At 35.8% G+C, this 72089-nt stretch overlaps 1 protein-coding gene and 3 pseudogenes across 1 annotated transcript; 1 reads left to right on the forward strand and 3 right to left on the reverse strand.

Moving 5' to 3' along the window:
- Positions 1 to 30391: 30391 nt before the first annotated feature.
- Positions 30392 to 31564, reverse strand: LOC142619304 (aspartic proteinase CDR1-like; annotated as a pseudogene).
- Positions 31565 to 36877: 5313 nt separating this feature from the next.
- LOC142620270 (aspartic proteinase CDR1-like) lies at positions 36878 to 37760 on the reverse strand (annotated as a pseudogene).
- Positions 37761 to 44385: 6625 nt separating this feature from the next.
- Positions 44386 to 45561, reverse strand: LOC142619299 (aspartic proteinase CDR1-like). The gene has a single exon (XM_075792362.1). The coding sequence runs from the start codon at positions 45559 to 45561 to the stop codon at positions 44386 to 44388; it is 1176 nt and encodes a 391-aa protein (XP_075648477.1).
- A 22544-nt stretch (positions 45562 to 68105) lies between these two features.
- On the forward strand, positions 68106 to 70210 carry LOC142620271 (ABC transporter C family member 3-like; annotated as a pseudogene).
- Positions 70211 to 72089: the final 1879 nt, after the last annotated feature.

The following is a 72089-nucleotide window of genomic DNA, read 5'->3' on the forward strand; positions in this document are numbered from 1 at the left end:
AAGCGTTTATATAGTGTCCTAAGAACAGTTATTAGACTTGTAACCTCCCTTGGATTTGAGGAGGTGTGAGGGTTCAGAGATAACTTCCTCAACTGTTTAGGAGTTACATTTTTCTCACATAACGGTCACTGGGAGTTATGCGTGTGATATGGAGTTGTTGTACATACTCAGGAATTTTCCCATGTCAAGGGCTCGTCCAGGGGTCCTCATCCAGAGGTCCTCTAGACGAGCATATCTCGCTTCTAAGGGAGGTCGTTCCTTTATGGACGACCTTCTCATGGACGAGGTTGATGGTTCCCTTGGACGTCATGGTGTGGTTTTGTAAAACTTGACCACGAAAAGCTTCATCCAAGCACCTTCCTACATGGATGATCCCCCAGGATGAGGTTCTTACAACCTTTGCTTTCTTGGTCTTGCCCTGGACGACCTCCATGGACGATATTGGAGTTTGTAGCCCATCAGTTATCCCCTTGTCTATGGGTCGTCTAGGAAGTACATAAAATGACGTCATCTTTTGGACACGTGTCTTTATGTTAGTTGTTATGTGTGCCACGTGTCGTAATTTCATTGGCAATTTGTCACGTTGATTTAATTTTTCGAGGAAAATGCCACGTGGCGTGTCCTGGTTGGTCACGTAATTCGAGACACCATTTTTCAACCCCTATAAATAGTGGAATTCCTCTCATACCCTCTGCATTTTCTCAAATTTTCTTCTTTGACATCCTCGTCTTAACGCCTCGTCTAGAAGTTTTCCAGCGTCCCTAGTTTTCCATAGTCTAGAGCCAGGTATCTTCTTTACACTCGTTTTTAGGTTTTCATTAAGTTTTCAAGATGTCTGAAATTGTCGTTTCTTCGTCTAGTAATAGTGTTGAAAAAGAGATAGACGAGTATCATAACTCTTCTAGCTACAGTGGTTCTAGTAGTAATAGTAGTAGTGGGGGAAATACCACGAACGAGGAGTATACTTCCAGAGTTCCTGGGGTTACTTTCAAAGTCCTTCAAGAACAACTTAGGACGAGAGCGGTGTCTGGGTCTAGGGCTGGTCCGTTGAGTGCTCCCCCATCTGTCCTTTAAGATGAAGTAGAAACCATTTATAGTTGTGCTGTGGGAGTCCCTTCTAAGACGGACGACAAGAAGTTAGAGTCTCTTAAGAGTTGGTATCAGATCCCAGAAGAGTTGAATCCTAGGTTGGCCGTCCGAGAGGAATGGTGCTACCAACCTCGTTTTGGTGTAGGAGTTTATGAGGCCTATCTTTTAGGAGGTCTTAGGTTGCCTCTTAACTCTTTTGCTAGGGAGCTACTCACTAGGTTAGGTTTAGGGTTGTGTCAATTTAACCCCAATGGAGATTAGTCGTCTCTATGCAAATTTTGTGGAGAGTGGTGTTTGAAGGGGATCGTCCCCTCATTGTGGATGAGTTCCTTTTTTGTTACAAACCCTCTGAAATTAGTCAATCCCGTGGTTTTTATCAATTTACAGCCAGAGGGAGAAATTGTAGAATTATAAAGTCTTTGGTCACGTCAAATAGGACCTAGAAGACGGAGTTTTTCTTTATCTCAGGTTTCTGGGCAGGACACCCTGTTGAAGTTGGCAGGGATCCATTTGCCCCTTATACTGGAGAGTTAGGGAACCTTCGTCCTGAAGGTATGTTTATTACTATGCATTGTTCCTTGTTGCATGTCATTTTATAATCGTTTAACTCTAACTCTTTCTTGCAGGCGTTAGACGACCGTCCTTGAACAGGTTTTTCCTCGGATGCGTGCAAAAGGCTCGTCTTCACCCTGAGAGGGATTTTTACTCCTTGGTTACTCTTCAACGCCTCGCTACTTGGGGACTTGGTCCTGAGCCTTCTCTTAAAGCTACAGCCCACGAGCGCACAGTCCGTAGACGTAAGTTTTTACTTTGAGTGATCCCTTTTGTCATTTTTAGAAGTGATTCTAACAAATTTCTTTGCAAGAATGGCTACCATGAAGGACAACAAAGGGAAGGAGATAATGGACAAGGTTGTGGGGCCAGAGGCTCAGTCTCAGCCTCGTCCTGCCCTCGGGGAGTCTCAGCCTTGTCCTACCTTTGAGGAATCTCAGCCTCGTCCTTCCACTGGGGATAAAAGGAAGAACTTGTCCAAGGATCTAAATTTGGAAGATCTTCCTAGTCGTCGAGGGCACAAGAAGGCAAGGCATAGGTCGTCTAAGCTCGGGATTGTTAAGCCAAGCACTACCCCCTGTCTCCCATGCAACTCCCATCCAAGTCCTTGACGTGGAAATGCCTGAGCCTGTTGGTGTCACTCCTTCAAAGGTCGTCACTCCTGCTTCGTCTCAGCCTCATCCTAAGGTTCCCATGAATATGATTGAGAATGAGGACTTAGCTTGGGAGAGGTTTGAAAAATCTGTGATCGAGAAGGACGTGGCTGCTTGCTATGATATGTGCTTGAAGGAATTTGAGCACTTTGCTATCCATGACATCTTCAAGGTATGTAATTATATGTTTTACCTTATCCTGTCATTTTACTGTGGCCATTGTTTTATTTTAATTGGACTTTTGATCGTCTGCATAGGCCATGTCAAAGTTTATAGTAGCGTCCAGATAGGCCACAGAGATAGACAAGGAGAGGGCCAAGCTTGAGACGAAGCTACGGCAGGTTAAGGACGAGTGTAGAAACTAGGCTAAGGTAGTGGGCAAAGCTACGGACGAGGTTAAGGAGCTAAAAAATCTCATCGAGGAGCTAAAGGCTGACATCATTGAGAAGGACGCTCGTCTGGATCATTTTCAAAAGAGAAATGACGAGCTTGGTACCCTTCTCAAGGACGCCAAAAGGGTAGCTGAGGAGGAATTCAAAGCTTCCAGCCAGTTTACTAACTTGTTGGACAGGAACTATGCTGCTGGCTTCAAAGACTTTCGTATGGACGCTGTTAAACGCTTCCCCGAGGTAGATTTTAGCCTTATCAAACTTCACCTTGGTGGCTCTGCTAGCTCACTCCTCCAGACGAGCTCAGAGGACATTAACGTCAAGGACGATGCCACCACGCAGCCTGCCTGGGATGAGCCTAAGACTAGAGACAACCCTTAGTAAATTTGAATCAGAAAAAGTTTATCTCAGTTCTTTTCTTTTTTCTTTTTTGTAAGGTCCATAGTCTGGGATTGTTTGGAGTTTATTCAAGTACAATTTGCTCGTCCAAGAAATTAGGACGAGTTTATAAAGAATTACCTTTTAAGTTTACTTTTATAAGGGTTTTTGGACGGTGGTCGTCTACCCCTTCATGCTTTGACTTATGAATGCTTATTTACATTACTTGTCTAATTATTAAACATATCGTTGCATGGACGAGTTTAATTTTTATACATATATATACCGGAGTTTTGTGAGATCTGCATACTCCTAAGTATTGGAGGGTCATCCATATGATGTTAGAGGTTCGTCCACGCACTTTTTCTATGGACGACGTAAGAGGCTTGTCCATGCGCTTTTTCTATGGACGACTTGTTTGTATATGGACGACCCATTTGTCATTCAACAAATTTTACAAGTAAAATTCGTTCTCAAAGTGGCAGTGATGTTTTCGCCAGTTCTTTTCCTCGTCCATGGGCTAAGCAATTGGCATTCGTCTTTCTTCAAGACGTTTGTAATGCTTGTCTCGTCCTGGAACACTGGAGTGTCTTGGCTAGATGCTAGTCCATGGACTCTAATGCTTCACTGTATGACCTTTTTCTTGCCCATCTGTTTTTCAGACGAGTATGCCTTAGCTTATTTTTCTTTGCTTTATCCTTATCTTGAGGGAAGCTTATGAACGTTACATCCCTGCGTCTAGAGATTTTCATTTGTCTTAGGCTTTTGCCCTCTTGTGGGTACTATTATGGAAATTAGATTTATGCATGAAATACATTGGAAATCCGAACTATATTATTATATAAGCATTGTTCACAAATATGGCACCTGCTTAGAAGCTAGTGCCTTAGGAAAATACTTAAGAAAAATACTTCAATGTACATAACTTTGTCCTGAACAAACTTGTACGTAGACGGTGCAAAAGTTTAAGAACTAGTGCACTATTTATTCTTAAAACACACAATAGTAATAATAAGAACACAACAGTAAATATGAGTAAACACGTAGACCATAGCAGTAACTTCATCCATAGCTGTAACCTTGTCCTTGGTAAAGTTCGTTCAAGCTCATTCTAGGTAGTACCTCCTCAGGTGGTCCACATTCCAGGGGTGCTCTAACTTTCGTCCGTCCAGAGTTTTCAAGTAGTACAACCCCTGCCTTTTGTAGTTGATTACCCTATAGGGTCCTTCCCAATTGGGTCCTAATTTTCCATGAGCTGGGTTCCTGGTTGCCAAGGACACCCTTTTAAGAATAAGGTCCCCGACTTTGAAACGCTTGGGTTTTACCATGGCATCATGCTGCCTAGCCATAAGATTCTTGTATCTTGCTGTCCTTTGCTCCGCATCCATCCTTACCTCATCAATGAGATCGAGGTCAAGATGAATTTGTTCCTCATTTTCTCTCTCTTGATATTTCATCACTCGATGATTAGCCATATGAACTTCCGCAGGTATGATTGCTTCACTTCCATAGGCTAGCTTGAAGGGGGTTTCTCCTGTCGGTGTCCTCACAGTCGTCCTGTAGGCCCAAAGAACAGTTGGCAACTTATTTGGCCATATTCCCTTTGCCCCCTCAAGCCGAGTCTTAATGATTTTTAACAGGGATCGGTTTGCTACTTCTGCTTGTCTGTTCGCCTGTGGGTGGGAGGGTGAGGAATAGTGATTCTTGATTCCAAACTATTCACAAAAGTCCCTGAAAGGTGCGTTGTCAAATTGCCGTCTGTTATCAGATACTAGTACCCTAGGTACTCCGAACTTACATATAATATTCTTCCAAACAAAGTTCTTAACATTTTGCTAAGTGATTTTTGTAAGAGGTTCGGCCTCTACCCACTTGGTAAAGTAGTCAATCCTTACTACCAAAAATTTCATTTGTCTGGTTCCTAGGGGAAAAGGACCTAGGATATCCAGTCCCCACTATGCAAAGGGCCATAGGGCCATCATTGGGGTCTGGTACTCCGATGGCTGTCTGGGGACGTTGCTATAGTGCTGACATTGGTCACACACTTTGACATAAGCTTTAGCATCTGCTTGAATTGTAAGCTAGTAGTAGCCTACACGGATGACCTTATGGACTAATAATCTTGCTCCTGAGTGATTCCCACATGCTCCCTCATGAACCTCCCTCAACACATAGTTCGACTCGTTCGGAGCTAGGCACCTTAGGTAGGGCTGAGAAAAGCCTCGCTTGTATAACACTTCATTTATGAGGACGTACTTGGCAGCCCTGACTCTCAGCTTCCTAGCCTTGTCCTTGTCTTCTAGAAGCCTTCCATCCTTAAGATAGATTATTATTGGACTCATCCAATTTTCTTCGCCTCCTATTTGTTGAATGTTTGGGAGGTCTATGCTCGGATTGTACTAGATTTTGTCATATTCTTCCATAACTCCTCCTATCGAAGCTGTTTTTGCCAAGACATCTGCTTCCATGTTTTCCTCCCTCGGGAGTTGGACAAAACTCACATCTTTAAACCTTTGAACAAGCCGCTTCACTTTGTTGAGGTATTTCTTCATTCAATTTTCCTTAGCATCACACATTCCATTCACTTGATTGATGATTTGCTGCGAGTCTCCCTTGACTATTATTGACTCTGCCCTTAAAGACTTAGCCAATTCTAGCCCTTTGAGCAGAGTTTCATACTTAGCTTCATTATTAGTGGTTTGGTACTGTAGACAGGCTGCAACCTCCAATTTTTCACCCTCTGGGGACTTGAGTATGACTTCGATCCCTCCTGCGTATAATGTAGATGATCCATCTACATTGATAATCCATCTTTCAACCCCTGCGTTTTTGTCTAACTCGTCTTGGCTGGGTGTGAACTTCGCAATGAAATCCACCAATGCTTGTGCCTTTGTCGCGCTCCTTGGCTGGTATTTGACATCAAATCCACTAAGCTCTACTGCCTATTAGATCAATCGTCCTACTGCTTCCAACTTGTTCATCGCCTTTTTTAGGGGATAATCCGTTAGGACGTTGATAACATGAGCTTGAAAATAATGTCTTAGCTTCCTAGAAGTTGTAATCAAAGCAAAGGCTAGCTTCTCCATCATCGGGTATCATCCTTCCGCTCCTCTCAACGCCCGGCTTGTATAGTAAACTGGTTTCTGAACCCGTCATTCTTCTCTAACTAGTGCCGAACTCACAGCGTGCGGGGACACTACCAAATACAAATATAGTTCTTCATCAGGTATAGACGGGCTTAACAAAGGTGTCGTCGTGAGATAAGTCTTCAGGCCTTAAAAGGCCCTCTGACACTCGTCCATCCACTCAAATGCCTTCTTGGGAACTTTAAAGAATGGCAAACACTTGTCAGTAGCTTTCGAAACAAGCCTGTTAAAGGTGGCAACTCGTCCGGTAAGAGACTGGACTCCTTTGATGTTCTTCTGTGGTTCCATATTTAGTATCGCCTAGATTTTGTCCGAATTCTCTTCAATTCCCCTGTGCAAAACCATAAACTCCAAAAACTTTCTTGACGAAACTCCAAAAGCACACTTGCTTGGATTTAATTTCATGTTATACCGTCGAAGTGTATCAAAGGTCTCTTGAAGGTCGTCTAGATGCTTCTCCTCATCCAATCTCTTTACCAGCATATCATCTACATAAACCTCCATATTTCACCCGAATTGAGGACAAAACATGTGGTTAACCGGTCTTTGGTAAGTCGCCCCTGCATTCTTCAAACCAAAAGGCATTACCTTGTAGCAAAATAACCCTTGGCTAGTAAGGAATGAAGTCTTTTCTTGATTTGCCTCGTCCATCTTTATTTGGTTGTAGCCTGAGAAGGCGTCCATGAAGCTCTGCAACCTGTGACCTACCGTCGAGTCCACCAGCTGGTCAATGCGTGGCAAATGATAACTATCCTTGGGGCAAGCCTTGTTTAAGTCAATAAAGTCCACGCACATTCGCCACTTGCCGTTGGCCTTTTTTACCATGACTACGTTCGCCAACCAGTCCGGATAATAAACTTCTCGGATGAACTCTACTGTGAGCAACTTCTAGACTTCTTCTTTGATGGCATTGTCTCGCTTAGGAGTAAAAACCCTTTTCTTTTGACGCACTGGTTTGGAGTAGGGACACACATTCAGACGGTGAGTAATGAAACTTAGATCAATACCTGGCATGTCCTCGTGACTCCATGCAAAGACATCGAGGCTTTTCTTCAAAAACTGGACTAGAGTATGCTTTGCCTCTTCTTCCATGCTCGCCCCAATTCTAGTGAACTTCTCGGGTTTGCTCTCGTCAAAAGGGACATCTTTTAACACCTCAGTGGGTTTCGCTGTGATCCTTCTCTCGTCTATGCTCATTGTCTTTATGTGCTCGTCCATTGCCAATATGGCTAGGTAGTACTTTCTAGCGGCTAACTGATCTCCTTGTACTTGGCCCACTCCGTGCTTGGTCAGGAATTTTGAAGGAAATATGCATGTGCGCAACGGAAAAATAAATGGATCTACTTCATTCATAAAAGTTAACATGCACTATGTAAGTTTCAGAATTTGAGAACAAGAGAGTGTACCTTGGAGCGGTGAATTTCAAAATTGAAGATCAAAATCGCTTGGAAACACTTTCAATCTTCACTCCAATTCCACTAACGCCTAAGGTGTGTGGTCTCTCAATCAGTTCCAAAAGGAGAAGGTCAAAGAGTGTCTAACACTTTTTATACCACTTCACAATAGTGTTCATACAATTATCTCTACAGAAAATTCTGTATATTTCTCCCTCTGAGTCTAACTGATTATCTAATTGGGCTGGCTTTTTGGGCCTTTCCAATTGGGCCTTTCCAATTGGGCTTAAGTGTGTAGCTTGGAGTGGGACCAAAATGGACCAATAAGACACTAGCTCCAATGGGCCTTGAGCTTTTCTGTCATCTCTTGACAAGTCCAAAATTACCATTAACTATATTTAATACCACTATATAAATATAGTTGCACTCTAAGCCTTATCTATAAATTATATCCCAAGACTTTATTGTACATGCAACCCCTTCATAAAATATTCATAGTAATACAAAGTCATGAAAGAAGATTGTCACTTTGTAGATTACTACATCTTAATTTCTTGAGTACCTGGTTTAATCATTTAAAGTTATTCATAATATATATTTATGAAATCCAATTCCATAAATATATATACTTAAGTAACTCTTTACTAAAGTGGTTAGGCCTAACTCTTTGAATAACAATCCCATTAATCTTATCTTAAGGGAATATTTTGTATCTCAGTTAAGAGACTATGAATTCCATCCTGAGAATATATGTTCCATCAACGCTAAATGTGGTTGCCCAACATACTGAGGTTTTGACCGTTACTTTAGATCTCACTCCTGATATATTAAAGCAACCTACACCTCATAATCAAATCTATTATTCTCTCAAGATTAAGAGTTCATGCAAATATAAGTCGTGAGTTTATTATTCATATGACAGTCATTGAAAGAATAATAAATCTCACACCGATCCTGTTCAATAAGTTTTAACTCTTAAAACATATCAACATATCAACTAGAAATCTCAATTTCCATGATTAAGACAAATCATCTTAGTTGATATGTTATAGTCTTCGCAGACGAAATGCCCAATTTTCATCACCGACTACAAACTACATTTTGAGTTTACAAGGAACTTATGATTTACATCTTCTATGACTAAATCACATAAATCACATATAATGCATCTCATGGACTATAAGATAATATCCCAATATTCATGTTATCATTATTTTTAGATAATAATAAAATAACTTTATTAAACACAACATTAAGTCATATATAATAAAATACATAGCATCATACAATAGGATTTAAGGGCACACATTCTAACAAATTTGACGGACAAATGGTAGGTAGAGGTTACCGCCTTCCAACTATTCAAAGTCGGCCTTCCAATAATAGCATTATATGATGATGAATAATCAACAACAAGAAAGTTTACCTCTTTGGCTATCTGCTAGGGATATGCTCCAACCACCACCGGTAATGTGATGGTGCCCATAGGCTACACCTTCATTCCTCTAAATCCTACCAACGACGAATTTACTGGTCGAAGTTGATCTTGTCCTTGCCTCATTTCTTGGAAGGTGGGGTAATACAGAATGTCAACCGAACTGCCATTATCTACCAACACCTTCCTAGTCCTATAATCTGCAATGAGTAGGGTAATGACTATCGCGTCATCATGTGGGTGGTGAACTCGTCCAGCATCCTCGTCCGTGAACATGATGGCTTGCTCGTCTGCTTCCTTCGTCCTGGGAGATTGTCAAGACAGTTGGATGTTTTGCACCACCTTCAGGTATGTTTTCCTCGACTTGGACGACTGGGCTGTCGAGGTTCCTCCTATAATAACTCTTATTTCACCGAGTGGGGGTCGTGATGACTCTTCCACCTTGGCCTTTAGCTTCTCATCTCTCTGGTCTCGTCCAAGGAAATTCCTCAACTTCTCTTGCCTGATAAGATTCTCTATCTGATGCTTCAAATCAAAACACTCGTCCGTGTCATGCCCATGGTCTCTGTGAAAACGGCAATACTTGTTCCTATTGTGCTTATTAGAATCTCCTTTCATTTTCTTTGGCCACTTCAAGGACGGATCATCCTTGATTTGCATAAGCACTTGCTCTAGTGGCGTATTTAGGGGTGTGTATTGCTGATTTCTCACTGAGGAACTCCTTCTTACCATCTTTTTCTTTTTTCTCCTCTACCCGAGCCTTCTTTGGACGAGGACCCTGGTCTGGATAATGTCGGTGACCTACTTCCGAGCGTTCTAATCTCTTTCTCTTTTTGGCTATAACAGCGTCCTCAACATTTATGAAATTTTGGGCCAAATGGACGAGTTCGGACATGGTCTGTGGTTCCCACTTGTAGAGCTTATAAATGAATAAGTCAGAGTTGACCCCATTGTGAAAGGCGGCCAATAACAACTTGTAGTCCATTTCATCCACCGTTAAGGCTTCTTTATTGAATCGAGTAATGAAAGACCGCAAACTCTCATTTTCCCCCTGCTCTATAGTTAGTAAACTAGAAAAGGAACGCTTGTGACGCTGCCCTCCAATAAAATTATTGACGAACAACTTACTCAACTCCTCAAATGAGCCTACAGAGTTTGGGGGTATTTCACTAAACCACATCCGCGCTGGTCCCTTGAGTGTGGTGGGAAAAGCTCTGCACATAATCTCGTCCGGAACCCCTTGAAGGTGCATGGTCATCTTGAAGGTAGTGATGTGATCACACGGGTCACGATTTCCATCATACGAATCCAAGGAAGGCATTTTGAATTTCGGAGGCAAGGCTGACTATTGATGGAAGCCGTGAAAGGGGAGTTTGTTCGATGAACTAAATCATCCACGGGGTTCGCCCACCTCATATTCTCCTTCATTTCATCCATGGATTTTCTCATTTGGTCAATCTCCCGCTCCAAGTGTGGCACTCTTCTTGAAGCAGTACCCCTTGACTGATTTTCGGACTTAACATTTTCTCCTCCACCTTCCTGACTCTAGGCTCGTCCTTCCGCGTGCCCATCATGGTGCTGCCTCCTTAAATTGATCTCCCTATTCAACTCTTGATTCTGACGGGTCAATTCTGCCATAGCGGCAGCCATAGACTGTATATGTTGAACGGAAGGCGGTTGCATGACAGGCATTGACTGACGATTGCAGAGGGGATTACTAGAAGCATCTCTACTCTCTTGGTGGCCTGGGCTGGTAGCCCTTGATCTTGTTCGAACCATTTAGCCTTTTGTCTGGGAAAGGCTAATTGTTGAAAACAAATAATCGAACAAAAAGAAAACTCTTTTCCACAAACGGCACCAACTGATGATGTGAAGAAAATTAGTAGACTGGATGCTTTGGATTTGAAAGGACTACTTGCTGCCTTGATGGTCTGAAAAAGAAAGAAAAACGATCAAAGGTGACCGGAGTTGCCGGCCAAGAACCCTCCGAAGGCAAAGTTAGTTTTCTCTCTATAATTTTGGAGTTCCAACTTTTTAGGAAATGTAAAACGTACCTTTGTTTGGTTTGAATAAGCGTTTATATAGTGTCCTAAGAACAGTTATTAGACTTGTAACCTCCCCTTGATTTGAGGAGGTGTGAGGATTCAAAGATAACTTCCTCAACTATTTAGGAGTTACATTTTTCTCATATAACGATCACTGGGAGTTATGCGTGTGATACAGAGTTGTTGTACATGCTTAGAAATTTTCCCGTGTTAAGGGCTCGTCTAGGGGTCCTCGTCTAGAGCTCCTCTGGACGAGCATATCTCGCTTCTAAGGGAGGTCGTTCCTTTATGGACGACCTTCTCATGGACGAGGTTGATGGTTCCCTTGGACGTCATGGTGTGGTTTTGTAAAACTTGACCACACAAAGCTTCGTCCAAGCACCTTCCTGCATGGACAATCTCCCAGGACGAGGTTCTTACAACCTTTGCTTTCTTGGTCTTGCCCTAGACGACCTCCATGGACGATATTGGAGTTTGTACCCCATCATAATCTTTTGTAATGGTATAATTTATATTTTTTAATATGTAGTTCTTTATTCTTCTTAGTATTCATCAAATAAAATCCTTCTCGGAGTAGGGACAATTAGTCCTTGCACCACCATGGTTTTTCTTCCCATTTTCTTGTGGTTTTTCATGAATATATGCTCTTATCTTTATTTACACCTTATTACCCCAATCCCCTAGTAGTAAAATATCATTTTTATACATTGACAATGGTATTTAAGATGTACTGAAGTTACAGTTTAAAGATTACACATATTAGTCCCTAAAATCTTACTTTCACGTACAAAGTTCTATGATATATTCACAAAGGATACAAACTATAAATCATGTGTCTCAAAATATACATATGTATATTCCCAAACTCTAAATGGATCAAAACAAAGTATGCAATCCCAACAAAAAATCTAGGTCTATCACACCCAAGGCTTACTAACTCCAAGAATCTAGCCCCCAAGGTTAGAAAGTCCAAATTGCCAACCACTAATAATGTGGGTCTCCCAATTTAGCATAATACTCCAATCACCACTAGTAAAGGAAGCTTCATGTTCGAGGTATAGCTAACTGATTTGAAAAACTAATAAAAGTGGGATGAGATAAAATCCAGTACGTAGCATAATTAAATGGAGTGAGGAAAATGCACGTCTTTTGATGATGAGTATTTTACAAAATATGTTACAATTTGGAAATTTCTATTTGATTTTTGCAAAATTAATTTCAGTAATAATATGACAAGAATGATTAAAATAATGCAACACCAGGCTTCCTAAAATAACTATGAAACTACATAACATTCACTATGATCAATAACAATTTCTGATACCATTTCAAAACCAAAAAATCTCACCCAAGGCCATATGACAAGATCATCACATAGATGAGGTTGTCATACAAACGGGGTAATTTACACAGACGGATCAATCACCAATGTCACAACACAAGGGCAAAACCACATTAAAATCTGCCAGGTTAAATGTATTCTAAATACATAGTTTACTTCCAAGTAGTTTCATAAAATATTTCAATAACCAAGATACCCACTAGATTCTCAAGGTGTTAGAAATCATTCCTTGTCAATAAGATTTTATATCAATTTCTCAAATAATACAAGTTAAGATAAAACTTCTTTAATTTTTCCAAATAATAACATAAATCTATGAAATACATTGTCAAATGATCAAATCAAAGATTCTAGTCTTTTCATGCCAATAATTCTTGCATTTCTTCATATGCAATATCAAATATGATGAACTAATAAATGATAAACTAATAAGTGATGAACTAATAAGAATAGTATACAGTATAGAGTAGCAAGTCTCATGAATTTCGTTTTGGGTAATAAATGATCAAACTGAACCATAATAAAAATGAACTAAGTAAAACACATGTCAAAGATAGGAAATATGAAACTACAAGCCAAACCACTCAACAAACAAAAATGCTTGTGGTAAATGTCATAAAGGCTTAGCATTTTCATTATACTTTCTGGTTAAATTACACCATGTTAGCCCTTTTGTATATCCATTTGGCTCGCGTAGAGTTGTCCAATTGGCTTGCCATTTAATAGAGATAAGCATCTATATGTGTCGTATATACCACTAAAATTTCAGCTCAAAATAATATTTTTTAATACTTTATTAAAATTCTCATATTGAGGCTGACTCAAATTTGTCCCTAACATATTTAGGGCCCCCAAAAAAAGTAATTATAATTTTAATACTATGCCAAATGCTTTGAACCATGAACCAAATTAAAGATGCAGGTGTTAGCATTCATTCTAATCATCCTAAGCTTACAAATTCAATTAGAGAAATTACCATAAAATTTTAACTACTACATGCGCTTAAACTTTTTCTATTAACATCATCACATATTCAAGTGTTACTCTAACTCATGCATTAGTGTTAAAAACATAGTATTAATAACAAGGAATGAAACTCATAGTTTCATATAAACAATTACCACAACCATAAGTCAAGAAATCAAATCTCATAACTCATAGAAGTAATTTATCAAAAATTAAAATGCAATAAACACATGCCCACATCACAAAAACAAATTCATGGTTAACGCTACCTTCACACCTATATATGCCAAAGTCATTAAGGAAATCCTTTTTCAGTAAATTAACCCTTCTTCCACATAAATAAAAAACCCATATATGATTGCGCAAGAAACCCGACTCACATGGTTATTAAACATTACATGAATCTCACCTCATCAAATTTAAAACCTCTAATCAAGTCTCAAATACCCCCAAAAGTTCAATAAAATAACTCCCAAAACAAAACCCACAACATCAAAGAGCAATTCAAACAAGATAGGATACACGTACATCCATAGATATTAGAAAGTGAGTCATGAAGATTTTACCTTCGATTATTATTGGGAATGAGCAAAAATTATGGAGGAGAGTATATTGTGGCTAGAGGGATGATCTAGTAGTAGCTAACCATGAGAGATGAAAAGGGAAGAGCAATTTGGGTGAGAGAGACAAAGTGTGGTGGAGAGGGGCTAATGGCACAAGAGAGAAAGAGAGAGAGAGAGAAAGAACCAAAAGCTATGAAAATTTAGAATTCTATTATTCGTTGAGATCTATACATGTTATGCATCTATTTGAAGGGGGGATGCCTTAGGTCAATTTGGTTCCCCTTTTTAATTTCCTTGTTCTTGGTTTTTTCCATATTATCCTTGAGTTTTTTTCTTCCCATAACTTCCGCCTTGCCCATTATCACAAATCACTTAAATGTCAAATGCACATACTTTAAATATAAATCCAAAAGTATAGTTTCAAACTAGATTGTGGAATTAGATAATGCACATACATTAAGTGTTAAAGCCATTCAAGTTTGTCCAAGATTCAAGTATGAAAAGTGCTGTTCATTAAAGCTTGACAGCTCGCATCTATCAAGCCTTGAAGAGCTGTTCCAGCTTGTGGCTCGACAACAGCTTGATAGATAGGTATCTGTCGAGGTTTATGAAACTCAGATTTTCGAGTTTGTTTTTCCTCTAATCTGTGATATTGTGTTTGGGCTTTCTTTCCTCACAACCCTAGACATATAAAAAGATTATTTTAAGGGCTGTATTAGGTTGCACAGCCAAGAGCACAATTGCACAAGAGCATAATTCATCAAGTGTGACCAGAAACCTAGTTTGCCCTAGTTCTTGAGAAGCTGCTGTGTTTTGCACACCATAGAGTTTTGTGACCAAGCAACTTCGTGATCTTCCTGTGTTGAAGAACAGAAGAACTTTATAGCCAACCTTCTTCTCTAGTTGGTGATTGAAATCGCGTACTGGGATCCGCGCAATTGGTTAGTCATGTACTGGGAGCCGTGCATTGAAAATGAGAGATTGTCACTATAGAACAAGTCCAATTGGGTATTGGGATAAAGGTTCAACTGTAGGTTGGTATAAGGTATTGAGATTCCTTTATTTGTAACCGTTTGTTGTAATAATAGTGAATTCTAGGGAGTGGTGACCTTAAAATCATCTAGTGAGATTTTTGCTGTGTAGGTTTTCCTCATTCGTAAACAAATCACCATGTCAATTTATTTTCCGCTGCATACTTTAATTAATTGGTGATTTATTTGTGCCACCACGCGTTTGCATGTTAATTTGATTAATTAATAAACCTGGCTAATTAATTAATTAATTCATCATAAGGGGTCAATACATTCTTGGCCTATCAAGTGGTATCAGAGCGAACACACTCTAATTAGGACTTAATCTTTGCTATGAGATCCATTGACCCTTGTTTGTCATGGATAAGATAGTCACTTATCATACCTCCTTTATTTGATGGAATTAATTATGCATACTGGAAAGTACGCATGAGAGCTTTTTTTGCAGTCCTTAGATGAGAAGGTGTGGCAAGCTATAGAGATAGACTGGACCAAGCCGAAGGAAGTGCTGGCTAATTGGGATGATGCAAAGATCAAGGTGGTTAACTTCAACAGTAGAGCATTGAATGCCTTATTCAGTGCGGTCACAAATGAGGAGTTCAAGAAGATTTCCTCCACTGAAATTGCAAAGGAGGCATGGACCATTCTCCAGACAACTTATGAAGGAACCAAGGTTGTCAAGGATTCGAACCTCCAGAGGCTCACTACTAGCTTCAAAGAAATCAAGATGGAGGAGGATGAGTCATTTGATGAATTCTATGCCAGGCTCAAGGACATTGTAAACTCAACATTTAATCTTGGGGAAACCATTCCTGAATCCAAGATTGTGAGGAAGGTGCTTAGATCTCTGCCCAAGAGGTTTCATGCAAAGATCACCGCCATTGAGGAATCCAAGGATATTAACAAGATTCCTCTAACAGAGCTCGTTGGAAATCTGCAGACCTATGAGTTGGGTTTGACAAGGCTCGGGAAGTCAAGCAAGAGCAAGAGCATGGCACTGAAGGCCAAGAGCAGTGAAACTGATAAGTCTTCCGATGATGAAGATTCTAAAATGAAGTCCTACATCATCCGGTAGTTCAAGAAGTTCATGAAGAATGCCAATGCAAAGGGCTTTGACAAGGACCGTAAGCAATCCAGTTCTTCTCAGTTCAAGAGCCAAGACAAAGGGAAGAAGGATGCAAGGGATGGCGGTCAGTACACTCTTCCTTCAAGACCCAAGTGCTTTAGGCATCAAGGCTTTAGATATATGAAACAGGAGTGCCCCACATATCTCAAGACCATTAGGAAGAGCAAGGCGCTTGCTGCTGCATTAAGCGACACCGAACTTGAGGATGATTCCGATAATGAAGATGACAGAATCCTGAATGACTTCACTACTACTGTCAATCCTATTAAGGGGATTGTTGAAGATGTGGATGAAGAAGAGGACTTGGTGGAATTTAAATTTGAGAAGATGGATGAACAAGATGACATCCATACAGCCTATGCAAAGTTATACAAGGTTTTGGAGAAACATGAGAAATTTGTATAGGTTGGCCACCAAGAAGCTCAGTGATGTGGAGCTTGAATGAGAACAAATCTCTACAAAGTTTGATGAAGCAAATTAGACTATCGGAGTACTGAGGTTTGAGAACAATTTCTTGCCTGAGAAGACCAAGAAGCTTGAGGCGGAAATGTTCCAAGTGAGAGCTCAGTTGGAGAGGACCTCAAGTGCAAAGCTTGACGAGATGCTCAGCAAGCAAAAATCTGCCTTCGATCGAACCGGTTTAGGGTATGATTTTTCTTCTTCTAATATTGCTTCTACTAGTATTACTATTTTTCTTCCTTCTAGTAATAATGCTGAAATTGAGAACACTAATGTCATAACTGATTTAGCTAGTGAGAACATAGATAGGGATAAATTTATCTTAGGAGCACCCCCTAGGCATGATAAGAAAGAAGCTAAAAACCTTAGGGCTAAGAAGGCTAACTCTCAAAAGCCTAAACAGAAGAAGTAGCATCTCTGTCATCACTGTGGAGCAACCGGTCATACTTGACCTAATTGCTATAAGTGGTTAGCCACTCAACAAAGCGACGACATGATTGCATTGGGAAACCAGAATCAGTTTTCATCCACTTTTGCTCCTCTTGAAGATCTTCTCAAAGCCCTCATGTGAAGGAAAAATTCTGGTTTTGTATCTCATACAAAACCCACAGCGGAAGCAACGAACTAGGATCTATTTCATTCATGATTGATAACGTGCACTACATAAATTTCAGAATTTAAGAACAAGATAGCGTACCTTGGTGTGGAGAAATTCAAAACAAAGATTAGAAGCACTTGAGAACACTTTTAATCTTCACTCCAATTCCACTTTACGCCCAAGATGTGTGGTCTCTCAATCAGTTTTTCAAAGGGAGAATGAAAGTGTGTCTCACACTCTCTCACACACCGTTTCTTTTTCTTTTCTAATCTCTTCAAAAAAAAATTCTGTATGTTTCTCCCTTTATAACCAACTGATTATCTAATTGGGCTGGCCTATTGGGCCTTTCCAATTGGGCTTTAGTGTGTGGCTTGGAGTGGGACCAAAAGGGACCAATAAGACACTAGCTCCAATGGGCCTAGGGCTTTTCCGTCAACTCTTGACAAGTCCAAAGTTACCATTAATTATATTTAATACCACTATATAAATATAATTGCACTCTAGGCCTTATTAATAAATTATATCCTAAGACTTTATTATACATGTAACCCATTCATAAAATATTCGTAGTAACACAAAGTCATAAATGTAGACTGCCACTTTGTAAATTACTACATCTTATCCTTGAGTACCCGGTTTAATTCTTTAAAGTTATTCATTATATATTTATGAAATCCAATTTCATAAATATATACTTTAGTAATTTCTTACTAAAGTGGTTAGGCCTAACTCTCTGAATAACTGAAACCATTAAACTTATCTCAAGGGAATATTTTATATTTCCATCAAGAGACTATGAATTCCATCTTAAGAATATATGTTCCATCAACACTAAATGTGGCTGCCCAACATACTGAGGTTTTGACCGTCACTTCAGGTCTCACTCCTGATATATCAAAGCAACCTACACTTCATGATTAGGTCCATTATTCTCTCAGAATTATGAGTTCATGCAAATAGAAGTCGTGAGATTTATTATTCATTTGACAGTCTTTAGGAGAATAATAAATCTCACAACGGTCCTGTTCAATATGTCTTAACTCTTAAAACATATTAACATATCAACTAGAAGTCTCCACTTCTATGATCAAGACAAATCATCTTAGTTGATACGTTATAGTCTTCGCAGATGAAATGCCCAATTTCATTACCGACTACGAACTATAAATTCTAAGTTTACAAAGAACTTGTGATTTACATCTTCTGTGACTTTTCACATAAATCACATACAATGCATCTCATGGACTATATGATAATGTCCCATATTCATGTTACCATTATTTTAGATAATAATAAAATAACTTTATCAAACACAATATTAAGTCATACATCATGTCATACATAATATCATACATAGCATCATACAATAGGATTTAAGGGCAGAAATCCTAACAATCTCCCACTTGCCCTAAAGACTATTGTGCACTAATCTAACTCCCATTCCCTCCAAATGTGACTCGAAAGTCCTTTGAGGCAAGGCTTTGGTAAAGGGATCTGCTATATTATTTGCACTTTCAATCTTTGCTACCACAACATCTCCACGAGCAACAATGTCTCGAATGATGTGGTACTTCCTCTCAATGTGCTTTCCTTTCTTGTGATTCCTTGGATATTTGGATTGTGCAACCGCTCCACTATTGTCACAAAACAATGTGATGGGAGTTTGCTCCATTCTCAAAACACCAAGATCAGAAAGGAATTTCTTGAGCCAAACAGCCTCCTTTGCTGCTTCACAAGCAGCAACGTACTCGGCTTCCATGGTGGAGTCCGCAATACAAGATTGCTTAACACTCCTCCAACTTATGGCTCCACCTCCCAAGGTGAAACACATCCTGAAGTGGATTTTCTGAAATCTAGATCTGACTGAAAGTCTGAATTTGTATAGCCAATGGGAATCAAATCCTGACTATGGTAAACAAGCATATAATCTCTCGTTCTCCTAAGATACTTGAGAATATGCTTTACAGCTTGCCAATGTTTTGGTCCTGGATTTGATTGATATCGGCTGACCATGGCAATTGAATAACAAATATCTGGTCTAGTACAAAGCATGGCATACATGAGACTTCCCACTGCAGAAGCATAAGGAACTTGTCTCATCATATTTTCTTCCTCTTGAGTCTTAGGCCTTTGGTCATCAGACAAAGGAACTCCATGTCTAAAAGGAAGCAATCTTTTCTTGGAGTTTTGCATGCTAAACCGTTCTAGAACTTTATCTATATATCCAGCTTGTGATAAGCCTAACATCTTATTCTTGCGATCTCGCCAAAGCTTGATCCCTAAAATAAAGTTAGCCTCACCCAAGTCCTTCATATCAAATTGGCTTGACAACCAAACTTTAACCGATAACATTACCCCTACATCATTCCCAATGAGTAGAATATCATCAACATAAAGCACTAGGAACATTACTACTTTGTCTCGATGTCTTTTGTACGCACATGGTTCATCAAGATTTTGTTCAAAACCAAATGACTTGATTGCTTGATCAAATCTGATGTTCCATGACCTGGATGCTTGTTTAAGTCCATAAATGGACCTATTCAACTTGCATACCATATACTCTTGGTTCTTTGCTATGAAACCTTCTGGTTGCAACATGTATATTTCTTCTTCAAGATTGCCATTAAGAAATGCAGTCTTGACATCCATTTGCCAAATCTCATAATCATAATGAGTAGCAATGGATAAGAGAATTCTGATAGATTTAAGCATGGCTACTGGCGAAAAAGTTTCAGCATAATCAATACCTTCTTTTTGTGTATACCCTTTCGCCACTAGTCTTGCTTTAAAGGTTTCAACCTTTCCATCTATCCCTCTCTTTCTCTTGTAAACCCATTTGCAACCAACAGGTTTAATGCCGTTAGGCGCCTTTACAAGATCCCATACATGATTGGAATCCATAGAATCCAATTCAGATTTCATAGCTTGGACCCAATGATATGCATCTATATCATTCATTGCTTCATCATAAGTGTAAGGATCCGATTCAGCCTCTTCTGAGATAGCCTCATAAGTTTCTCCCAAACCTATGAATCTTATAAGAGGCCGAACAATTCTCCCACTACGACGAGGCACCTGTGTACTAGACATCTCATGAGTAGTATCTTGTGGTGTATCTAATACAGTCACATCATCCCTAGTTTCATCCATTGGTTGTTCAACTATCGGTTCATTCATTTCAGCCAAGACAACTCTACTTCTAGGAGTAAAATTATTCATATAGTCATTTTTCAAGAATTTGACATTTGTGCTAACAAACACTTTATTATCCTTATGACTATAGAATAAACCTCCAACTGTTCTGTTTGGATACCCTACAAAAAATACCACTTCTGTTTTAGACTGTAACTTGTCAGACTTTCCTTTCAACACACGTGCTGGACAACCCCAAATGTGGAGATGTCTCATACTAGGCTTACGCCCATTCCACAACTCTACAGGTGTTTTAGGAATAGACTTCGAAGGTACTAAATTCAGAAGATACATTGCAATATTTAAGGCATATCCCAAAAAGAAATTGGTAGAGTCGAATAACTCAACATGGACCTAACCATATCAAAAGAGTCCTATTCCTTCTTTCTGCTACACCATTTTGTTGTGGAGTTCTAGGTACAGTCAACTGGGATATAATCCCATTTTCAGTCAAGTAATCCTTGAAATCACCAAGAAGGTATTCGCCACCTTGATCAGATCGAATGGCCTTTATGTGTTTACCCAATTGATTTTCAACTTCAGCCCTAAACTCTTTGAACTTTTCAAAAGCTTCGGACTTCCGTTTCATTAGGTACACATAACCAAATCTCGAGTAATCATCAGTGAAAGTAATGAAATACTCATAACCACCTCTTGCTTGGATTGACATAGGACCACATACATTTGAATGTACTAGTTCTAGCAGATCTTGGGCTCTTCTACCCTTTGCATTAAAAGGTCATTTGGTCATCTTACCTTCCAAACAAGATTCGCAAACTGGAAAACCATCAAAGTCCATGGGCTGTAAAAGTCCATCTTTGATTAGTCTTTGAATCCTACTTGAATTAATATGACCTAAACGCAAGTGCCATAGATATGCATCATTAGTAGAAGGAAACTTTCTCTTTAATGATTTCACATGAGAGTTACTATCTAATTCAGAATTGTATAATTCATGCTTATCAGGATTTAAAATATAAAGACCATCCACAATATTGCCAGAACAGATAAACACTTTATCCTTCTTTATTACAACATTGTCTTTCAGGATAACATAATATCCATGTTTACCTAAGTAAGTTGCAGAAATTAAATTCCTACGAACATTAGGTACATACAAACAGTCTTCCAATATTAAAACTCTAGACTTAAAACACAAATTAAACACTCCAATAGCTTCAACCGGAATCTTGCTCCCATCAGCCAAAGTAAGAAATAGTTCTCCCTCATTCAACTTTCTGGTCTTCTGGAACCCCTGCAAAGAATTGCAGATATGATTAGTACAACCTGAATCCACACACCAGGAATCTGTTGGATTCTGTACCAAACATATTTCAAGAAGAAATGAACTTTTCATACCTTTATTCTTGGCAGCCTTGAATGTTGGACAATTCCTCTTCCAATGTCCTTTCTCACCACAAATGGAAACAGTTTCCTTTGGTTTTCTTTCCTTTGTTGGCAACCCCTAAGGCAATTTGTTTACCATCTTTCTTAGTGAATTCCTTCTTCTTCTTCTTCTTACCCTTGCCTTTCGACTTAAGTTGAGGAGTAGAAGCTTCACCCACATTAGCTTCAACACTAGAAGTACCAAGGATGTCTTTCGCCGCCACTAACTCATTCATTAATTCAGACAAAGAATAAATCTTTTTGTTCATATTATAATTGAGTCTGAATTCCTTGAATGATTCTGGTAGTGACTGGAGTATCATATCCACTTGGGATTCTCCATCAATGTCGGCACCTAAAACTTCTAATGTGTTCAGATTAGCAATCATCCTAAGACAATGCTCCCTCATTGAACTTCCTACAGCCATTTTGGTATTATAAATTTGCCTCATGGTTTCCTGCCTTGCAGAACGGCCTTGCTCACCAAACATCTCCTTCAGACTATGTATTATGTCCGATGCAAGTTCTACATCCTGCATTTGATGCTGTAGAACATTTGAGATAGATGCTAGGATGTAGCACTTGGCCATCTCATTAGATTTCTGCCAACGATCATATCGTTGTTTTTCCTCAAGAGGAGCATCTAATGAAGGAAAGTTAGGACATGGTTGAGTAAGCACATATTTGTGCTCTTCAGTAGTAAGAACAATGTCCAAATTTCTTTTCCAATCAACATAGTTGGATCCAGTCAGTTTGTTTTGGTTAAGCATAGAAACAAGTGGGCTAAATGATGCCATGACAAAATCTGAAAATAATAAACATGAATATAATAAGTAAATTGGACATTATCAATTTAGCATAAAAGCATATAATATGGAACCTTAATAAAACCATAAAATAATATATGCAACGACAACTCAATCTCATATTCAATATCCCTCAGCATAGAGTGAAGATAAAATACTATGATTGATTGAGAACTATTCTCATTATTAGTGCTATCGTGATAACTCTTATCAAACACTAATAATATGCCGTTTTACATTTAGCCTCTAAGTAATAATAGTAAGAACTTAGCCTAGAGGATACTATAATACTTAGTCTAGTGTATACCATTGTCTAGAATTATGTGTAACCACATTTCATCCTTTTAACAGGCATATTTTGTAGTACCATGATAAAACACCCTCTGCGTGGAATGCAAAGCTCGAAGCTAAGACAAGGTGTTTATCAAACCACTATAAACCAAGAAATTCAATCTTGTAGGACCATGAAATAAATACTCTCCGCATGGAATGCTAAACTCGAGGCAAAGACAAAGTATATATTTCACACTACTATGAACCAACATTGGAGGCCGTGAGATCCAACCCTTGAATCTCTCTCCCACTAGATATTTTAAAATAAAGGTTTTTAAGATCAAGAATAATAATAATGCTAGACACGTGAAAAAATATAATCCTAATCTCATTAGGAATAAATTTCATTAAACTAGTATTAATATATATAAATATATATATATATATATAACGTAATAAAAACTCATATATTAGAAAACTATATTATATTATATATATAATATAATATATAATATATGATTATTATATTATATTATATATATAACTATTGTACTTTTAGATGGTAGAATCTTACATACACGGATTCTATATTTCTCCATGGCATAAAGGACAAAAGATGCATATATGATAGAAGCCATGCATTGAATGCCAAAAGACAAAGTCACGTACAAGGCAAAACTAACATGCGGATTCAAAAGCCATGCATACGTACCAATTGGAAGTTAATATGCGGATTCAATACGTGCAATCCGTACCAATTGGAAGTTTATATATTCAAAACCGCTATTCAAAATATATATATTCGTACCAATTGGAAGACACAGCACAAAAAACAATCTCACTTGCAAAATATATATATATATATATATATATATATATATATATATATATATATTACAAACTAAGATTTTCATTCCATCCGTGCACTCTTGGTGTCATGCAAAACAATATATCGCATTTATTGATCAATGCACACAAGGTTTATGGAATAATATCTTTATGCAGAAATTTAAAACATAAAGATAACGGTTTTCTTAAATTCTAAAATTCAATCACATGCTATACAATCATGATATGAAAACCTGGCTCTAATACCAATTGAAGGAAAAATTCTGGTTTTGTATCTCATACAAAACCCACAGCGGAAGCAACGAACTAGGATCTATTTCATTCATGATTGATAACGTGCACTACATAAATTTCAGAATTTAAGAACAAGATAGCATACCTTGGTATGGAGAAATTCAAAACAAAGATTAGAAGCACTTGAGAACACTTTTAATCTTCACTCCAATTCCACTTTACGCCCAAAATGTGTGGTCTCTCAATCAGTTTTTCAAAGGGAGAATGAAAGTGTGTCTCACACTCTCTCACACACCGTTTCTTTTTCTTTTCTAATCTCTTCAAAAAAAAATTCTATATGTTTCTCCCTTTATAACCAACTGATTATCTAATTGGGCTGGCCTATTGGGCCTTTCCAATTGGGCTTTAGTGTGTGGCTTGGAGTGGGACCAAAAGGGACCAATAAGACACTAGCTCCAATGGGTCTTGGGCTTTTCCGTCAACTCTTGACAAGTCCAAAGTTACCATTAATTATATTTAATACCACTATATAAATATAATTGCACTCTAGGCCTTATTAATAAATTATATCCCAAGACTTTATTATACACGTAACCCCTTCATAAAATATTCGTAGTAACACAAAGTCATAAATGTAGACTGTCACTTTGTAAATTACTACATCTTATCCTTGAGTACCCAGTTTAATTCTTTAAAGTTATTCATTATATATTTATGAAATCCAATTTCATAAATATATACTTTAGTAATTTCTTACTAAAGTGGTTAGGCCTAACTCTCTAAATAACTGAAACCATTAAACTTATCTCAAGGGAATATTTTATATCTCCATCAAGAGACTATGAATTCCATCTTAAGAATATATTTTCCATCAACACTAAATGTAGCTGCCCAACATACTGAGGTTTTGACCGTCACTTCAGGTCTCACTCCTGATATATCAAAGCAACCTACACTTCATGATCAGGTCCATTATTCTCTCAGGATTATGAGTTCATGCAAATAGAAGTCGTGAGATTTATTATTCATTTGACAGTCTTTAGGAGAATAATAAATCTCACAACGGTCCTGTTCAATATGTCTTAACTCTTAAAACATATCAACATATCAACTAGAAGTCTCCACTTCCATGATCAAGACAAATCATCTTAGTTGATACGTTATAGTATTCGCAGATGAAATGCCTAATTTCATCACCGACTACGAACTATAAATTCTAAGTTTACAAAGAACTTGTGATTTACATCTTCTGTGACTTTTCACATAAATCACATACAATGCATCTCATGGACTATATGATAATGTCCTATATTCATGTTACCATTATTTTAGATAATAATAAAATAACTTTATCAAACACAATATTAAGTCATACATCATGTCATACATCATGTCATACATAATGTCATACATAATATCATACATAGCATCATGCAATAGGATTTAAGGGCACAAATCCTAACATCATGTTGCTTTCGAACTTGAACAGTTTCAATTCTTCCCCCTCACCACCGGTTCAAGGCTTTGCTTAAAAGAAAGGTTTTTCCAAGGTGTGGAAGGAAAAGGGTTCCAAGTGAATTAGTCACTTTTTCTCTCTCCCCTTCTTGTTTTTGGTTTTGTATTACTTGTATGTTTTGCTTTACTATTTTGAGTCAGTCTAGTTTTATGCATTGCTTTGTTTTGTTTAACATGTTTTTGTTTAGTTTTTTTTTTTTTCAATTTTGCTTTGTTTTGTTTTTCATATAAAATAAAAAAAAAATTGAAAAATTAGAAAAATACAAAAACAGTGTGTGTTTGTGTACATTGGTACTTGTGTACCTTGGATGACCATTGAAACAAAGTTTTCTAAACTTTGTGTCAATTGTAGCTTAGATGGGCATCTTTGTGTACAACTAAGCAAGTGAGCTTAGTGGCTCATGTTTGTGATGAGTAAGGTTAAGTTATCTCTTGTACTTAACACTAGTATCACTCTTTTTGACGGGAAGGACTAAAAAATCTTAAGAGAAATGCATAAATAACCATCTCACCACTGTTGCCCGCCAATTATGAAATGACATCTGTATGCTTCAGCATAGCAAAAACGTAATGTCAAAAAGCTTAACATAATTGGGTATTTATTTTCTATCTCTTATATGCCCATGCATGGTATGCTTAAAAGAAAAAATATGCAAAGAAAAATAAAAGCAAAAAGATCAAAATGATTTATATATGATTGCAAGCGTGTATTATAGGAGATGTGGGAGTTATAGGATGCACTTCGAATGTGATAGTTCCCATCAAACAGTTATGATTGTGTGTAAGTTAAAGTAATTTTGTCATATCTCAAATCGTCATATATGTGTACACTTATGCAATCTTGCGATATTTTTCACACACAACACGCAATATTCTTTGCTACTTTTGATACATGTGTAGGTACAATGTGGTTTGGCCATCAAAAGGTTTATATGTGTTAGTGTATGCTCACTAAACTATCTTAACTTGTTTTCTGAAATATAAAATTGGTTAGACTTGTTTAGTTAGTGTGTGTGTGTGTGTGTGTGTTTTGGGATCTATGTGCTTCACAATGTTTGTTGAGAGAAGTTTTTGAGAGATCAAAATGTTGGTTGGATCCTTGGTTGAGTTACATATTTGATTGCATTCATGTCTGTGTTTTTCTCTTCTTTGAAAAACTGTTTTAAGCATCTTGACATCTCTTGACACCTGGCTTATCTATCGAGCTCATCAGTTGTCTTTTATTGCAATCTCGACACCTTTCGACAGCTAGGTCAATCGATCGAGAATCTTTTTGTCCCCTCGATAGCTCCTTGACAGATCCTTGATCCATTAAGCTTTGCCTTGGACACCTCTCGATAGATGCATCTGTCAAACCCTTTAAATCTTGACACCTCTCGATCTGTCGAGAATTACTGGGGTTCTATATAAAGGGTCTTTACGATTCTGATCTCACTTTCCTCGATCTCTCTCGCCTACTCTCAACTATTTCATGCATTGCATCTCATTTGCATTTTAATTATATTGTCATGCATTTTAGATGTGTGCTATATATGCTCTCTAATTGTGTGCTAGTAGGATTGGATTGGGCTAAGCCCATGATGCAACTACCTTTGCGTGTCACATGTTCATGCATTCCCATACACATGTTCTTTCTTTTCAATATATTTTAATATATTTGAACTGCTTGGGACTAATCTGATTGTCTTTTTCTCCCTTTCTCTTTCTCTTCTGTTTGCGTTAGTCTGCTTCTATAGCACCCAAATGTAAATCTACTCCGTCCCGAAACCCTCTACATTTCGGGGCATCCACTTTTTTTGATCCTACTCCCTTTCACCTCCGGTTCCGTGTGAGAAGGCCAAATTGGACCTCTTTGAGAACTTTTCATGACAAGGCATTCATTTGGAACGCCAAGGCATTTTTTCGGACTTCTCCAACACTAACCTACCCACTTTCATTCACAGTAGGGGTTGGGAGTCACTGTGTGACATCTCGGTCACTTGTCCATCCATGCTGATCTAGGAGTTCTACTCCAACATGCATGAATTTGATTATTCAGTATCTTAGTTTTCCACTCATGTTTGAGGTATGGGCATCATGGTCACTCTAGTTCTTGTAGCCGACATGCTCTATGTCCTTAGGGTAGCGCATCTGGACTACCCTGGTTGTGATCGTCTTAAGATTCTGTCTAAAGACGAGCTTATGTCTTCTTTCTGTGAGCGCCCTTCTGATTGGGGTGGGCGTTAATTCACTTACTATTCGACCTTTGCTAAAGGTCCTAGGTTCATGAAAATGGTCATGACTTTTATGTTACATTTCTTATCTCATTATAACTCTATTACAGAGCCCTGTGCTCGGTTTTTGCTTTCCCTTCTTGAGCATCTTAGTATAGATCTTCCTTCCCATTTCATTCTTTCTCTTATAGATGTGTATAGGGATACGGTGACCCGTGATAACCTCATCTTCCCTTCTACTATCACGAGGCTCTTACGCCATTTTTCTGTTCCCTTCCCCGTGTCCGACCACTTTTCTACTATGGGTGCTATAGATGCCGCTACCGTTAAATGGAGTGAGGCACAATTTCGGTCAAGGTGGTTCGGGTTAGTAGCTCCTCCCACTCCTTCAGCTCCATCCACATTCGCTCCCTCATCTTCTACGAGCGGTATGACTCTCGAGGACATAATGGCGTAGCTTTAGCGCATGGATGCTCGCCTTGACACTCTCAGTGATGAGTTGTGTCAGGTGAACACCTGTGTAGGTCGCATTGTACGACAACAGGCGGTCATGGGTGGCTTCGTTGCTTCTCCTCCACCTACTCTAGAGGCTTCTGAGGATGAGGATGATGTTGATGCTACTGCTTCTGAGGATGAGGATGATTGCGATGCTAGCTCTTCTAGTGCTGACGAAATGTCTACTTGACACTCTTACCCTTTGTCACTCGTGACAAAAAGGGAGAGTAGTTTTGGTTATGAGAGTAGTCATAGTTAGGGGGAGAGATAGTATAGGAGATTTTGAGATTTTGTCAGGGAGAGTGTTGATATTGAGAGATGTAGTGAGGATACTTGTATCTTTTCTTTTCTTTCTACTTTAGATACATTATCACTTGTACATGGGTTTTGTGACCATTTTTTTTGACATACATTGTACTTATCTTCTTTATATGTTGTTGCATGCATGTTTTTCACCTACCCTTACATGTGTTGTTTCTTTTCTCTCTTTATGCACATGCTTCTTATATATTGTATGCAATCTTCTATTTTTGTTTCACACAAAGATGCCTTGATAAGTTTTGTTTAAGTGTTTCGGAAATACAGGTTGTTAAAGTCTACTTGCCATGAACTCTCTTCTTACAAAGTTTTTCAAGAGTTTGTGTTAGGATAGATTTTATTGTATTCAACAAGTGAAAATGAGTTAAGTGGTTTATGATTTCTCTCATATGTTCATTTGTTTGTTGTGGTTTTGTCACGGATTGCCAAAAAGGGAGATTGTTAGTATAATATTTTTTTAAAATATTCTCAAGATCATATATATATATATATATATATATATATATATATATATATATATATAAGGATTGCTTCTGTGTAACAAAGGTGGTTTTCCCATAAGAATTCAAACTCCTTTATCCTAGTCAGACTAAACTCCATACAAATCCCATCTACTAAGCCATATGGATCTAGCTCAAGGAACTCATGTCCAACTTGGGCCCAACCCCCTCTCACTTATTGGGCTGAGCCCACTCTTCTGCACCAACAAAAAAAAAAAAAAAATCATGTGGAGCTTCTGCTAACTTTTTGCACATCAAGCAATTTTCTAAGATATTTGTGTAACCAAAATTGTTTCAAAAAAGAGAGATATTTCATCACATATGCATAGTTACATCGATCAAGACAATCACACTTTCAGTTACGGTAATAACTTAGGGGCTGTTTCGTTATTTTGTTTAAACAACAGTTTTTAGTATTTAAACAATAATAATACTTTTGACACGTATTATTATAACATTCAAATACGTATTTTCACAACATTGAAAACTGAACAACAATACTTAAACAATCCTTAATAGCTATTATCTGTGTGCAGGAGAAAATAATTACCATGGTTTTGATTTTTAGTTCCCTCTTTTTGTTCCTCCTTCTCTTAAACATTACCAAGGTTTTGATTTGAGTTATATTTGAATTTGTAGTATATCTTTATGTTAGAACCGCATCTCCTCTAGTGCCTATTTTTTATTTTAAGAGTGCATTTGGATACCGCTTATTTTGCTAAAAACTGAAAACTGAAAACATTGTAGCAAAATAATTTTTAAATGTGTGAATAGTGTCGTGAGACCCATTTTTAATGAAAAAGTTGCTGAAAAAAGAGGTTTTTGGGTTTTGTCAATAGTGCACGAGACCCACCGATGCCATAAAGCCACTGAAACGCACTTTTCCAAAAAAAAGAAAAAAAAAAAAAAGAAAATGCAAACTTGGATACCGCATGAAACGCGGGATCCAAACGCTCACTAAAATGTTTAAAAAAAATTATAAATTAAGGATCAGCTCAAGTTCTAGATTAAAAGGCCCTAACTTTCAAATCTAAACAATTTAAATTTTATCGGTTTATATTTACCTACTTGAGGGAGAACACATTTGAATTCAGCAACAAAATGACATTCAACACAATAATAAACGGGGAACAGTGGATCTCTTTCTTCCTCACAAGCAAGATAATAGAATTCTTCTATCTCGTCTTCCACTTCCTCCTCAACAGGTAAATTTGTAAGAAAGGAGGGATTTATAATATGACCTTTGTGTTTAATGGTGTATAGCATGGGACCATAGAGAAGATGAAGATTGAGATCACATTCTAGACAAGTGAAGGCATGTGATTCACAAATACTGGAATTGCAAGCACGCACTTAAGTTCATTAATTATTTTTTATATAAAAAGTATGAATAGGTATATATCTTTCATTGATCATATAGGTTACATGAAAGTGCCAAACTCTACAGTTTGGTGCAATCAGTCGACTTGAAGGAGACCATCCTTGTTTCAAAGTCAAACCCAATCAAAAAATTTGCTTGAACATAGTTGCCACATATTCCTTGGTTATGGTCGCCCCTATATGCCACATCTGTATTTACAGTATTTGTAATTCCAAAGCAGTAATATTAATATTCTTTAAGCGGTTGATTGAAAGTTTGTATAGGCTTTAACTCCACATCTGCACCTTCAAAATGGACAGTCAATATTGGTCCATTTTCATTAGTAATTTTAGTTCTATAGCAAAGCCATGTCCCCAAATTAGGGTCATTCTTAATGGGAACAATTGAAATCTACTTCTTCACTTCCACCTCTAAGCGATTATAAAAATCTGGAGGCAAAGCAAACATTGGTGATCCTGAATCGATACACATGTTGCCCTTAGAAGCCTTACCTAAAGAGTTAAAGGACACATATGTGTCTCCAACACTAATTCCTTCTAGTGTCCCAAAATATTGATCTCCAACTACAAATGGTGTTGAAACCACACCATCACCCACAACTTCACTTCCATTGCCAAAACTTATCTTGCTTGTAATACTAGTATCAATATATTCAGTACCACGTGGCAACAAGTAATAAGAAAACCTCTTGCCACCAATTTGTGAAACAAAGGACAAAGGCCATGATCCTAACCCAATAGTTGCTTGGACATCGGAATGGAGGGTATTGTTGTGTCCACATCCAAAAGCAATGTCAAAGGAAATCGCTTGTCCAGAGGTAGAAGTGATGGTGGCTTTTTCTTTGGCCAGAACACCTTGGGCTAAACCACTTGAATATCCATAGCTATAAATGCAAATATTTTGAGGAGAAAAATGGCCACCGTCCAATACTTGACATTTTTCTGAATGACAAGAAATTTCACTATATGTGGAGGACTTTTTAGGATTGAACAGGGGATGAATCTGTTTGAAGCAGTTGTCATTACAAGGTACACATGGTGTCCACACAAGGTTACTACCTGTATTGGCGGTGCCATAGATGTCTACTGGTGGAGTGCCAATTGAGACCTTCGTGAGATGCTAAACGTTGAGTGGTGTTAATTGTGCTTAGGGGACATTATGAGCTGTAACCAAAAGACCTATAAGATAATATGAGAGAAGGAAGCATAGATGAAATAGGACACCGCTTGCCATTGAATTTGGAGAGTGTCACACGATGAAACAATATTGGCTATAAGAAAGGTTTTTATATACACAATTAAACCGAACTTTCCATGTCCAGCCTAATGATTACTTGATTGCACCATTATATGAATGGCATCAAATGTACAACTAGAAACTGGAAATTTTAATAACCACCAAAACTAGCTTCTTTTAACAAAATTTAAAACAAATATTGTAATGAATGAAATAATACCAATATATCATAACATATCTCTTGTTTCGCTAAAGAATAGGTCATCAATTCTTATTTAATTTTTCCAAACAAAAGCCTTATTTAAGAATAAATTTGGTTAGCTAGGCCCCTCGTTTTTTCATGGCAAATGCACCTCTTTTTTTATTATTTTTTATTTTATGAAAATATAATTTATTTTTTGGTATAATTACAATAAACCCACCTGTGGTTAGGCCCATTTTCACTTTGCCTACCCGTGGTTCAATCATTTACACTTTGCCCATTTGAGATTTGCTCTGTTAAGGATCCGTTACCTACCTCTCCATTTGCCATTAAATAAACACATTTTTAGACGAAAACAAACATAAAACAAATAAAAAAAAACCAAGGTTTCCAATTTTTACAAAAAAAAAAAAAAAGGTATGAACATTAGAAAGGTATGAACACCACTAGTGTCTTGTTTTCTTTACAATAGGAAATGATCTAATCTAACACAAGTTGAAGAGCATTAAATCTAATTTAATTAAAATTTTATAATTGAAAAACATTTCTTAATGTTCTTCAACTTGTTCTTCATTTACAATTGGTTCTTTGAATTCTTCACGTTCTTCTCCAAATTCTAACACAATCAAAACCAAATTCTTAGCAAATCAAACCCATAAACCTAGTAAACAAACCAACCCAGATCAAGAAACCAATCACAACAAACCCAAAAAAACACAATCAAACCCAGATCAAACCCAGACCAACACAATCAAACATAAAATCACACCCAGATCCCACCACCATTGATCAACACAATCAAAACACCACCACCCCACCACCCCGCTGACCAAACCAAAGATCCACCCCACTAATTAGTCACCAAACCCACCGAACCAATCACCGAAACCAGTCAACAAACCCAAGCCAACAAAGTAACCAAAACCACTACCACCATCGTTGATCAAAAAAGAGAGAGGAAGAGGGATTTCGCAATCATCAACGGACCGGGTGGAGGCCAAGATCGAGCTCCATTTTGGCGGAGATGGAGGCTAAGATTGAGCTCCATTCTCTCTAAACCACTGTCGGTCCTTTCCTGGATTTGCTCCAAACCGCCGAGACAGAGGTTGACACCGAGATGAATGCGAGAACGAAGGAAATCAGATGAACCCACAACCAAAACCACAAAAAAATTGAAACCTATGAAGCAAGAACGAAGGAAAATGAAACCCATCGCTGTGGTGGCCGATGTCCTCCTTAACTCCACCATCGAAGAAAGAGAGCAAAGAGATGAGAGAGAGAATGTTGTAAAAGATGATGAGAGGAAAGAGACATGTAGAGAAGGAAAATATGATATTTATAGTGATTGACTTAGGTTTGATTTCTCTGGGCATATGTTCTCATAGAAGTTCTTAAGCAATCAAAAACCCTAACTTTTGGCACAAGTTGTAGCACTAACATAACTCTTCTAGAATCGGATTTAGATTGAGTTTAACTTTTGTCCGGAGATGGTGTAAAAGAAGTGTTTTATGCCACCCAATGAATGAAATCCACGTCATCATTTTACAAAAAATTCAATACACCTCAGCACACACAATCATAACTCATTAAATCCTACGGCCAAATTTCCATCTAACATCAATCCCCAGACTATATAGTTAGTTGGCAATATCTTGAAACTATATACTAAACTAGCACCTTGAGTTTTAGAGACTCGTTTTACCCCTAAGAACTCGAGCCTTAAAGGCTCGATTTCCATATTTTGATTTGGCTTTTTTCCACGTGGAGTCCACCTAGAACTTGACCTTTTCTCGAGTTCCATGTTCTGATGTATGACGTGGCTAATTTATCCACATGGAACTTGACCCTTAGAGGCTTGATTTCATAAAAAACACAATTCTTCACTCACACTCTCGCTATCATTCACTCTCCACTCTCAAATGTTCACACTCACCATAGAGACACTCTCAATTCTGGCCTCTCAATTTCTCACTCTTAATTCTTATACACTCTCAATCATTGTCCTCCACAAGGAAATTCGTCATCCTTGGTTCTTCCCCCTAAATCAAACCCTAAATCCACACACTTACCTAAACACTCTAGCCACTCTACCTCACTGAATCCCGCTACCTATACTTCACCCATAATCTATAGAAGCTCATGAAACACCAAGTAATCCATTTTGTTAAATGCTTTTTTTTTGTTTTGTGGGTTTGGTTTTTTTTTTTTTTTTTAACGCTTTTTTGTGTTGGTGGGTTGAATTTTTGATGTATGGTTAAATCATTGAATCATGTATATCAAGTAAATCAAATTTCTATCTTGTTTTTTGTCAAGAAAAAAAGAAAAAGAGATTGAATTTCAAATTTCTATCAAATTTTAAATGTATTGTTATATGATATGCATTGTTCTGGGAGAGCTTGTGTTGTGGTTTTTCGGATGTGCCTGGTGAAAGGGCCTAAACCCAATGGTTCTGTTTTTTGTTGGTTAAGAAATGAAATGAAAGTTAAATTTTAATTTGAAGAACTTTTAATTTTTTTATCTTTTGTAATAGATAAAAAAGAAATTAGCAATTACTTTTGCTTCAAATGCAAGCTTGCACTGATTGTTGTTTTAAGGTGAAAATTTAGGCTGTGATTCTTCTTTTGCCTACAAACATCTAATTTAGTGAGATTATACAGACGTGGAAAAATGGGTGGGGCGGGTGGGGTCGGGTCAATCATGTTTGCAGGTCAAATGGGTCATTTTTAAATGGGTCAATCGAGTTGCGGGTCAGGTCGGGTTTGCCTGTATTTTTCAAATAAGTTTTTTTTTTTTTTTTCAATTACAAAAACAAATCAATGACAACCTATTTAGAGAGAACAAATAAAATCAATTAAACAAATGAATTGCACTTAATGCCACTTGTTAATATCCTCTCAATCCTAAAGAGAAAAGGATCTAGGCTCAAAGAGCCCAATACAATAAATTTGTAGAGAGTGGGCTGGAAAATTAGGTTTTAATGAATCAACTAATAATTGTAATGAGCCCAGATGAAAAGAAAACAAGAATAAAATGGTTTGATCTAAGTAAATCGTCCTCGGCACAATCTGAGGATACTAGATCATATATATATATATATATATATATATATATATGTTTCTTTTGAATTTGGGTACAAGTTCAGTTCTTGATGTTACAGTATTTTTTTCTCTCTTTTATTGATGGATCCCCCTATCAAGGACTTCATTCTCTATTATATACTATGTTTTCCTTCATCTCCACCCTCCACGTGTAGGACAAGTTGCTGTCCCTTATCTTTGTCCTCTCAACACCTTCTTGAAGTCTTTGGGTGTAGCTGTAAGGCTGCTGGTCATTGTTTAGGCATCGCCTCCACATTAATGCGGCCAGAGGGTTAGCTGTAGAGCATTCAATACGGTGGAAGCAGCTTTTCCTTTGATATTTCTCAACTCTTATTTGTCCTATGCTCCTCTGATACTCATCCTTATCAGTAGAATCTTCCAGAAAGTTATTCCTAATGGCAGCTCGTACCTTATGACCTCTGCCTTACTTAGCCAAGGAAGTATTCTTCCTCGGACTACCTTCCTAAACTCTCCCAGTCGTGGTTCGTCCCCAGCGCTTGGATTCGCATGTCTTCCCTACCTTATCCTTGTCCTCGGACTACTAAACGTCCTTGGACAAGGCCCACGACCCACTATACTTTACGAGCCTTTTATCCCTACAATAGCCCTTTAAAATTTCTTTCTTTTGATCCTCGGAAAAGAAAGGGATTTTGATATTATCATCATTACCCACTTCTTGTTGTACGTCACCCTCTACTCAAGGAAAACACCTTTTCCAGTGCCCAACGCACGTCCTTGACGCTTCAGCACCTGGGGCGTGCCCGCATTAAATTTTTGCAGCTCTATGTCTCCCATGTTCTACGACGTGATGAAAATTCAACGGCTAAGGTTTTCCCACGTTCTCCCACCTACTATTCTCTCTCATATATATATCATTCTGAAATTTCGCACATTTCACTTTTGCACCTTCCGAACTTAAGAGCTAGTCTGAGGAGCCTTTATTTGTTTCTGTAAGTAGTTTCTAGCAATTTTTTCTTTATTTCTTCTTCCAATCCCTTCTGTCATTCTTCATAGTTAAACCCTATGCTTTTCCTCAGCCCTTATAATTTCACCTCGGCCACCTAATTCCCTCAATCCTTTTATATAAATGGGAAGATTCACTTACCTAGTGGACAACCTAGAGGGCATAGAAGACTTTAAAACCCAATACCAAATTCCCTCTGGGGTTTCCATAAGGTATTGTAAACAAGGGGAGTGGCACGCAATGAGGCAAGAGGGAGAAGTGGTAATCCCTATGACTGCCTTTATAGAAGGAGGGATGAGAATCCTCATGGGTAGAGTCACTAGGGATTACCTAATAGCTCACCGTCTCTCCCCTACCCAGTGTGCTCCAAACATGTTTAGGATCCTGGGTAGTGTAAACGCCCCCAATGAGAGGATAGGCTTAAACCTCACTCACCACGATGTCAACTGGATTTACAATCTTCACCTCTTGAAAGGATAGGGGTATTATTTAAAGACTAGGGTCCCTGAGATTAGGCCAATCTCATGCCTCCTAATTCTAACATATGCATGAATAAAGATTTCTTAATCATCACAAGGGAGTAGCATGATGGCCTCCACTACCTAACGAGAGATGGGATTCTAGGTGGGGTTCTTAAGTCTAGGTTAATTACTCTTATGTCACCCCCTTTTCTCTTTGATATTCTCTGCATTTGTTTCTTTTTATTTGTGTGTGCAATTTGAACTTTTCCTTGAATCATGTCATTTTTCGGATAGCTTCTCTTTTAATGGCTTCACAGATAAGCACGCCACGATTCCCAACCTAAATCTTGTCAACTAGTCAGACTTAGACAAGATACTCAAGGCCGAGGTCTTCGTGCACAACAACAATCAATTGTGGACAGCCTACCTCATCCAAAGCTGTAAACCTCTCTTGTCTGCCTTTCAAGCGCCAAAGAATGTTATTAAAGCGAAAGACCCGCGCTTGCCCCTAATAAATGTTGCTACTCCGGGTTTTCTCATCATTGGTCCCATTCTAGAAGGTGTATTCGAGGAAACCTTGCCTGCTCAATACACAATCGGTGAAGCCACCTCTTCAATTGAAATCTGCTTCTTCACTTCCACCTCTAAGCGATTATAAAAATCTGGTGGCAAATCAAACATTGGTGATCCTAAATCGATACACATGTTGCCCTTAGAAGCCTTACCTGAAGAGTTAAAGGACACATATGTGTCTCCAACACTAATTCCTTCTAGTGTCACAAAATATTGATCTCCAGCTACAAATGGTGTTGAAACCACACAATCACCCACAACTTCACTGCCATTGCCAAAACTTATCTTGCATGTAATACTAGGATTAGTATGTTCAGTACCACATGGCAACAAGCAATAAGAAAACCTCTTGCCACCAATTTGTGAAACAAAGGACAAAGGCCCTGATCCTAACCCAATAGTTGCTTGGACATCGGAATGGAGGGTATTGTTGTGTCCACATCCAAAAGCAATGTCAAAGGAAACCACTTGCCCAAAGGTAGAAGTGATGGTGGCTTTTTCTTTGACCAAAACACCTTGGGCTAAACTGCTCGAATATCCATAGCTGTAAATGCAAATATTTTGAGGAGAACAATGGCCTCTGTCCAATACTTGACATTTTTTTTGAATGACAAGAAATTTCACTATATGTGGAGGACTTTTTAGGATCGAATAGGAGATGAATCTGCTTGAAGCAGTTGTCATTCCAAGGTACACATGGTGTCCACACATGGTCACTACTTGTATCGGCAATGCCATAGATGTCTACTGGTGGAGTGCCAATTGAGACCTTCATGAGATGCTGACCGTTGTGTGGTGTTAATTGTGCTTGGGGGACATTATAAGCTGTAACCAAAAGACCTATAAGATAATATGAGAGAAGGAAGCATGGATGAAATAGGACACCACTTGCCATTGAATTTGGAGAGAGTCACACGATGAAACAATACTGGCTATACGAAAGGTTTTTATATACACAATTAAACCGAACTTTCCATGTCCAGCCTAATAATTACTTGATTGCATCATTAATTGAATGGCATCAAATGTACTACTATAAACTGGAAATTTTAATAACCACCAAAACTAGCTTTTTTTAACAAAATTTAAAACAGATATTGTAATGGATGCAATAATACCAATATATCATAACATATCTCTTGTTTCACTGAAGAATAGGTCATCAATCCTTATTTAATTTTTCCAAACAAAAAACCTTATTTAAGAATAAATTTGGTTAGCTAGGCCCCTTGTTTTTTCATGGCAAATGCGTCTCTTTTTTATTTTTATTTTTTATTTTATGAGAATAGGATTTATTTTTTTGTTTGGCTTTGTGATTTATATGGAACTTCATTTCTTTTCTTTTTAACACGAAGGCAAGATTTTCTAAATAGTAGGATGCAACTTAGCCTAAAGGCATTCCCAAAACATGATATGAATTTAAAATTTTACTAAAAATTTTATGACCGCTTTCTTTAATGCTCATCCAATCACTCTACCATAGAGATGAAAAATAAATAAGAGTTCTCTTGTGCTGAACAAGGTTAAATGGATAGGAAAAATACATATAAGGCTTAATGAGTCATACTTGTTGCTCAACTTCACTTAAATCTAAAAAGTTGATTTCTTAATCTCATTATATTATAGGGAGAACTATCATGCCTCTCTGATCAGATTTGGTGCCCGAAGCTTAGAGTTAGGGACACAACCATTCTTTGGCTCTAGGAAGCTTTCCCTGTCCCTCCCCACCAAAAAAAAAAATGAATAAAAAATAAAAAATTATATCAAAGAATATATTTTTCTTCCACACCAAGAAAAATAGTTTCCTTTTACAAAGAAGAAGAAGGGAAAAAAAAACAAAAACAATTGGATTTGGAATTTTGAGGTAATTTATAACATCTATATAACTTTTGTGATTCTTAAAATATATAATGAAAATCTTAATATCATGAAATTAATACCAAAGAAATCATCACATAAAACCATTTCTTTGCAGATATGCCCATTGTGAATTTGAGATTAGAATTGGTTGTAACCAAAATTGTTTTAACAATATATGGCAGGTATATTAAGAAAATCATGCATCCTTTGCGTGTGCGCAGGAGAGAGAGAGAGAGAGAGAGAGAGAGAGAATCATACATCCTATTATGGATTTATGCTCCAAATTGAAATTTATATATTCAACGAGTGCACACACAAAAAAATTATACTGGCTAGAGGAAAAATGAAATATGGAACTTGAGTTTAATAAATTGCTACTAAATGATGTTGCCTTTTTTTATTTGCTAAAAAGGGGGTAGACTATTATGGTTCAACTGGGTGCCTTGGGACTATACATTTACACATTAAGTTTTATTTCAATAGAAAATGTTCTTTCTTAAGAAGAAGGGTCTATCACATTCATGGTGTCGACATACTAGCACCTTAGTACCAATGAACAAACTTTAGAATAAATGCATATGCTGACATATTTATAGATACAAAGATGAATATGCATGCCAATTTGGAGACGCTCAATGTTCAAGTTTACTGTAGTCCTACACCTGATGTTCTTCACATTTTGGGTAGAAACACCTCTAACTCAATTAAGTTGAAACTTTTTGATTTTGTGGTTATTATGTGCCTAATTTTCACCTTAAGCACCTGAATATATATGTTGAGTTTAGAAAGAATGTTGCCTACTTGCTTAGTAATAAGATCTAAGAAGACCAAAGTGAGCATACTCGACTCTTTGCAAATTATCAAAAGCAAATTGAATTATAAACCCTCCAATATTGCAAATTTTTTAAGATATCCATTTTTTTAAGAGATATCCATAATAGTGTTTTTCACATGCTAGATATGCACCTAAATCGCAAGCATGTTATTAGCCCACAAGATGGGTATGCTGAGATAGATATGTTGTTGTGTACTGAGTCCAACTGATCCTATATGGGGTGCCATTAGGTGGATTTTGAGTTTATAAGAGATTTCAAAGGACCTTAACTAGCAAGGATGTTAATAATCCTTTTGAGGTGTAGCACTAATGTGGCTAACACTGTCTTCCATGCAACTATAAACCTAGGATCTTGAAGCAATCAGTACATATTAAAGCAATATTACTAAACAACAAATTACTGAATAATTGGCTGCTTAGTGGTCCTTTAAGACATCAATTTATTGGTCCATTAGTGGAACAAGACACTTAATTAAAAAACTTTGTTATCATGTTAAGTGATTTCTAGAAATGCCAACAAATCCAAATCTGACCATTTGTGGATGGAATTTGTTCTGTCAAGGCAACAAGTACATTTGTTTTATACCAACTTCATCCTTCAAAACCTCTACCAAATGTTAGAATTGGATTTGACATTTGTTGCTCCAAATAATTTAAAATATATGATGGAAATGCACACATGACCGCTTCTTGACCAGGAACCTCATCTTTGCCCATTCTTCTAGTTACAAAAATGTGACCAGCATGAAACTTTCATTACACTATCTTTGCGATGGGCTAAGCATATAACTCACTTAAATGTTGTTCTACTTACTGACATATATAGTTCTTTCAACTATCCTTATCAGAATGATTTCAAGATAATCTCAAATCCAATGTCCAACCAAAAAACACAACACATACAACCGAAGGGGTGCCTTGGTAGCCTATACTATTTGCTAGTCATCATTATCTAGGAACGCATTAATTAATATTCTGTAAAAAAATATCCTTTCCTTCGAGGTGCATACATAAAATTGTAAACCTAGCTAATGAATTCCATTTTTTCATTTCTAAAAATGGGATGAGCACCAGTGTATGTGAACTACTATATATTTTGGACAGCTCCCCAATCCCCATGCATTAAATTCAAACAGATGGAAAGTGTAATTGGTAATCCAGGACTTGGTCTCACCAGGTATTGGGAAGAGAATTGATTAAGAGGTTACTCTTTACACCTAGTAAACACAAATAATAACACATCAGAAACTTGGTCAATTCATTATGGTCTAGATAGTGTGTGTGGAAATCAGCTACATACTGTGATGTCATTCTATAACGAGTTATGTTGGTGCCACAACTTGACCACATGGCGAGTTATAAGTGGTGGAAGGGTGTAGGGTCCATGTGGGGACACCTTTCCATCATTCATAACTCGTCACATGGGCAAGTTATGACACAAGTTGTAGCACCAACATAACTCTTCTAAAACCAAATTTAGATTGAGTTTAACTTCTGTCCGGAGTTGGTGTAAAAGAAGTGTTTTACGCCACCCAATGAATGAAATCCACGTCATCATTTTACAGAAAAATCAATAAACCTCATCACATAGAATCATAACTCATTAAATCCTACAGCCAAAATTTCCACTCGACACCAATCCCCAGGCTATATAGTTAGTTAGCAACATTTTGAAACTATATACTAAACTAGCATCTCGAGTTTCAGAGACTCGATTTACCCCTAAGAACTTGAGCCTTAAAGGCTCAATTTTCATGTTCTAATTTGGCTTTTTTCCACGTGGAGTCCACCTAGAACTCGACTCTTTGAGGCTTGAGTTTCATATTCTAATGTATGACGTGGCTAATTTATCCACGTGGAACTCGATGTTTATCCATGTTTCCATGTTTCCAAACTCTCAATTCCAGACTCTCAATTCCTCTACACTCTCAATCGTTGTCCTCCATAAGGAAATTTATCTTCCTCAGTTCTTCCCCCTAAATCAAACCTCAAATCCACACACTCACCCAAACACTCCGACCACTCTACCTCACTGAATCCTGCTACCAATACTTCACCCACAATCTTTAGAAGCTCATGAAACTTCAGGTAATCCATTATGTTAAATGCTTTTTTTTTTTTTTGTTGTGGGTTTGATTTTTTTTTTTTTTACGCTTTTTTGTGTTGGTGGGTTGAATTGTTGATGTATGGTTAAATCATTGAATCATGTATATCAAGAAAATCAAATTTCTATCTTGTATTTTGTCAAAAAAAGGGAATGAATTTCAAATTTCTATCAAATTTTAAATGTATTATTCTATGATATGCATTTTTCTGGGAGAGCTTGTGTTGTGGTTTTTTGGAAGTGCTTGGTGAAAAGGCCTAAACCCAATGGTTCTGTTTTTTGCTGGTTAAGAAATGAAATGAAAGTTAAATTTTAAGTTGAAGAACTTTTAATTTTTTTTTATCTTTTGTAATAGATAAGGAAGAAATTAGCAATTACTTTTGCTTCAAAATGAAAGCTTGCACTGATTGTTGTTTAATGGTGAAAATTTAGGCTGTGATTCTTCTTCTGCCTATAGACATCTAATTTAGTGAGATTATATATGCAGCCTACACTCCTAAAACATATGCATATGCATATGCTATCTAGGGAAATTTTAAGAGGATGTCTTGCATGTGGGCCTTTGCATATATAACACATTGAATAAAATTAGGACTTGGTATGTAGATTTTGCTGGTTGTAAAGTTATTTGCTTTTGGCATTGGCATAATATCTATCCAAATCTAATTTTGGTTGTGTTTTAGGATTTATAAAGTTGGTCTCTTTGGTTTAATGGAAACATAATGATGCCACATTGAAATATCCTCTATATATGTTAATTTCTTGAAAATAAGTCTTGCTTTTTATTTAAACTAGTGGCAGGTCCACGCGATGCGTGGAAATATATATATATATATATTTATATATATATATAATAGGGTGTAATATATAAAAAGTAACACTTACTTCAAGTATTGTCGTTTTTAAAAAGATTTCTACAAGTATTTTATATCTTTTTATCTATACAAATATATCATTCTATTATTTTTTGTATGTTTGATTAATATTTTTTTTAAGTGAACCATATCTTTCTAACTTTTGTTGTAGTGTGCTATATTAACCTAATATACAACTAAACTAATAGTAGGCGGAGGTAAAGAGGGAAGGAAATGGTTGGAGGGAATGTAACCATAGATGTGGAATAATAGGGAGAAGAAGAAATTTTTGTTTTTGTTTTTTTGGAGAGTAGTGAGAAGAAAAGTCTAAAAAAGAAAAGAAAAGATAAAAAATAAGTGGATGATGTGGCTTAATGATTGAGTAGCAAAATGTATTGTGTGTGTGTATATATATGTGTGTGTGTGTGTGTGTGTAAGCATTAGGATGGAAAGAAAATAACACTCAATGTTGAAATGAGCTTTCAAAATAGACAATAAACAATTAGAATTTATGATGGCATGTAGTGTATTACATTTGGCCACAAAGAATTAATTTTGCAATATACAATTAATAAAGATGGAAAACCAAAAATATAAAATAAAATAATGATATGGTCGTTGATGTATCTCAACAGGTGCGTAGCAACAAATTGAAGTCATACAAGAACAAATCATGCAACAGTGTAGTTTCTTAATCAATTTAAGATTTTACGAAATTAATTTAGTCTACCTCACAAATAGGTAGGTTCCTATGCATAGCACGGATTAGAGACTAGTATAATATAATTTTCAAAATATTTGAAAGATCATATATATATATATATATATATATATATATATATATATATATATATATATATATATATTAGGATTGCTTCTATGTTACAGAGGTGGTTTTCCCATAAGAATACATACTCCTTTATCCTAGTCAGACTAAACTCCATACAAATCCCATCTACTAAGCCATACGGATCTAGCTCAAAGAACTCATGTCCAACTTGGGCCCAAGCCCCTCTCACTTATTGGGCTAAGCCCACTCTTCCTCACCAGCAAAAAAAAAAAATCATGTGGAGCTTCTGCTGAACTCTTTGCACATCAAGCAATTTTCTAACATATTTGTGTAACCAAAATTGCTTCAAAAAAGAGAGATCTTTCCTCACATTTGCGTAGTTATATTGATTAAGAGAATCACACATCCAATTATGGTCATAACTTATTATCTGTGTGTAGGAGAAAATAATTACCATGGTTTTGATTTTTAGTTCTCTCTTTTTGTTCCACCTTTTCTTAAACATTACCATGGTTTTGATTAGAGTCATATTCGAATTTGTGGTGTACCGTTATGTTAGAATCACATCTCCTCTAGTCTGTATTTTTTATTCTAAAAGGTTAAAAAAAAATTTAATTAAGGATCAACTCAAGTTCCAGATTAAAAGGCCTAGCTTCCAATTATAAAACAATTTAAATTTTATCGGTTTATATTTACCTACCTGAGGGAGAATGCATTTGAATTCAGCAACAAAATGATGTTCAGCACAATAATAAACAGGTAATAGTGGATCTCTTTCTTTCTTCCACACAAGCATGACAATAGAATTCGTCTGTCTCATCTTCCACTTCCTCCTTAACAGGTAAATTTGTAAGAAAGAGGGGATTTATAATATGATCTTTGTGTTTAAAGGTGTATAGCATGGGACCACAGAGAAGATGAAGATTAAGATCACATTCTAGACAAGGGAAGGCATGTGATTCACAAATACTAGAATTGCAAGCACACACTTAAGTTCATCAATTATTGTTTATATATAAAGTATGAATAGGTATATATCTTTCATTGATCATATAAGTTACATGAAAGTCCCAAACTCTACAGCTTGGTGCAATCAGTCGGCTTGAAGGAGACCATCCTTGTTTCAAAGTCAAACCCAATCAAAAAATTTGCTTGAACATAGTTGCCATATATTCCTTGGTAATGGTCGCCTATATTTGCCTCATCTGTATCTGCAGTATTTGTAATTCCAAAGCAATAATACTCATATTCTTTAAGCGGTTGATTGAAAGTTTGTATAGGCTTTAACTCCACATCTGCACCTTCAAAATGGATAGTCAATATTGGTCCATTTTCATTAGTAATTTTAGTTCTATAGCAAAGTCGTGTCCCCAAATTAGGGTCATCCTTGATGGGATCAATTGGAATCTGCTTCTTCACTTCCACCTCTAAGCGATCATAAAAATCTGGTGGCAAAGCAAACATTGGTGATCCTGAATCGATCCACATGTTGCCCTTAGAAGCGTTACCTGAAGAGTTAAAAGACACATATGTGTCTCCAACACTAATTCCTTCTAGTGTCACAAAATAATCATCTCCAGCTACTAATGGTGTTGAAACCACACCATCACCCACAACTTCACTGCCATTGCCAAAACTTATCTTGCTTGTAATACTAGGATTAGTATATTCAGTACCATATGGCAACAAGCAATAAGAAAACCTCTTGCCACCAATTTGTGAAACAAAGGACAAAGGCCCTAATCCTAACCCAATAGTTGCTTGGACATTGGAAGCGAAGGTAGTGTTGTGTCCACATCCAAAAACAATGTCAAAGGAAACCGCTTGCCCAGAGGAAGAAGTGATGGTGGCTTTTTCTTTGGCCAGAACACCATGGGATAAACCACTTATATATCCAGTGCTGTAAATGCAACTATTTTGAGGAGAACAACGGCCTTCGTACCATACTTGATGACATTTTTCTGAATGGCAAGAAATTTCACTATATGTGGAGGACTTTTTAGGATCAAACAGGGGATGAATCTGTTTGAAGCAGTTGTCATTACAAGGTACACATGGTGTCCACACAAGGTTACTAGCTGTATCGATAGCGCCATAGATGTCTACTGGTGGAGTGCCAATTGAGACCTTCATGAGATGCTGACCGTTGAGTGGTGTTAATTGTGCTTGGGGGACATTATGAGCTGTAACCAAAAGGCCTATAAGATAATATGAGAGAAGGAAGCATGGATGAAATATGACACCGCTTGCCATTGAATTTGGAGAGAGTCACACGATGAAACAATACTGGCTATACGAATGGTTTTTATATACACGATTAAACCGAACTTTCCATGTCCAGCCTAATGATTACTTGATTGCACCATTAATTGAATGGCATCAAACGTACTACTATAAACAGGAAAATTTAATAACCACCAAAACTTGCTTCTTTTAACAAAATTTAAAACAGATATTGTAATGAATGCAATAATACCAATCATAACATATCTCTTGTTTAGCTGAAGAATAGGTCATCAATCCTTATTTACTTTTTCCAAACAAAAAGCCTTATTTAAGAATAAATTTGGTTAGCTAGGCACCTCATTTTTTCATGGCAAATGCGCCTCTTTTTTTTATTTTTTTTTTTATGAAAATAGGATTATTTTTTTGTTTGGCTTTGTGATTTAGAAGGAACTACATTTCTTTTTAAGACGAAGGAAAGATTTTCTAAATAGTAGGATGCAACTTAGCCTAAAGGCATTCCCAAAACATGATATGAATTTAAACTTTTACTAAAAATTTTGTGACCGCTTTCTTTAATGCTCATCCAATTACTCTACCATTAAGAGGAAAAATAAATTAGAGTTCTCTGGTGCTAAACAAGATTAAATGAATAGGAAAAATACATATAAGGCTTAATGAGTCATATTTGTTGCTCAACTTCACTTAAATCTAAAAAGTTGATTTCTTAATCTCATTATATTAGAGGGAGAACTACCATACCTCTCTACTTAGATCTAGTGGCTGAAACTTAGAGTCAAGGACAAAGCCATTCTTTGGCCCTGTCCCTCCCCACCCCACCCCCCAAGATATATATATATATTAAAGAATATATTTTTCTTCAACACCAAGAAAAATCATTTCCTTCTACAAAGTAGAAGAAGGGGAAAAAAACCAATTGGATTTGGAATTTTGATGTAATTTGTAACATCTGTATAACTTTTGTGATTCTTAAAATATATAATGAAAATTTTAATATTACGAAATTAATACCAAAGAAATCATCACATAAAACTATTTCATTGCATATATGCCCATTGTGATTTTGATATCAGAACTGGGTGTAACAAAAATTGCTTCAATAATATGTGGCAGGTATATTGAGAGAATCATGCTTCCTTTGCACACGCGCGCGCGCATGAGAGAGAGAGAGGGAGAGAGTCATACATCCTGTTATGGATTTATGCTCCAAACTAAAATTTATATATTCAACGAGTGCACACACACACAAAAATTATATTGACCAAAGGAAAAATGAAATATGGAACTCGAGTTTAATAAATTGCTACTAAATTTTGTTGCCTTTTTATTTTCTAAAACGGGGGTAGACTATTGTGGTTCAACTAGGTGCCTTGACATTGCGAATTTACACATTAAGTTTTATTTCAATAGAAAATGTTCTTTCTTAAGAAGAAGGTTCTATCACATTCATGCTTTCGACATACTAGCACCTTAGTACCAATGAACAAACTTTAGAATAAATACATATGCTGACATATTTATAGTTACAAAGATGAATATGCATGTCAATTTGGAGACGCTCAATGTTCAAGTTTACTGTAGTCCTGCACCTGATGTTCTTCACATTTTGGACAGAAGCACCTCTGACTTAATTAAGCTAAAACTTGTTGATTTTGTGGTTCTTATGTGCCTGATTCTCACCTTAAGCACCTGAATATATATGTTGAGTTTAGCAAGAGTGTTTCCTACTTGCTTAGTAATAAGATCTAAGAAGACCAAAGTGACAATACTTGACTCTCTGCAAATTATCAAAAGCAAATTGAATTATAAGCCCTCCAGTATTGCACATATTTGATGATATTCATTTTTTTAAGAGATATCCATAACTGTGTTGTTCCTCATGCTAGATATGCACCTAAATCACAAGCATGTTATTAGCCACAAGATGGGTATGCCAAGATAGATATGTTGTTGTGTACTGAGTCTTGTTGATTGTGCATGGGAGTTTATTAGGTGGATTTTGGGTTTATAAGAGATTTCAAAAAACCCTAACTAACAAGGATGTTATTAATCCTTTTAAGGTGTAGCGCTAATGTGGCTAACACAGCCTTCCATCCAACTATAAACCTAGGATCTTAAAGCAATCAGTATAGATTAAAGCAATATTACTAAATAGCAACTTACTGAATAATTGGCTGCTTGGTGGTCCTCTAAGACAGCGATTTATTGGTCCATTAGTGGAACAAGACACTCAATTAAAAATCTTTGTTATCATATTAAGTGATCGTTGGAAACGCCAGCAAACCCAAATCTGACCATCTGTGGATGGAATTTGCTCTGTCAAGGCAACAAGTACCTTTGTTTTATACCAACTTCATCCCTCAAAAACCTCTACCAAATGTTAGATTGGGATTTGACATTTGTTGGTCCAAATAAGTTAAAATACTTTGTATGGAAATGCACCCATGACAGCTTCTTGATTAGGAACCTCATCTTTGCCCATTCTTCTCGTTACGAAAATGTCATTCTACTTACCGACATATATAGTTCTTTCAATCATCCCTATCAGAATGGTTTCAAGATAATCTCAAATCCAGAGTCCAACCAAAAAATACAATACATACTGCTTGTGTAGGAGATCGTAGCAATATAATTCTCGGAGTACCAAGGTCGAACCACAAGAAGCAGGGTAAATTCAAAGACAATATAATTAAATAATAATTTTGGTGAAGAAGAAAAATACTTTTGCTTGGTGATTGTTAACAAGAATAATAATAAAAACTTATTTAAATCAATAATGTAAATACTAGGGCATCGGGGTGTTTCCCTATATTGATATGAGATTCTTTATGATCTAAGAAAATATCTATTTCATAATTGATTGTTCTTATACAATTTAAAACTTATGATTCGGTTGAACTGAGACAATTCAAGAACGCATGATAACCTCGATTAATAATGCGGTTAGAAAAGTTTTTCAGAAAAACCCATTCACTTTAAAATCTAATTTCTATTTGAAACTATTAGAAATTCATCTAAACAACAAGAAAAACATGATTGAACTTATTGAAAGCACGGAAGTACTAATACATTAAAAGAAATCTAATTGAACAATCAAATATGTTGTTGATAAAATCTTAGAAAGAATCACATTGAATATTCATACCGTATAGAAGAAACATAACCCCTAGCCCTAGCAAAGAGTTTAGGCTGCCATTAGAGAAAGGAAAATACAAGGTTTTCTCTGTCAAAATTTGTTCTACAGCCTCCCTTCAAAACCCTAACAAAAAAGTGTCCCAAGAATATAAAAACTTTTACTATTTTAATTTACGTCCAGGTTTATAGCGGTAACTTGTGAGTTAATTTCGGCCTTTAAAACTTGTGAATTTCGAAAAACTCAAAACTAGAAAGTTGTAGATAATTGAGGTACGGTTCCAACCCATCTAACCTTGTATCAATTGGATTTTTGATGAGTGAGATACGTCCAAAATATTGATCAGTACTCAAATCAAATTTTTCCTTTTCAGATTCTGCCTCTTTGGTTTCTTTCCTTATTTGAAGCTTCCAATCAGAGTAGACGATCCAAGCACTCCTACTGCACCTCCTTAGACATTTAAGCATGGTCCTTTAGCTCCACTTAATTCTAGTTTAGCCTCCATTCTCTCACAAATTCCTGTAAACTCATCTTTCTCACATGATTTCTTGAAAATAGAAAATTACACACAATGAATGACATCTTATTCAAGAAATTATGTAAAGATAAATAATAGGGACTAATGCAAATCATGGCTTAATTTTACAACTTAAGCATGAAGGAAAAAATTCTGGTTTTGCATCTCATGCAAAACCCACAGCGGAAGCAACGAACTAGGATCTATTTCATTCATGATTGATAACGTGCACAATGTAAATTTCAGAATTTAAGAACAAGATAGCGTACCTTGGTGTGGAGAAATTCAAAACAAAGATTAGAAGAACTTGGGAACACTTTTAATTTTCACTCCAATTCCACTTTACGCCCAAGATGTGTGGTCTCTCAATCAGTTTTTCAAAGGGAGAATGAAAGTGTGTCTCACACTCTCTCACACACCGTTTCTTTTTCTTTTCTAATCTCTTCTCTATAAAAATTCTGTATGTTTCTCCCTTTATAACTAACTGATTATCTAATTGGGCTGGCCTATTGGGCCTTTCCAATTGGGCTTTAGTGTGTGGCTTGGAGTGGGACCAAAAGGGACCAATAAGACACTAGCTCCAATGGGCCTAGGGCTTTTCCGTCAACTCTTAACAAGTCCAAAGTTACCATTAATTATATTTAATACCACTATATAAATATAATTGCACTCTAGGCCTTATTAATAAATTATATCCCAAGACTTTATTGTACACGTAACCCCTTCATAAAATATTCGTAGTAACACAAAGTCATAAATGTAGATTGCCACTTTGTAAATTACTACATCTTATCCTTGAGTACCCGGTTTAATTCTTTAAAGTTATTCATTATATATTTATGAAATCCAATTTCATAAATATATACTTTAGCAATTTCTTACTAAAGTGGTTAGGCCTAACTCTCTGAATAACTGAAACCATTAAACTTATCTCAAGGGAATATTTTATATCTCCATCAAGAGACTATGAATTCCATCTTGATAATATATGTTCCATCAACACTAAATGTGGCTGCCCAACATACTGAGGTTTTGACCGTCACTTCAGATCTCACTCCTGATATATCAAAGCAACCTACACTTCATGATCAGGTCCATTATTCTCTCAGGATTAAGAGTTCATGCAAATAGAAGTCGTGAGATTTATTATTCATTTGACAGTCGTTAGAAGAATAATAAATCTCACAGCAGTCCTGTTCAATATGTTTTAACTCTTAAAACATATCAACATATCAACTAGAAGCTTCCACTTCCATGATCAAGACAAATCATCTTAGTTGACACGTTATAGTCTTCGCAGATGAAATGCCCAATTTCATCACCGACTACGAACTATTAATTCTGAGTTTACAAAGAACTTGTGATTTACATCTTTTGTGACTTTTCACATAAATCACATACAATGCATCTCATGGACTATATGATAATGTCCCATATTCATGTTACCATTATTTTAGATAATAATAAAATAACTTTATCAATCACAATATTAAGTCATATATCATGTCATACATAATGTCATACATAATATCATACATAGCATCATACAATAGGATTTAAGGGCACTAATCCTAACAATCTCCCACTTGCCCTAAAGACTATTGTGCACTAATCTAACTCCCATTCCCTCCAAATGTGACTCGAAAGTCCTTTGAGGTAAGGCTTTGGTAAAAGGATCTGCTAGATTATTTGCACTTTCAATCTTTGCTACCACAACATCTCCACGAGCAACAATGTCTCGAATGATGTGGTACTTCCTCTCAATGTGCTTTCCTTTCTTGTGATTTCTTGGATCTTTGGATTGTGCAACCGCTCCACTATTGTCGCAAAACAATGTGATGGGAAGTTGCTCCATTCTTACAACACCAAGATCAGAAAGGAATTTCTTGAGCCAAACAGCCTCCTTTGCTGCTTCACAAGCAGCAACGTACTCGGCTTCCATGGTGGAGTCCGCAATACAAGATTGCTTAACGCTCCTCCAACTTATGGCTCCACCTCCCAAGGTGAAAACACATCCTGAAGTGGATTTTCTGAGATCTAGATCTGATTGAAAATCTGAATCTGTATAGCCAATGGGAATCAAATCCTCACTATGGTAAACAAGCATATAATCTCTCGTTCTCCTAAGATACTTGAGAATATGCTTTACAGCTTGCCAATGTTTTGGTCCTGGATTTGATTGATATCGGCTAACCATGCCAACTGAATAACAAATATCTGGTCTAGTACAAAGCATGGCATACATGAGACTTCCCACTGCAGAAGCATAATGAACTTGTCTCATCATATTTTCTTCCTCTTGAGTCTTAGGCCTTTGGTCATCAGGCAGAGGAACTCCATGTCTAAAAGGAAGCAATCCTTTCTTGGAGTTTTGCATTCTAAACCGTTCTAGAACCTTATCTATATATCCAGCTTGTGATAAGCCTAACATCTTATTCTTGCGATCTCGCCAAAGCTTGATCCCTAGAATAAAGTTAGCCTCACCCAAGTCCTTCATATCAAATTGGCTTGACAACCAAACTTTAACCGATGACATTACCCCTACATCATTCCCAATGAGTAGAATATCATCAACATAAAGCACTAGGAACATTACTACTTTGTCTCGATGTCTTTTGTACACACATGGTTCATCAAGATTTTGTTCAAAACCAAATGACTTGATTGCTTGATCAAATCTAATGTTCCATGATCTAGATGCTTGTTTAAGTCCATAAATGGACCTATTCAACTTGCATACCATATGCTCTTAGTTCTTTGCTATGAAACCTTCTGGTTGCAACATGTATATTTCTTCTTCAAGATTGCCATTAAGAAATGCAGTCTTGACATCCATTTGCCAAATCTCATAATCATAATGAGCAGCAATGGATAAGAGAATTCTGATAGATTTAAGCATGGCTACTGGCGAAAAAGTTTCATCATAATCAATACCTTCTTTTTGTGTATACCCTTTCGCCACTAGTCTTGCTTTAAAGGTTTCAACCTTTCCATCTATCCCTCTCTTTCTCTTGTAAACCCATTTGCAACCAACAGGTTTAATGCCATTAGGCGCCTTTACAAGATCCCATACATGATTGGAATCCATAGAATCCAATTCAGATTTCATAGCTTGGACCCAATGATGTGCATCTATATCATTCATTGCTTCATCATAAGTGTAAAGATCCGATTCAGCCTCTTCTGAGATAGCCTCATAAGTTTCTCCCAAACCTATGAATCTTATAGGAGGTCGAACAATTCTCCCACTACGCCGAGGCACCTGTGTACTAGACATCTCATGAGCAGTATCTTGTGGTGTATCTAATACAGCCACATCATCCCTAGTTTCATCCATTGGTTGTTCAACTACAGGTTCATTCATTTCAGCCAAGACAACTCTACTTCTAGGAGTAAAATTATTCATATAGTCATTTTCCAAGAATTTGGCATTTGTGCTAACAAACACTTTATTATCCTTATGACTATAGAATAAACCTCCAATTGTTCCTTTTGGATACCCTACAAAAAATACCACTTCTGTTTTAGACTGTAACTTGTCAGACTTTCCTTTCAACACATGTGCTGGACAACCCCAAATGTGGAGATGTCTCATACTAGGCTTACGCCCATTCCACAACTCTACAGGTGTTTTAGGAGTAGACTTCGAAGGTACTAAATTCAGAAGATACATCGCAGTATTTAAGGCATATCCCCAAAAAGAAATTGGTAGAGTCGAATAACTCAACATGGACCTAACCATATCTAAAAGAGTTCTATTCCTTCTTTCTGCTACACCATTTTGTTGTGGAGTTCCAGGTGCAGTCAATTGGGATATAATCCCATTTTCAGTCAAGTAATCCTTAAAATCACCAAGAAGGTATTCGCCACCTCGATCAGATCAAATGGCCTTTATGTGTTTATCCAATTGATTTTCAACTTCAGCCCTAAACTCTTTGAACTTTTCAAAGGCTTCGGACTTTTGTTTCATTAGGTACACATAACCAAATCTAGAGTAATCATCAGTAAAAGTAATGAAATACTCATAGCCACCTCTTGCTTGGATTGACATAGGACCACATACATCTGAATGTACTAGTTCTAGCAAATCTTGGGCTCTTCTACCCTTTGCATTGAAAGGTCGTTTGGTCATCTTTCCTTCCAAACAAGATTCGCAAACTGGAAAACCAACAAAGTTCATGGGCTGTAAAAGTCCATCTTTGATTAGTCTTTGAATCCTACTTGAATTGATATGACCTAAACGCAAGTGTCATAGATATGCATCACTAGTAGAAGGAAACTTTCTCTTTAATGATTTCACATAAGAGTTACTATCTAATTCAGAATTGTATAATTCATGCTTATCAGGAGTTAAAATATAAAGACCATCTACAATATTGCCAGAACAGATAAACACTTTATCCTTCTTTATTACAACATTGTCTTTCAGGATAACACAATATCCATGTTTACCTAAGTAAGTTGCAGAAATTAAATTCCTACGAACATTAGGTACATACAAACAGTCTTCCAATATTAAAACTCTAGATTTAAAACACAAATTAAACACTCCAACAGCTTCAACCGGAATCTTGCTCCCATCAGCCAAAGTAAGAAATAGTTCTCCCTCATTCAACTTTCTGGTCTCCTAGAACCCCTGCAAAGAATTGCAGATATGATTAGTACAACCTGAATCAACACACCAGGAATCTGTTGGATTCTGTACTAAACATATTTCAAGAAGAAATGAACTTTTCATACCTTTATTCTTGGCAGCGTTGAATGTTGGACAAATCCTCTTCCAATGTCCTTTCTCACCACAATGGAAACACTTTCCTTTGGTTTTCTTTCCTTTGTTGGCAACCCCTAAGGCAATTTGTTTACCATCTTTCTTAGTGAAGTCCTTCTTCTTCTTCTTCTTACCCTTGCCTTTCGACTTAGGTTGAGAAGTAGAAACTTCACCCACATTGGCTTCAACACTAGAAGTACCAAGGATGCCTTCCGCCGCCACTAACTCATTCATTAATTTAGACAAAGAATAAATCTTTTTGTTCATATTATAATTGAGTCTGAATTCCTTGAATGATTCTGGTAGTGACTGGAGTATCATATCCACTTGGGGTTCTCCATCAATGTCGGCACCTAAAACTTCTAATGTGTTCAGATTAGCAATCATCCTAAGACAATGCTCTCTCACTGAACTTCCTGCAGCCATTTTGGTATTATAAATTTGCCTCATGGTTTCTTGCCTTGCAGAACGGCCTTGCTCACCAAACATCTCCTTCAGACTATGCATTATGTTCGAAGCAAGTTCTACATCCTGTATTTGATGCTGTAGAATATTTGAGATAGATGCTAGGATGTAGCACTTGGCCATCTCATTAGATTTCTGCCAACGATCATATCGTTGTTTTCCCTCAAGAGGAGCATCTAATGAAGGAAAGTTAGGACATGGTTGAGTAAGCACATATTTGTGCTCTTCTGCAGTAAGAACAATGTCCAAATTTCTTTTCCAATCAACATAGTTGGATCCAGTCAGTTTGTTTTGGTTAAGAATAGAAACAAGTGGGTTAAATGATGCCATGACAAAATCTGAAAATAATAAACATGAATATAATAAGTAAATTGGACATTATCAATTTAGCATAAAAGCATATAATATGGAACCTTAATAAAACCATAAAATAATATATGCAACGACAACCCAATCTCATATTCAATATCCCTCAGCATAGAGTGAACATAAAATACTATGATTGATTGAGAACTATTCTCATTATTAGTGCTATCATGATAACTCTTATCAAACACTAATAATATGCCGTTTTACATTTAGCCTCTAAGTAATAATAGTAAGAACTCAGCCTAGAGGATACTATAATACTTAGTCTAGTGTATACCATTGTCTAGAATTATGTGTAACCACATTTCATCCCTTTAACAGGCTTATTTTGTAGTACCATGATAAAGCACCCTCCGCATGGAATGCAAAACTCGAAACTAAGACAAGGTGTTTATCAAACTACTATAAACCAGGAAATTCAATCTTGTAGGACCATGAAATAAATACTCTCCGCATGGAATGCTAAGCTCGAGGCAAAGACAAAGTATAAATTTCACACTACTATGAACCAACAATGAAGGCCGTGAGATCCAACCCTTGTATCTCTCTCCCACTAAATATTTTAAAATAAAGGTTTTTAAGATCAAGAATGATAATAATGCTAGACACGTGAAAAAATATAATCCTAATCTAATTAGGAATAAATTTTATAATCCTAGCATTAACATATATAAATATATATATATATAACGTAATAAAAACCCTTATTACATATAAAAATTCATATTATATTATATATAATATAATATACCAATTAATATATGTAATATATATTTAATTACATTATATTATATATATATATATATATAACGTAATAAAAACTCATATATTATAAAATAATATTATATTATAATATATATATATATATATATAATACAACATATGATTATTATATTATATTATATTATATAATATATATATATATATAATACAACATATGATTATTATATTATATTATATTATATAATATATATATATATATAATACAATATATGATGGTCAAAAGGGAAGAATCCTTACGTATTCATTTTTTCAAGCAAAAAGTGGCCATCTCATTCAATGGTCAAACCATGCATGAAAGTCCAAAAGGTACAAGCCAAAAACAAACAATGTCACATGGATTCACTTTCTTTCAAAGCAAAAGAATGGTCAAACCATGCAATATAGTCCAAAAGGTGCAAGAAAATATCAAGCAGTGCATTGACCAAACGGTTACAGAACTATTGCATTCAATCTGTGTAAAGGTTTTGCTTTATGCATGATCTCGTGGACCCTATTTGGCAAATATCATTCCGCCATTAACTGTTTACAATTATATACATGCTAGTTCTTGACGGCTTATGAATATATAACCGAATGATAACAACCATAAATATAGATTAATTCCATATTATAACATACGAAATCAATCATTTTCCATATATGAATCATGGCATATAAATTTCAACGCTAATAACGTAAATTCATAAAACCATGATAATCAAACCATGTCTACACAAAGATGACGGTTTTCATAAATTCTAAAATTTAATCACATGCTATACAATCATGATATGAAAACCTGGCTCTGATACCAATTGAAGGAAAAAATTCTGGTTTTGCATCTCATGCAAAACCCACAGCGGAAGCAACGAACTAGGATCTATTTCATTCATGATTGATAACGTGCACAATATAAATTTCAGAATTTAAGAACAAGATAGCGTACCTTGGTGTGGAGAAATTCAAAACAAAGATTAGAAGCACTTGGGAACACTTTTAATCTTCACTCCAATTCCACTTTACGCCCAAGATGTGTGGTCTCTCAATTAGTTTTTCAAAGGGAGAATGAAAGTGTGTCTCACACTCTCTCACACACCATTTCTTTTTCTTTTCTAATCTCTTCTCTATAAAAATTCTGTATGTTTCTCCCTTTATAACTAACTGATCATCTAATTGGGCTGGCCTATTGGGCATTTCCAATTGGGCTTTAGTGTGTGGCTTGGAGTGGGACCAAAAGGGACCAATAAGACACTAGCTCCAATGGGCCTTGGGCTTTTCCGTCAACTCTTGACAAGTCCAAAGTTACCATTAATTATATTTAATACCACTATATAAATATAATTGCACTCTAGGCCTTATTAATAAATTATATCCCAAGACTTTATTGTACACGTAACCCCTTCATAAAATATTCGTAATAACACAAAGTCATAAATGTAGATTGCCACTTTGTAAATTACTACATCTTATCCTTGAGTACCCGGTTTAATTCTTTAAAGTTATTCATTATATATTTATGAAATCCAATTTCATAAATATATACTTTAGTAATTTCTTACTAAAGTGGTTAGGCCTAACTCTCTGAATAACTGAAACCATTAAACTTATCTTAAGGGAATATTTTATATCTCCATCAAGAGACTATGAATTCCATCTTGAGAATATATGTTCCATCAACACTAAATGTGGCTGTCCAACATACTGAGGTTTTGACCGTCACTTCAGATCTCACTCCTGATATATCAAAGCAACCTACACTTCATGATCAGGTCTATTATTCTCTCAGGATTAAGAGTTCATGCAAATAGAAGTCGTGAGATTTATTATTCATTTGACAGTCGTTAGAAGAATAATAAATCTCACAGCAGTTCTGTTCAATATGTTTTAACTCTTAAAATATATCAACATATCAACTAGAAGCTTCCACTTCCATGATCAAGACAAATCATCTTAGTTGACACGTTATAGTCTTCGCAGATGAAATGCCCAATTTCATCACCGACTACGAACTATTAATTCTGAGTTTACAAAGAACTTGTGATTTACATCTTCTGTGACTTTTCACATAAATCACATACAATGCATCTCATGGACTATATGATAATGTCTCATATTCATGTTACCATTATTTTAGATAATAATAAAATAACTTTATCAATCACAATATTAAGTCATACATCATGTCATACATAATATCATACATAGCATCATACAATAGGATTTAAGGGCACTAATCCTAACAAAGCATAGTGATAAGGAGATAACGCCCACATAAATATATAACAAGTATATATTAATCTGACTTGCTGGATATTAATCTGATGGATACCTGCACCCTTCACCTCCCCCTTGCGCACGTATCTAGCCTAATATCTGAGTTAATTCATATTAGCCCATTAATCACCACAATTAAAAAGAATAAAATAGTCTCTCTTCTTTTCAATGTGGGATTAAACATTTTCACTAACTCCTCATCTTCCATATTCACTCCCACATCTTTACATTGATGTTGTAATATTTATTCATTTTAATTAATTAAGGGCAAGACTTAAGTACAATACTTAAGTGCTGTTTCTTAGATTTCCCTCTTAAGATTCTGCCGTGTTGATTTTTTCTCATAGAAGGGAAGTGTATTTTTTAGTTAAATAATCACATAGCTGAATCCTAAAAGGGGAACTTAAGGAACAGCACCTAAAGTACTGTACTTAAGTTTTGTCCTTTAAATAATATGAATTATTAGTCAATATGTTTGCATCTCTCTCTCTCATTCTCAATTACACACCCTGATATTAAGGTTTAACTATCCCCTGAGCCCATTGGACTTTTGTAAATTTGGCCCTTAAGTAGTTTGCTATCAAGTTGCATTTTGAACTGCATTCTACTAGAGAGGCCTGGGGAATACATGGGACTTTCATTTGAGAGGATAACTGAATGAGTAATTGCTCTCGATATGCCCACCTATCGGCCACACTCCCCTCTCCCTGGCCGGATAGTTTTGATTTTTCATGCCATTTAATTCGGACTTAATTTTCACTGGCTTGCTTTTTCATGCCGTCTCTTTTAATTTAATTAAACAATTTCATGGCCTAACACGATGTCCTTGCGGATTTGATTAACGTGGGTCAGTTGATCTAGGTGGGCTTTTACTTTTAGTACTAGTGCCTCATACGGTAATGTAGAAGAAATCATGTTTGATGAACTTGTGTTACAGGAAGGAAAAGTTAATGAAATTTTAACATATCCCCAAAAAGGATCCTGATCCTCAAAGTTAGTAAATCATTAACGTGGGTCATATGTTCTGGGTTTAGTACTATGCCCCATACAGTAACAACAAGGAAAAGTTAATTAACATTTTAATAAATATTAAAAATCTGATTGCGAGAATTCATAACAAAAATTGAAGTACATTGGCAGATGCTAATGACATACTAGACATAGTTTACTTTTAAAAAACTGGTAATCTTTTTAGATGTTCTAGATCTATTGGTGAGAATGTCAAACTAGGATTGATGATAAAAAAAAGTGTCAGACTAGGTTGATGACATTAAGTATGACTAAAAGTTCACCATGAGGTTTGATATTTCTATTGCTTTGTTGTGTGTAGTTGTGCCCTTCGTTTTGTAATGACTCATCAAAATTCAAGTGGGTTTTTAAGTGTTTTTATTGTCTGGATTTTTCTTCTAATGTTGGCTGCAGCTTATTCTCAATTTTTTTTCCCAGCTGTGATGTAGATAGATGGCTTTGAATACTTCAAAGGAAAATTCCCCCACCGTCTTAAATGAATTCTTGGAGTATGTGGCTAGAATTAGTGCACAATCTGTCATCCAACGGCGGCATGGCAATGAATTATAAAAACTTGTATTTTGGAGAACAATTGAATCATCAAAAATTTCAGAAACTTTCATATGAATGTATTGTGAATTAGAAACTTTTAGAAAAAATGTGATAGGTTTATTTAAATGTATTTCCAATGTTATGATCCTCTTTTGTATACTGAAACTACGACAAGTTTTATTTCAAATGTATTTTCAAACCTATGATTCTCTTTTTGTACAATATATTACAACAGGTTTTATTTCAAATGTATTTCCAATCTTGTGATCTTTTCTTACAATATATCATGACAGGTTTTATTTATTTCAAATGAATGTATTTTGAATTAGAGACCTTTAAATAGAATTGAGACAGGTTTTATTTTCAAATATATTCACAAACCTATGCGATAGGTTATATTTCAGATTAAATGATAGAATTAAAAACTTTTCAATAATTGTATTGAGTACTTATCTATCTCAAGATCCTTTAAATATTTATATTACATAGAAGAAACGATTAAAAGTTTTTGAGATGTGTTGATAAAAATTTCAAGTTTTATTCACCTTCCTGTAAACTAGCTGATTCCTTTAACAATTTAATAGAGAGAAATAATTGGTGGAAGTCCAACTTAGTGATGTCTTAAGATTCAATAGATAAATAATGCCACTATAGATCTCTAAAAGATTAGACCGTGATGCCAAAGGTAGTATTTGCACAACTTCAAGTCAATTACCACTTGTAATATGCCATTTGCATGTTTTATAAATTCAGAAGTTAAACTCTAATTTTACTCACTTACTTCGACGAGAAACTCTTTCACTCTGACATAGAATCCCAACTACAAAGCAGAAAAACCCAAGCTTGACAAGAAAAAATGCTGCTTCTTGAATCCACAGAGAATGGTTTGTCAACCATGTTCTCAAATTACTACTCCTCACTCATGTCTTCAGGTACTGATTTTCTCCTTAAACCCATTTTGCTACGTGGATTTTCTGGTTCATTACACTTGCTCTTTTTATTTGGCTTGTTTGTCTCATGGGTGTGCCAGAGATTCAAGATGGGTAATAGGGAAGGTTCAAAGGAAAGGTTTAAGAAAACCAGGAGTTTGTACTACAAACAAACTCTAATTTATTGTTTGGATGTTTCTGTGTTCAGTTTTGTCTTATAACCTGTTTATATTATAATATTAATATATATATATATATATATATATATATATATATATATATATATATATATATATCACCAAACCCTATAAACAAATCCATGATATTATAATAAAACCTGTTATATTATAATATAAACCACAAATTTTATTAACCTGTTGTAGGCCTGATCTCAATCCCTTCAACCTTGAGGGGATGGTAATGGGGCAGAGCGGGTCCGAAGAATAGGGTTTTCACCCCCACCCCACATGGTTTTGTCTTATTTTATCTCCGTCCCACCCCACCCCGCATGATGAGGAAAGTTTTCTTGCCCCATCTTCGCTCCTTGGGGCCCCGCAAAGTCCTGCCCCACCCCGTAATACTCTACTTCTTGTTAATTTTCCCACAACTATTACAATTGCTTTTAATAAAATTTGTTTTGTTAATAAAAATATACTTTAAATTAAAAATAAATTTATCGCATCGAATCAAACTAATTTTTAGCAAAAATTGAATAATATTATTAAAGTGTTTAACAAGACAATATCACAACAAAAACAAAAATCTCATAATACAAAATCAATTATTCAATAGTATATAAATTTGTTTATAATAAAGACAAAAGAAAATATTAAAATTGGTACCTTATTTCTAACATTGCTAAAGAAAAAAAAGGGTAGAAATCCTTGTTGGGTAAAATAAAATAAGATGATAATATGTTTGTTTAAATATTAGGGTTTTAGGATATAAAAATTATACAATTTAACCCTTATCAATACAGGGTATGGATAAGACAGGGCAGGGCGGGTTGGGTCCAAAAAGTCTAAACTCATCCCTGCCCCACACCATGGTGCAGGGCTAAAATCTAGCCTTATCCCCACCCCATCACCTTTTGCAAAGTGGGGAAAACCCGTGTAAGGCAAAGCGGAAAGGAGCGGGTTAAGCGAGGCGGGGTAAAATTGCTATCCCTACTTAAGGGCATCAATGAGGGCAGTATTCCACTCACCTTCTTCTACCCCATAATTTTAATTTGCAGTTCATCATCTTCTCCTCCTTCATTGAAAAACTCGCCCAACTCAATCTTTAACCATCCATCTTTTCTCAGCTTGGCTTTAAAGCAGGAAGGCCCAAACAAATAGTTCATTCATAAACCTCACCTCCTCCAGTAGTCCAACTGAAGCCTTCAAAGGAGGGTCATCAAATTTACAGGCTCTCCTCAACTTGAACACAAGGTAAGCAATATAGCTTGTTTTCGAAGACAACATGGAAGTACTCATCTTGTCACAGATTTCAAACCAACACACATCTAAATCTAATAGTTATCAATTGTCTAATTTACTATTTTCTTATTGTTATCAATTCTCTTTCTGCTATTAAAATTTTTTTTGTTTGCTAACACTTTTTTTAATGTGTTAAAATAGAAGATCTAAAAGTTGATAAATGAAAAGATGTAAAAGTTAGGTTTTAATTTTTATAAAACCTAGCTTTTAGATCTTCTTTTCCCTTGAATTTTTAGTTTTTTAATGTTTTGAGAGGAGAGAGAGAGATAAAAAAAAGGTAACAAAAATACAAAGCTACCCATATTTTTAACAAAGGTGGGTAACGGGAGACAAACAGAACTAATCTCAAGTGAGTAAGGTGCCAATTTTTAAACCACAGGTAGGTAAAGTATTTTTCGGGCAAACCACAAGTGGGTAAAGTGTAATTTTTCCTAAAAATTTGGATGTTATTTAAAGTAGAATTAAAAGTTCATATGCATGATGCAAAGTGTCCTGCACTGTCATCTATTGCTTCATTTTTTTTTTTTTTTTTCATTCTCATAACTTTGTTCCCAATATTAAAACCATGCAAAGAGATTATTTTTTAAAGTCCAAGTTCATTCATTATTTTTTATGTTTGTAGGTATTAGGTAAAGCATATCAAGTTTTAAGTGATCCACTGCATCTTTACAAAAAAAAAAAAAAGTGTGATCCATTGCAAAGCGATGCTTATTATAAAGATGGAAAATTTTGCCTATCTAGGTATGTTTTTATGCCTGCACTTATGGAAACATTGGAAGTTGTCATATACTCATATTACTGCTCCTTTGTGTTTCATATTACTACTGTATTAAAGAACAATAAGGATTCTACTAGAAGAACAATATTTGAATTTCAATTCCATTTACTCTACTTGAGTTTCATGGATTGACTTTTTTTTCCCACAAATTTTGGCTTCTTTTCTACAACATTTATTGTATTGTTAAACCAAACAAACCTCCTCATTTTAAAATTCCAGTTTTTTTTCCTTCTCAGAAATTTCTATAAGGGTTTGCATTTGTAAGTATTAAGATTTTTATGTTTTATTTTCGTCTACGAATTGAAGGTTTGCAGTTTTTTTTTTTTTTTTGCAAGGGTTTGCATGTGTACATTTTAGGATATTTATGATAGACAAGGTTTAAAGTTATAGTAGTCATTGATCTAAACATCGATTTGATATGAGTAGAGGAAGTTTAACATTTTAGGAGTTCCACCATGGTCTATTCGTTCTTTTGCTTAGTCAAAGCTATCTACGGTAACTTATAAATTATGATGGATAAGGATAATGATTACATTAATTTTGTAGCTTCGACTTCTCTTCCATATCCCAATGAATTTGGTCACATAAATTGATTGATTGACCCCAAGAAAGATTCTTTTCCTAAGTTCTCAATTGGATGAGTTTTTCCAATTATAATCTGAATACAAACAATTATTAAAACATCTCCATTTTAGGAACCATGGAATTGGAAGTAAATGAAAGAATATAAAATTTAAATCTTTCTTCTCATTGTGTTCAGATGGGTGGTAAAGGAAGGAAAGTTCATACCAATTCCAAGTCTTCATTAATAGGAGAAAATATATATTGATTCCTTTAAAATGAATTATTGTTTAGATAAGAATCTTATTATTTTGTAAATAATATTTTAAAGTGTAGATTAAGGGCGCAGAACACTGAAAAGTTCTGTTCCGCCATTTTGTATAAAGACAAACCATACCATTGTTTATGACAATAGTAAGCGAAAAAAACATAATATCTTTCAAAATAGTCAACACAACATCCAATGGTGTAACCCATCATGCCTTGGATCAGTGAGAATCTTATTTCCTTGGGAATTTCTAGATACTTTTGTGAAAGCTATTTTGGTGGTTGTTGTATCTCTATTTACTGCTACTTGAATAACAGCTTCTGTTGTATCTCTATTTACTTCTGCTTTGAATAACAGCTTCTATAATTTGTGAGGGAAGGGGTGTTTATTTTCCCTAGCATTTATTATGAGTTTCTTCCTTTATATTTAAGAGACAAATTGTATTCTCTTCATATCTTTCCCCTTTGGCTCTTATATTTTAACTTTGTTGTACATGTAGAATGAGTATCATCTTCTATTCTAGATTAGAGAGGAAAAAGAATATATACTTTTTTAAATCTGTAAACGAATGAACAAACAAAAAAGAATTAAATGATTGTTTCAATCAATCTACAATTTTTGCAATAATTGATATATAATTGTTTAGTTCTCATTGCAAATATAATTATACTTTTATAGAATGCTTTGAGCCATGGTACGTAGAAGGTGAAGTCTTATTTGTTCCAAGTGATTATTTGTTTGAGCAAAGTAAATATAAATAATTTTCCTAAAACTATCTCGTGCATTGCACAGCGACTAGTCTATATCTATATATATCTAAAGACTGAAGGATAGCATTTATTGTTACTACTCTCCTGTTAAGCCACATTAGCAGCCACCTCATCTACCTATTTCCCATTTCTCTCCACTACTTCCAACCATAACTTCCCTTTTACCCTTTTTATCTCTCCACTACTCTCAACCTTAATGTCACTCTTCATCTATCTCTTCCACTTCCTTTTATTTTGACTCTTCTTATCCCTATTTTATTACTATAAATATGACACTCTCTCCCATTCTATACATATTTTCTCACATGAAAAAGGTTATCTCTCTCTCTCTCTCTCTCTCTCTCTCTCTCTCTCTCTCTCTCTCTCTCTCTCTCTCTCATGTTTTATTTTTGTGTGAATTTTTTATTTTTTGTATCTCTACTTTAGATTGATTTATTTATGTGTTCTTTAGAATTTTATTTTGGGTTGCAATTTTATTTTGTGTTTTAAGTTATTATCTTTTTTTCTTTCTATGAATGTTAAATGTTATTCTATTGCATATAAATATAGTTTACAAGAATATATTGTTTTTCTATTATATATCATGGCTTGGATAATTTGGTGTTTAACTTATATATATATATATATATATATATATATATATATATATATATATATATATATCTAAAAACTGAAGCATAGCATTTATTATTACTACTCTCCTGTTAAGCCACATTAGCAGCCACCTCATCTACCTATTTCTCATTTCTCTCCACTACTTCCAACCATAACTTCCCTTTTACCTTTTTTATCTCTCCACTACTCTCAACCTTAATGTCACTCTTCATCTATCTCTTCCTGTTCCTTTTATTTTGACTCTTCTTATCCCCATCTTATTACCATAAATATGACACTCTCTCCCATTCTATACATATATGTTTTCTTACATGAAAAAGGTTATTTCTCTCTCTCTCTCTCTCTCTCTCTCTCTCTCTCTCTCTCACATTTTATTTTTGTGTGAATTTTTTATTTTTTGTATCTCTACTTTAGATTGATGTATTTATGTGTTCTTTAGAATTTTACTTTGGGTTGCAATTTTATTTTGTGTTTTTAAGTTTTTATCTTTTTTGTTTCTATGATTGTTAAATGTTATTCTATTGCATATAAATATAGTTTACAAGAATATAATGTTATTCTATTATATATCATGGCTTGGATAATTTGGTGTTGGACTTATGACTATATTTTTTATTTTGATACTTCTTTTTCTCATTTTCTTTTTTATTTCTCTCTTGAAAAGTTGATTACTCTCTCTCTCTCTCTCTCTCTCTCTCTCTCTATATATATATATATATTATTTTTTTTGCAACTTTACTTTAGGTTGAAGAATCATTGTATTTTTTATATAATAATATTTTGGGTTAATACGATTTGGTAGTGTGTTTGATTTTTTAAGTTCTCCGTCACAAGTCTTCACTCTCCCTCTTTCAGCTTTTGTTTGATTTTTTTTTTTTGACATAATACTTAGTAATTTTGGAAGTGAGATTTTGAATTTATATCAAAATACAATGTTAGGTATGCATTTGAATATGTCTACCAACTATTAAAATATAACCGCCCAAGATGAATATGTATAGACAATTTTTTTTTTTTCATTGATTTTATATTTAGTTATAACATCAAAATTAAAGTAAATGAATATGTAAATTTAAAACTGCCTAAGATGAATTTGTAAAGCCAATATATTTATATATTTAACACTGTCACAAAATTAAAAGTAAAAAAGAAATAATAAAAAGAAAAATGATGTGGCCAATGATGTGGTGAATGAAAAGGCTCAACAGGAGCGTAGCAACAAAAATGTAATATGAAGATTCAGTTAAAGAAAATTAAATCTTAATAAATAAAAGTGTATGTAGTAAAAAATAATAATAATAATAATAATGTTCTCTTTATGTTGTTATACAGATTATTTTTTTTCATTTCGATGGGTGAAGTATTCAATTTTAGACATAAAGTCTACTTTTTTTCCTGCGTCTTATTTTAAATATTAAATTTTTAATATAGTATAGTCTCTTAGAAATGTCTAAGAAATATGCAGTTTCAATCTCATATATCTATATTAGTAAACAAAACTCAATCAATAATTTGAAACTATTCCTACGATAAAAAAATTATAAACATTAGAATCTCTTTTTAAGAAAATGAAAATTTTGAATAATATACTTGAAATTCAAATAGTTTAGTTGTACAGGAAAAACAAATTAGGAAAATACAACTCATGATAACATAATTTATCAAAATATGGACCATCTAAGAAATGAATTATATCAATCAACTAAATCCAAATAATAAAATGATGATATATTTTTTGAGATTAATAAATGAAAAAATAATTTTAGTAATTGTTTAAATTTTTGAGAGAACAAATTATTTTCCAATAAATTTAGAGAGCAAATTATATATTATACCATAATTAAAATATAATTATCTATTCCCACGTATCGCATGGGTCTACAACTAGTAGTATATAACATTTATTATTGCTACACTCCTATTGAGCCATATCAGCATAACATTTCGATCCATTTGTCAATGTTTTGGGAGAAGATGTTTGTGCAGAAAGATGAATTGCTTCATTAAGAATTATGTCACATTTCCAGCACAATGTTAATAGGCTCTTTATAAAATTACATTTTTCTTTTATTATTAAAATCTTGTATTTTTTTTCCTAATATAAGTGATTGATTTACTTCTATATATGCTTCTTCTTTAAACCATTCAAGATATATAGTAGATGAATCGTTTATAAGAAGCATTAAAAACAAATTCCAATCCAATATCACATTATTTATAAAATATTTTATATGACACAACAATTTCATGTAAAATGCATTATGTTTCCATGAATGAAAAAAAATATACAAAAATTAAAATACTTTCAAATAAGAAATAAAAATAGCTAAATTTAGAAAATCTATTACTTTGTAACAACTATATTATATTAGAAAAATAATAACCTCATTTTAAGAAATGTTTGAGACGAACAAGTCTCTTCTACTATTTTTATTTTTGCTTAACAAAAAATAATAATAATCAATTTTTTCTGCAGATCGTGTGGGAATGCGATTACTCAAACAAAAAAAACAAATTTATTGCAAACTTGAAGAGCAAGCATTTCATATAAAAAGAATATTATTTTAAAACTGTTTTGGTGTCATACCCTTTACTACCCTCTCTGCTAAAGATAAGAGTTCAGGTTTCTCAAAAAAAAAAAAAAACAAAGAGTTCATCAACAAATAAGCACGATTATGACAGACATACAAGTCCGTTTGAATAGAATTTATTGATAAAAATTAAAAATTAAAAATACTGTAGTAAAATAATTTTTAAATGTGTGAATAATATCGTAAGACCCATTTTTAATGAAAAAATTGCTGAAAAGTGAAATTGTAAGACCCGTGAACAGGGCATAAATATATTGTTCACGTCTGAAAAGCCATGAATATACTGCTGAAAAAAAAAAAAAAAAAAAAAAAAAAAAAAACTGAAGACGCAGGGCTTCAAAACGCAACGTGAAAACGTTGAATCCGAACAGGCAAATAGTAGAAAGTCAAGTGTAGAAAAAAGTCAAAAACCTTTACGGAAAAAACAAACGCACACATGCAGCTACACGGTTCCATTCTTCCTCTCCAAGCTGACACCTTTCCTTGGAATACGGCTGCGTATTCATGGCACTCTACGACCCTTTTACTCTTTCCCACCACGTTATCTTAGGCCCAAAAAAAGACCTTTGACTCTCTTTCTCACTCTCTTTTTGGACAAAAAAAATCCTATATATGTCATTAATTTTAAACTCACACTTACTTGGACGAGAAAATCTTTCACTCTGATAGAATCCCAACTACACAGCAGGAAAACCCAAGCTTGACAAGAAAAAAAATGGTGCTTCTTGAATCCACAGAGAATGGTTTGTCAACCTTGTTCCCAAATTACTACTCCTCAGTCCTCACTCATGTCTTCAGGTACTCATTTTCTCCTTAAACCCGTTTTGCTACATGGGTTATCTGGTTCGTTACACTTGTTCTTGTTATTTGGCTTGTTTGTCTCATGGGTGTGCCAGAGATTCAAGATGGTTAATAGGGAAGGTTCAAAGGAAAGGTTTAAGAAAAGCAGGCGTTTGTACTATACAAACTCTAATTTGTTGTCTGGGTGTTTGTGTGCTCAGCTTTGTCTTATGTTTATTGAATTACTTTTATTGGTACAGAAATGGTTGGTCTGATGAAGTATTAGTGACCCTTTTGGATTTAGCGCTTAGAACACTTGCTTGGGGTGCAGTTTGTGTTTATTTGCGTCCTCAGTTGTTTAATTCAGGCAGACCAAAGTACCCGTTTTTATTGAGAGTTTGGTGGGGTTTGTATCTATTTATTTCCTGTTATGGCCTTGTTATAGATGTTTTTTATAGGATACATGTCAATTTACATGTTCAGTATTTAGTTTCCGATGTTGCCTCTGTTGTCACGGGTCTGTTCCTATGTTATGTTGCATTTTTTTGGAAAAATGAGGGTGAAGATGCCATTCCTGAAGTACCTCTTTTGAATGGTGATTCTAATGCAAGTAATGAATTAGATTCAAATAAGTCCAAGGGGGATGAAAATGTAACACCTTATTCGAATGCTGGATTTTTCAGCATTCTTACTTTCTCTTGGGTGGGCCCTTTAATTTCTGTCGGAAATAAGAAGACATTAGACCTTGAGGATATTCCTCAACTTGATCCCAGTGATAGTGTATTTGTGGGCTTTCCAAGTTTTAGAAATAAGCTTGAGGCAGAGTGTGGCACAATTAATGGAGTGACCACACTAAGGCTAGTGAAGGCATTAGTCTCCTCAGCATGGAAAGATATTCTTTTTTCAGCCCTTTTCGTGATGATGTACACATTGGCTTCCTAGGTCGGACCATATCTTATTGATAACTTCGTTCAATACCTCAATGGGCGGCGCAAGTTCAATAATGAGGGCTATGTTCTGGTTTCAGTGTTTTTTTCAGCGAAACTTGTTGAATGCTCCTCGCAGAGGCACTGGTTCTTTAGGGTGCAGCGGGTTGGAATCAGGATTAGATCAGTATTGATTGCAATGATCTATAATAAAGCTCTAACCATTTCATGCCAGTCAAAGCAGGGTCACACTAGTGGGGAGATCATCAATTTCATGACTGTTGATGCTGAGAGGGTCGACGACTTCAGTTGGTATATACATGAAACTTGGATGGTTTGTGTTCAAATTGCTATTGCATTGTTAATTTTGTATAAAAATCTTGGCCTCGCTTCAATTGCAACTTTTGTGGCAACCATACTTGTTATGTTGGCTAATGTTCCTTTGGGGACAGTACAAGAGAAGTTCCAAGACAGGATAATGGAATCAAAAGACAAAAGGATGAAGGTGACGTGTGAGATTTTACGGAACATGAGAATTCTCAAGCTTCAAGGGTGGGAGATGAAGTTTCTATCTAAAATCATGGAGCTTAGGAAGACCGAGACAGGGTGGTTGAAGAAGTTTCTTTACACTAATGCAATGTCCTCATTTCTCTTTTGGGGTGCCCCCACATTTGTGTCTGTGGTCACTTTTGGTGCTTATATTTTGATGGGGATCCCACTTGAGTCAAGGAAGATCTTACCTACACTTGCAACGTCTAGGATTCTTCAGGAGCCCATCTACAATCTTCCTGACACAATCTCAATGATGGTTCAAACTAAAGTGTCCCTCGATCGAATTGCATCATTCCTTCGTCTTCATGACTTGCAGTCTAATGTGATAGAGAGGCTTCCAAGAGGTAGTTCTGATATAGCAATAGAGATTATTGATGGGAATTTCTCCTGGGATTTATCTTCCTTGAATCCAACACTAAAAGATATATAAGTGTAACGTGGCATCAGGATTGCTGTTTGTGGGACCGTTGGCTCAGGTAAGTCAAGTTTGCTTTCCTCTATCCTGGGAGAAGTACCCAAGATATCGGGGACTGTTAAGTTGTGTGCGACAAAGGCTAATTGACAATCCCTTCAATGCATGTGGTTCAAGAAACCTGACATGGCCGAGGTTCCGTTTTAACACTTAGAGAAGTAAGAAAAAGTATTAATTTACTTATGGTATATGATCTGAGGAGCCAGACATGACCAAGGTTCTACTTAACACTTAGCTTAGCGAAATAATAAGAAGTATTAATTTACCCAAAGTATGTAGTTCGAGGAGCCAAGCATGACCGAGGTTCTATTTAACACTTATCGAAATAATAAGAAGTATTAATTTACCTAAGGTATGTGGTCAAAGGAGCCAAGCATGACCAAGGTTCTGTTTAACACTTAGAGAAATTATAAGAAGTATTAATTTACCCAAGGTATGTGGTGTAAGGAGCCAGGCATGACCAAGATTCTGTTTAACACTTAGTGAAATAATAAGAAGTATTAATTTACCCAAGGTATGTGGTCCAAGAAGCCAGATATGACCAATATTCTGTTTAACACTTAGAGAAATGATAAGAAGTATTAATTTACCCAAGGTATGTGGTCCAAGGAGCCAAGCATGACCAAGGTTTTGTTTAACACTTAAATGAAGAATATGTACAACAAATAAAGTCATAAATAAAACATGGCAAAAATACCTTTATTAATAGTAATACATTTGTAGGTTATTTACATTCTAGGGGCATGGTACAATTGCAGGTTAATACATTTGCAAGAAATATGCTCCTATCCTAGCTACCAAGGTGATGCAGTAGGGCCCTTCCCAATTGGGTCCTAATTTTTCCCATGCTAGGTTCTTTGCAGTACCCAAAACTTTTCGCAATACCAAATCTCCAAGGGCTAAGAGTCTTAACTTCACATTTGAGTCATACCCTTGCTTAAACTTTTGCTGATAATATGCCAACTAAACCATGGTATTTTCTCGTCGCTTCTCAATCGGATCCAAGCTCTTCTCCAGTAGCCCCTCATTGCTATCCGGAGTAAACAAACTCATTCTTAGTGTTGGAAATCCAGTCTCTAGAGGGATTACAATCTCAACCCCATAAGTCAGAGAGAAAGGAGTCTTGCCCATAGATCGACGAGGGGTAGTTCTATATGTCTAGAGAATGTGGGGTAGTTCTTCCACCCATTTGCCCTTGGCATCATCCAACCTCTTTTTGAATCCATTGACTTTGACTTTGTTCACAACCCCAGCCTACCCATTTCCTTAAGGGTAAGCCAGAGTTGAGTATCTATTCTTGATGCACTTTTCGCAATAGTACCTCCTGAAAGCCTTGCTATCAAACTAAAACCCATTATCCGAAATAAGGGTGTGGGGAATCCCAAACCAATTAATAATATTTTTCCACATAAATCCCTTAGCATCCATATCTCTAATGTTTGCCAAGGGCTCAGCTTCAAGCCATCTCCTGTTTCCTGCTGCTTTAGGAAAAGGTCCTACAATATCCAAGCCCCATTGAGTGAAAGGTCAGGGCTAGAAAAAGGATTAAGGATACCCCCAGGCTGATGAATATTTAGGGTGAATCTCTAGCACTGGTTACACTTCTTCACATACTCTTGCGCCTCCTTTTGCATACCTGGCCACCAGTACCCTTGGGTGAGGGCCTTGTGAGATAGAGATCTGCCACCTATATGACTCCCACAAATCCCCTCATGTAGCTTTTCTAGAAGGGGTTCTACTACCTCGGGATGTATATACAACAAGTATGGTCCAAAGAAAGAGCGCTTATACAATTTTTGGTCCTCGGACAACCAAAAATGAAAAGCTTTTCTTCGCACCTTATCAACCTCTCATTTCTCCTCGGGCAAGATGTCATCCTTGAGGAACATAACAATAGGATTCATCCAACTAGGTCCCACCCTAACCTAATGAACCTGAACCATGTCTTTCTTTACCTTGGCAAGTTTGC

The sequence above is a fragment of the Castanea sativa genome, chromosome 12, assembly GCF_040712315.1.
Source record: "Castanea sativa cultivar Marrone di Chiusa Pesio chromosome 12, ASM4071231v1".
Lineage (NCBI taxonomy): Eukaryota > Viridiplantae > Streptophyta > Magnoliopsida > Fagales > Fagaceae > Castanea > Castanea sativa.

Coding starts and splice junctions, on each gene's coding strand:
- LOC142619299 (XM_075792362.1), bottom strand. CDS start 45,561: ATGGCAAGCGGTGTCATATTTCATCCATGCTTCCTTCTCTCATATTAT.